The sequence below is a fragment of the Xenopus laevis genome, chromosome 3S (assembly GCF_017654675.1).
Source record: "Xenopus laevis strain J_2021 chromosome 3S, Xenopus_laevis_v10.1, whole genome shotgun sequence".
Classification (NCBI taxonomy): domain Eukaryota; kingdom Metazoa; phylum Chordata; class Amphibia; order Anura; family Pipidae; genus Xenopus; species Xenopus laevis.
In genome coordinates this window covers 120,323,864-120,395,952 of record NC_054376.1, presented here as the reverse complement: position 1 = coordinate 120,395,952, position 72,089 = coordinate 120,323,864, and the positions used below count along the sequence as shown (strand labels likewise).

Here is a 72,089-nt window from a genome sequence, read left to right as displayed (position 1 = left end):
AAACATCACCAAATTGATCCCTGTACCTCTCCCATTGACTTATACAGTAATTCGGCAGGTTTAAGGTGGCTAATAGTCGAATTTCAGTTCTTAAAGGGCCAGAGTATGATAAATCTTGAAATTCGATTTTGAATTAAAACTCTAATAGTGCTAACTCTAACAATTTGAATTTGAGAGTTTTGACCAACATTTTTTTTTTCGAAAATTCGAATTTTCACTTCAACCCTTAATAAATCTGCCCCTTAGTCAAAAGGGTGGAACAGGACAAACACTGCAATGCCAAATGCAGCATCATTGCCCAACTGCATGAACTCTTAAAGGAAAATTCAAACCTAAAGTTAAAAAAACCCTACCTTACATAGACCCCCCCTCCCTCCTCCCCACCCCCAGCCTCCTGCCCCTAACGTTTTACTTACCCCTCGGTGCAGATTTAGGCTTTGGAGTTCACAGGCGCCATCTTCAACCACTTTGGTAACCTTCAGAATGAGACCGGCGATTCTGCAATTTTCTTGAGTTTTGGCACATGTGCAGTTGTCACGAAGCAGAACATTGCTTCAACTGCGCATGTGCTGCCACGCCGGTCTTATTCCAAGATTTGCGAAGAAAATAAGATGGCGTCTGTGAACTCCGATGCCTGAATCTGCACCGTGGGGTAAGTAAAAGGTTAGGGGCATTTGCCCGGGGTAACACTTAGGCTGGGGGGGGAGAAGGGAGGGGGGGGTCTATGTAGGGTAGAGGGGTAGGGTTTTTTTAAATTTAGGGTTGAATTCTCCTTTAACAAAAAAAAAAAAGGTACATTTCTGTACTATGCTAATAAACGACTTGGGTATTTAATAGTGCATTAGTGCACTGGGGTTTAACTTCTAACACTGACCCCATCTAAAAAATAAAACAAATGCTCCATAAGGCTACAAATGTATTGTTATTGCTGCTTTTTATTACTCATCTTTGTATTCAGTCCCTCTCCTATTCCAGTCTCTTGTTCAAATTAATGCATGGTTGCTAGGGTTATTTGGACCCTAGCAACCAGATGGCTGAAATTTCAAACTGGAGAGCTGCTGAATAAAAAGCTAAATAACTCAAAAAACCACAAATAATAAAACATGAAAACCAATTGCAAATTGTCTCGGAATATCACTCTCTGCATCATACTAAAGGTTAGCGCAAAGGTGAACAACCCCTGAATCTGCACAGAACAAATTAGGGACCCCCCCAAATACTGCACCTCTTCAAAGCCCTAAAAATAAATAGGTTCCTTATAGCAGCCATTGTGACACTGGCACCGGCTTATATCAGCCAAGGACATCACATTCTCCCACATGGGTATGAGAATTCATAAAGAAAAATCTTTATGTATAATGATTCCCTGCAACTGAGCAGCTCCCGAACTGCCCCCACCCACGCCTCCTTCCCGTGGAACAGATCTGTCTCTTACTCGTTCCTACCTTAGCAATGCCTGCCTGACTGAACAGGAAGTCCTCCGCTTGGTGCCAGGCGCAGTGGTGATTGGTTCTTATTACTCACGTGATACATACACCTAGCTTTTCTCCCTCAGCAAGTGCACGCTGGGTAATGTAGTTTTTTGGGGTTAACTCAATCAATACAGCTTTGCTAGAGCTGCCAGTATGCGGAAAACTTTTATTATTGCGTGTGCAGTTTAATAAATCATTCCAGCTGGGATATCTAACGATATGTCCTTATGTTCCATAGATAATGATATCAGGAGCTCTGCTAGGAAAGGGTTATGTCATGTTATGTTACTTTGTCATTCATCAGCAGCTTTTTGAGGTACATTGTTGCTGCTTTGAGGGCCCTCTGACTAGAATGGGTACTTTGTTGCTGGGCTATATGCAAGGTGATGTAGTTTGATCTGTTTGCTGTGGAACTGGAAACCCCACCTGCAGCCTGGCCGCCATTAGAAATCACGTGGCCCCGCCCACCCACACCACAGTTAAAAGACCACACAGACATTAGCACTAAAAACGGTAAACTCCCCCACACACAAGTTATAAAAAGCTACTGATGGTCATCCCCCCCCCCCATAAGTTAAAAAAAAACGATGGCGCCAGGGCGTCGCATAAAAGTTTTTTTTAAAAATCATTGGTGGTCAGGGCCCCTCTTACGAGTTAAAAAAATGTTGGCGTCAGGGCTCCTCTTACGAGAGACAATTTAGAAACCTTGGTGGCAGGTGCCGGTAGAGTATTAAAATAATACATTGGTGGCTTTAAAAAAATTAAAAAAACACACATTGGTGTTCAGTAGAACTGAACTCATGGCTTCTCACGGCTCCTTTCGTGACTTCCGGTCTTTTCGTGAATCAGCAGTTCAGGACTTCGGCTTTTTTCGTCTGGTTCAGGACTTTCGAAGAGGCAGCAGATTTTCAGCCCTGCCAAGGTGGGCCCGGCTATTTCAAAAACTGCAGCACAGCGGGCCCCACTTTAGGCCGGGCCCAGTACACTTGTACCCCCTGTGCCCCCTGGTGGAGGTCCTGGCACCTCTAATAGGAACCATGGGCGTAACTACACAGGAAGCAGACCCTGCAGCTGCAGGGGGGCCCAGGAGGTATAGGGGCCCCATGAGGCCCAAATTCATATTCAATTGAGGTGAGAAGCATGGGCATAACTACAGAGGAGTGTAGAGGACCCAGTAGGGCCTTAATTAATAAGCAATTTCAATATATCTTGGTACAATTGGTCAACTAAACCCTAAATTGAATTTGCTAAATAACATCTAGTTATGCCACTGGTTGGAAGCCAGTCAACTTCCTATAAAATAGGGTAAGTGAGGAGTTGTACACGGGTTACCCAAACATGACCACTTTCATGGATTTTTTGTGAGTCAGACTGTTTTGCTCTCCTCACCTGGGTGTGAAGGAGAACTGTAAAGTGTATTCATTTGGGAGAAAGCAGTTGATCATGGACGTGATGTAGCACTGCTTTAAATTGTCTCCAATGGATTATTTATAACACGAGTTTATTACAAGTTAACATTAGGCGGAGTACACTAACCAAGAGCGAACTGGTTACATGATGGTAAGCTGCATTGTCATTGAATTTTCTTACATCTATAATTAACTTTTCTTTGATCAGTTATATCTGTAATGAAAGGAGTTGTTTGCAGGGTGCTAATAGCAGAATACTAAAACCATTTGAAATTAGACTTCATTTTTATTCCTTATGTAATTTGGACCCTGGCAACCAGATTGCTGAAATCACAAACCGGAGAGCTGCTGAATACAAAATCTGAATGACTCAAGAACCACTAATTATAAAAAATGAAAACCAATTGCAAATGTTGTCAGAATATCACTTCCTACATCATACTAACAGATAAACCAAAGATGAACAACCCCTTTAAAGATCAAACTCTAGTGCCCCCCCCAGTAAAAATCCTACTTGTTATGCAAGTTAGGATATCTTATTTAACGTATTAAGAAATGTCACTTCATATACACAAGTTGCATAAAAATAGTTTAATTGATGCAGAAAATAAAGCATATTAAAGGACATGGAAAAAAAGCACTCTTACATTGAATATATCCAACATTTTTCTCAGCGATAACAAACATGCATCATATATATTTCACCCCCAAAATATAGAATTGTTCTTTGGTTTGGGTTCACTGCCATGTAGTTATGACTTTTAACATTTTCCAAAGACAACCATGTGCAGAGGGCTGGGGGGGGGATATTTTTGGAGAATGCCTACTGGATACACCTGAAAGTCCAGCCATAATGTCAGTTTGGGCAAGAGTTGGGCTGAACTAGATCTTATTGACTTGATATAAGGGTGTGGGATTGCATTTCAATGCGGAAAGCAAAGTACAAATGTAAACTGGAAGCTATGCACCTGTTTATTTGCACATTTCTTTGTGAGTCCCTTGGGTCCAGGGTATATTTTCTCAGCAATATAAATACGTCTATTAAATTTAAGGAAGCCATTGATTTAGCTGAATAAGTATTAATGGGTTAAATAAAACCTTGTCCGTTCCACCTAATAATGTGGTGATAATATGGTGCAAGCTTAGGATGGGCACATGACAGGCATATATTTAAATGGTCTATTATGCCCTTCATTCCCAGTAACAGTGTCCAACACATCACCCATGGTTATAATTCTAGAGAATGGAATCAAAAGGTGGTGTACTGTATTAACCCGGTGTTACTTCATGCCATAATACATGTAGACAGCAAGGCCAATGAGGAGAACTGCCAAGAAAAAGAGTGCTGTGAGCTGCAGCTGGAACAAAATGAAAGACAGAAGCCCATTTCCCAGCATGGAGAAAGAAATGATGAAAAGTCTGGTGATGTTATTACTGTGTTTCATTACAAGAGACATAATCAAGCCATTAAGCGCCTGGCTCAGGATAATCACCCAAACCCAAACAGAAAAGCCATCAAAAAAGTCACCATATTGACTGTTGGTCAGGTGTGCTGTAAAGTTTATAATTATGCCAAAAGAATATAAATAAAGATTCTGCATGTTCAATGGTATCTTCTGAGTCTTTAAAGTCATTTCTGTGTAAGCAGCAGACAGTCCAGAGATAAGGCAATAAGCAAGCATTAATAGCAAGCCTGGAAGCGTGACATACAGATTTGTGTCTGAAGACACCTTTTCCATATCTTTGATTCCACCATAGCTGTAGAATACTCCAGCAGCCAAAAGCAAGAAGACAGAAAACCATCTGTGGACGGACAACCTCTGGCGCAGGAATAAACTGTACAACATGGCTGTACTGACAATCTTCAGGTTACTCAACACTTGGAAGCTAGAAGGATCCATAAAGTGCTGAATGTAAACCACTAAATTGTTATTTGCTCCATATAGAACAGCAGGCACTGCATAAGGCGCTGCTAAACGCCATGAGAGAGAGGCTTTCAGGGATTTCCGATCCTGAATGAGGAAGAATACCAGGGAGATTACAAACTTGCTCAATTCAATTAGGAGAACAACAGCCGATGAACTGAAGGGAATCTCACCATTGACTTTGCAGAGGTAAATAAGAGGCGCATGAGAACCATAAATGGTAACAGACAGGACTAACATCAGTCCCCATAATATCTGTTTCAGTTTTTTCTTACCCAGAGAAAGGTTCGACCCATTAGGTTCAACGTTAATGGAATACATTTCTTCGATCCTTGGAAATTATGGAGCAAAGCCCATTTATATTGGTCAGTGGTTTTTGGTACCAAATTTTATTTCATATACAGACCTGGATAAAATGCTTATGCACTAGAAATAAACACCATTGACAAATACGAACAGGTAAAGAAATAAATCAAGTTTTGCTACTCGGACTGCATGCAAGCATAAAATATCACGAGTTACGATTGATGGAGCTCAAGTGTATTAGCCGTTCCAATAATGTTATCTTCTTTGCTCTGAGAATTGTTCCACGCACCATAATGTTCAACCGAATTGCATTCTGCTTTGTATAAAGGCAAGTAAACAGATGTCAGGCCTGCTGAGTATACCGAGTATTACAGACCTTACATCCAGTTCATGTAACAGCGCACACAGTGAATGTGCAACGTTATAGGTCCCTAATTCTAACTATATCGTTCAAGTAAAGCACTTAATACATGAGAGGAGCAGGGAATGGAGTGTAAGCTCCGTCCAGTTTAATCAGGTCCCTTTCTCAGAGAGCTAAGGTAGTCTTTGATGGTTTTCTCAACATTTGGCACAGCGTATGACTGAGCTGCATAAATACCACTGCAGGTTCCGATCACAAATCCCAGAACAGCAGAGGTTCGCAGTTTGGCAACAACGTATCCAGCCAGGAATCCCTTCAGAAATGGAGAGCTCAAAAATGAACCATCCTGTTAACAAGAGAAAAAGTAGATGCAATAAATATCTCCATTATAAAACAAGCTAAAATGACACACAATAAGTGAAGTAAATGTGTAAAGTACTCTTCAAACCATTTAGCAGTTACTTATTTTTCAATACATAATGATCAGGCAGGCCCTCCTGAGGGGAACACAAATGAAATATAAAATTAGGGATGCACCAAATTCACTATTTTGGATTGGGCCGAACCCCCGAATCCTTCGGACGAATACCAAACCGAATCCGAAAAAAAAGATTCGGACGAATACCAAACCGAATCCGAATTTCCATATGCAAATTAGGGATGGGGACATTTTTTTTAATTCCTTGTTTTGTGACAGAAAGTCATGCAATTTCCCTCCTTGTCCCTAATTTGCATATGCAAATTAGGACTCTGATTTGGTTTTGCCGGGCAGAAGGATTCGGCCGAATCCTGCTGAAAAAGGCTGAATCCCGAACCGAATCCTGGATAAAATAGGATCTATTGGAGATATGGGGTCTATGGGAGCCTTTCCGTAATTCGGAGCTTTTAGGATAACGGGTTTCCAGATAATGGGTCCCATACCTGTACAACATTTCTTTGGTGGCTTGAGAATTTCTGCAACAGAACAATATAAAACAGTCCTGTCTAGTTGCAACAACCTGAAGGTAAGCATTGAAGGGGTTAAAAAAAAAAACAACTTGCAAGCTATTTATGAGATTCAGCTGAACCCCAAATCTTTCAGGAAGGATTCCTGAACCTAATGAATCCTGAACCTAATGTAAACGCTTATTTGCCCTGGAAGGCTCCTGGCTGAATCCGAATTCTGCTGAAAGAGGCTAGGATTTAGCGAAACCGTGAACTGAATTCTGTGCATAAGCAGGTCACATCTAATTGCTTTTACATTGCTCAAATTTTAATTTTACGAAGAAGCATATGTCCTTCGGATATGCAATATGGGGTTAAGGGATGCTGCAGATACAAATCAGTGATGACTTCAGATTATGGGAAGCTGCAGAGCCTTTACTCATTGATGAAGGAATCAAGTAACAGCACTGCATAGGAATAACCTGACATAAACATTGCATGGCTTTTATTATCCTTTCAAATATATGCATCATTTCGATGTTTTTAAGTTCTTACCTGTTATGACAAGACCTATGACATGCTTCCAGAGTATTAGAATGACTTGTTTTATTAATATCTACAGCATAAAAATAGTCAAAGCTGTTTATCCTGCAAGGAGTAAGGTGACTGCAGAATAACAAAGAGACTGTGTGAGCACTGAATGGCATATTAAGCCATGGCGGAAGGATCTTGTGATCTGTCCTGGAATGCTGTAATCACACACAAACATTCTGAGAAAAGACTGGTATTGTTCAATTTGCGGCCCCATGTTTTAGGGCAGCGACACGCTCAGATTCGGGGAGATTAGTGGCACAATGACAAATCTCCTCTTCTTCGGGCGACTAATCTCACCGAACTGCCTCCCACTGGTTAGAATGTAAAACGCTGGCAGGATGGCAATCGGTGCGCTTCGTTTTCCGAAAGTCTTCCGAAGTTGCCTCACAAGGAAACTTCGTGCGACTTCGGAAAACAAAGCTCTCACTGTGCCATCCCACCGGCGATTTAGATTCTAGGCAGTTCCGGGAGATTAGTTGCCCCGAAGAGGCGATTTATCACCGGTGACTAAATCTCCCCGAATCTGAGAATGTGTCTCTGGCCTTACCCATGAAAGTGCATATGCTTTCAAATACAAGGATTTTTCTTCACAAACCGGCAATAATGTGACTGTTTGAAAAACGTACTTTTGCCACTCCGGCTTGTACCTCATCTTCTAGCCTGCGCTGCAGAACTTCTATCTGACCCTTCAGAAAGGCAAGATCCTTCAGCTTTGAGGAGCCCTGCAAAGTATAAAGATGTTTAGTAACACAAAATATTTTCGTAACACATATTTTCAGGCATATTTTTAACTTGATTTGTGCACCAGAGTAGGAACTGTGAAAAAGATCAGCAAAGGAAAAGGGTTTATTTTCCCTTTAATATGATAAGTTTTGCAATTTTAACTCTGTTATATATTTTCAGCCATTCCGTTTGTTATTTTTAGGTGTCATTTGACAGAAACAAACCTCCTGATTTGATTATTATTCATGAAGCCTGCCCATATGTTGTTAGAATTATCCTCAGGTTTATCATTTTATGTGACCGTGTCACATGGTACAATATGGCATCTTTAATCTGAGCCTTTTAATTGTGAAACAGTTGGTTTCCTGCTCCTGTCATTTCAGGTGAGGAGCACATCGAGCAGTGGGTATGATCCACATCTGATGGGACTCGAGGGGCCCATGTGATCCAGTGACTGGTCCGAGGGCTAGATGTTCCATACTTGGGGCAATCCAAACTGTCCACAGTAGGAAGCAAAAGGGAACAAAATCGTGTTTTGTCACCAAAAAATCGCACTGCCTAAATGAGAAGAAATCTCCCTGTGTGAAATCACACAAAGTTGCAGGAGGCGATTTACTGTGCTTTTCTGCATCTTCAAAGTACAGGTATGGGATCCATTATCCAGAAACCCGTTATCCAGAATGCTCAGAATTAGGAAAAGGCTGTCTCCCATAAACTCAATTTTATCCAAATTTTTAAATGATAACTTACTTTTTCTATATAATAATAATAATAAAGTAGTATCTTGTACTTGATCCAAACTAAGATATAATTAATCCTTATTGGAAGAAAAACCAGCCTAGTGGGTTTATTTAATGTTTACATGATTTTTTAAGTAGGCTTCAAGACTGGAGATCCAGATTACAGAAAGATCCATTATCCGGAAAGCCCCAGGTCCCGAGCATTCTGTATAACTGGTCCTATACCTGTATCACATTTGCTATCCAGCTAAAAATTAGGCTGAAGGCACACACAGAGCTTTTCAGGCAGTTTCCATTCATTCTGATTCCATGTGGCATAGAGCGGTATCTTCCTAAGCTGAAATACATTATATTTGGCTCTGGCCTCCTGGAGATGCCCCTATACTTTGCTGTGAGTTTTCAGGCTGAGAACTAGGACTGTTGCTTTCAGGCAGTCCTCATTACAGGCAATGGGTGGAGGACTTGATCACTCCTGTGTTGTGGGAAATACTATAGCGTTGGAAAACACCTTTAAAGGGATTCTCTCATGATTTTTATGATGTATTTTTTATTTCTAAATGACACTCTTTACACTGCAAATAATTCACTCTACAATGTAAACTGTATTTCCTGAACCAGCAAGTGTATTTTTTTTAGTTGCAATATTGGTGTGTAGGTGCATCTCAGGTCATTTTGACTGGTCATGTGCTTTCAGAAAGAGCCAGCACTTTAGGATGGAACTGCTTTCTGACAGGCTGTTGTTTTCTCCATGAATGTGTCTCAGTGGGACCTGGATTTTACTATTGAGTGCTGTTCTTAGGCAGCTGAGGGAGCTGCTATCTGGTTACCTTCCCATTGTTCTTTTGTTAGGCTGCTGGGAGGAAAAGGAGGGGGTGATATCACTCCAACTTGCAGTACAGCAGTAAAGAGTGACTGAAGTTTGTCAGAGCACAAGTCACATGACTGGGGACAGCTGGGAAACTGACAATATGTCTGGCTTCATGTCAGATTTCAAAATTAAATACAAAAAAAAAAAATCTGTTTGCTCTTTTGAGAAATGGATTTCAGTGCAAAATTCTACTGGAGCAGCGTTATTAACTGATGTGTTTTGAAAAGAAAAAAAAACATTTTTTCTCATGACAGTTTACCTTTAACTCACATTGTCTGGATGAAAAGTCAGATCATGCTCCGATAGGCAATTTCAGATATGTTTCAGCCCGTGTGCCATAAAGAGGCAGTCATACACTATCCTCAGACTGTCCAACTAGAGGCCAGTAGTCTGGAAGTGACCATCCATGAGATATTTGTTGTCTTCACACACCTTATTGCAGCACATTATTCTTTTTTGCTCAGCTCAGATAAATGTGGCATTGTGGCTGACTGGCCCAGGGCATGGAAAATCTGAGATCCAAGCGCAAGACAGAACCTGCTGAGGCTTCAGATATTATGGGATATTATATACTATAGATATTATGGGATGCACACTTCAGCTAGGTAAGGAGGAGGGAGGCAGCTGAAGGGCTGTTTGGGAATTCCTTCAGGCAGCAACGTGCAAGTGTCAGTGACATTCAGCTTTTCTACAGCAAGTGTCACTAATGCCCTCCCCTTTCCATATCAACTGTCACATTCTGTTTGAACCCCCCCCCCTCGTCACATAGTGACTTTAGCCTAAAGGTTATTCTACACACACACGTGTAAAGGACATCCATCTGATTGTATCTAACACAGACGCACATGCAGCATCATAGGATTCTGAATATCGATTAAAGGGGTGGTTCACCATCAAGTTAACCTTTAGTATATTATAGAATGGCTATTTCTTAGCAACTTTCAATTGGCCTTAATCTTTTCTTTATTATAGTTTTTGAATTATTGGCCTTCTTCTTCTGACTCTTTTCAGCTTTCAAACGGGGGTCACTGACCCCCCCCCCATCATATGCCAGTCCCTTTCTGAATGCAAAGCATGGTTGCTAGGGTAATTTGGACCCTAGCAACCAGATGGCTTAAATTACAAACTGGAGAGCTGCTGAATAAAAAGCTAAAACCATAAAAAATTAAAACCAATTGCAAATTGTATCAGAATATCCCTCTCTACATCATACTAAAAGTTAATTTAAAAGTTAACAATCCCTCTCTGATTAAGCTGCATTATGTTGCCATCACTGCTTGAGGCACAGCAATAGATAAAGAACATTTTCAATAGTTAGTGTAAAGAGAAAAGCTAGTAAAGCAGTAGGCGTGCCCTTCTGATCTGTGTATTGAAGTCAGAGACTCTTAGCTTCTGCTACATTGTTTCAGGATTGGGAACCAGCAGTGCAGAGAATACAAACAAGTCCGCCAGGTAAAGTTTTCACTAGCAACTGCAAGTTCATTTACAAAGAACTTAAAACCATTTAAATACGGTTCCGACAATTGTACGGAAAGACAATTGTTTGTAGCCGGCTTAGGCCTTGTTCTAATACACGTGAATAAACCCGGTATCAATGCGCACATTGAGTGAACAGGCTGCTGCTGCTGCCCCAGGATCTATATCAACTGCACCACAAGCTCCGCTTCACAAGGAGTCGGAAAGTGCCACAAAACGAAGGCGGATAACTCGGAAGCGCAATAGGGCAACGCCCCAGGCAGGGGACCTTAGACACAGAATAAACCTGGCTCAACTCCGCGTGAAACCCACTCTTCCACTAACCTTGTCATCCGCCATGTTGTCCGACCGGCGCCCGCTCACTCACACGTACACTAGGGCCGCATCGATGCGCTCTGGGTTCTGACACCACGTGACTAGAGCGACCGATGACTCTGACGTCAGCTCTGAGCTATAGCTGTGGGAATTGTCAGAATGTCAGTCAGTGTGGGACTTGTGCTGGGCATGAAGGCTGCTGTGTGTCACAACAACTGGCACTCACATTAATACGCTAGCTAGCACATTAAGCGATTTCTCAAAGTAACAGGTTATTGGTAGAAGGTTCTTACACACTAATAGGCACAATTATTTGATTATACTGCCTATAGTCACATGGTTTCAGAACTCAAGAGTTGCCAGGTTTACATTTCAAAACCAGCTAAGGACTATCAAAAAAACTAGCCAAAAGCCATTTTAGAAAAGTAGCCCAAAAATAGCCAAATTTGGACACTGAGAAATCTTAAAGTAAAACAATAAGGGCAAAGACACGCTCACATACCTCCCAACATTTTGGAAGTAAAAAGAGGGACAAAAACTGTTTTCGCACGCAGAACAGCGACATTGTTTGACCACGCCGCTTTCTGTGGCCACCCCCCCTAATTACCATGTTCATTTTACAAAATTTGGCAGGTTATGAAAGTTTGAAAATATTTCTCCTTATCTAAATTTTTTTTTGTGTCTCAAAATTGTTACAAAGTATCTTATTTGCACCTGTTGGCTGTTCTGTGTTCTCTGCTAAAAGCCAATTAAGTAAGAAACTTTGTTTCTTTTTCTGACTGTTCAATGCAGAGAAAAAAGGGACTTTCCTGTACAAATGATGGACGGCAGGTTGAGCTGTCAAAAGAGGGACTGTCCCTCCGAAAAAGGGACAGTTGGGACCTGGTTTCAGAACTCACGAGTTGCCAGTTTTACATTTCAAAACCAGCCAAGGACTATCAAAAAAACTAGCCAAGCCATTTTAAAAGTAGCCCAAAAATAGCCAAATTTGGACACTGATAAATCTTAAAGTAAAACAATAAGGGCAAGACACACTGAGAATCTCCTCTTCTTCAGGCGAGTAATCTCCCCCAAACTGCCTCCCGCCGGCTAGAATGTAAATCCCCAGCTGGATGGCATTTGGAGCGGTTTGTTTTCCTGAAGTTGCCTCTTTGGAAATGAATCGCTCCGAGTGCCATCGAGCCGGCGATTTATATTGTAGGTGACGGGAGGCAGCTCAGGGAGATTAGTCGCCCTGAAGAAGATGCAATTTATCACCGGGCGACTAAATCTCACCAAATCTGAGTATGTGTTTCTGCCCTTAGGGTATTAAATCAATGAAGTGTCAGGAATTTTCCAATAACTTTTCTACATTAAAGAGGACATTTTTACATTTTCCCTGTAAGGTGGGACAGATTTCTATAGACTTGAGAAAGTGCACTGCTGCATCAGATGCTCTGTGGAGTAGGATTTGCACAGGCTGTCACTGGTTGACTAGCTCAGTGTATTTGTACCTCACTACAGCTCAGTGTGAAACAACCCAGCTTGCAAATTTTCCCTCAGTCCAGAATATGGAGCATTGATGATCCATTACAACTGGCATTTCTTGTCCAACATAACATTAATAATAGAAAACAAGACATACTGTACATACCAGTTCCTCATGTATGGAAGAGATTACTGTGTAATCGACATGATACTGCAGAACATCAGCAGCACAAATGTTATTATACTAGTCCTCAAACACAGGGTCGCCAGATACTGATTGTATTTGCTCTGCAGGGTACAGAAAGACTCTTCTAATGGTATGTTGCATCTGATATATTAAACACAGACAAGCAATGTCTGTCCCCTCATATACTGCTAACATGCACATACATCCAAAGCATACTGTATACATCTATTCTCTGGATATTATACATAGAATTCAGACCACAAAATGAGTGCCATAATGAGACAATAAAAGGTTCCACAATTCTTTTTAGGACCCCATAAATCAAGTGATGTTGCCTGTACATTAAAAACCCATTGATGTTTAGCATAAATCATTGTTCCACAAGGTCCTCTTTATTCCAGGCTCCCAACAGCTGCAGGTTAACTCACCGTCCTAGAGTCATGCCAGTGATAAGTCTCTGCCTACATTCTTGGGCTGATGTAGCTGCCACTTGGACTTTTAAAACCAGCCACTAAGTTCTTAAAATAGCCCAATTTGGCTATAAAACCGTTCTTGTGTGGATGGGCTTGCATCAGCTTTGACATCAGAGAGCAGCCCTTGCTTAAAGGAACAGTAACACCAAAAAATGAAAGTCCCTTAAAGTAATGAAAATATAATGTACTATTGTGCTGCACTGTTAAAACCCATCCATTTGCTTTTAGAAAAACTACTATAGTATTTCAACAAGCTTTCGTGTAGCCATGGGGGCAGCCATTCAAAGCTCAGGCTCAGGATACACAGAAGATAACAGATAAGCTCTGTCGTTTACAATGGGATTCTTCAGAACTTATCTGTTATTTACTGAGTGTCCTGTGCTTGAATGGCTGCCTCCATGGCTACACAGCAGCTTGTTTGTATAAACTATAGTAGTGTTTCTGAAGCAAATACACCAGTTTTACCAGTTTTTATTATCACTCCTTTAAAACATTTGGTGTTACTGTTCCTTTAACATACTGTACTGGGGCAGTGTCAAAGATTAGGTAGGGGGCGCTGTAGAGTCTGAAGGGAAAGGGCGAGTCCTTGAGGCAGGGGCTGTATGTGCCAAGGGGAAACTTGAAGGGAAGCAGGAACAGGTAGATGAGGGCGAAGAGTCAGACTGGAACAGGACAGATAGGACGACGATCAGGACTGGACAAGACAGGAAGAAGAGGGCGACGACTCAACAGGAAAGGACTGGACGTGGCAGGAGTGGAACGGCTTGGATGGGACAGGACGGTGCGGGCGTAGATCAAACTGGGGGATAGAGTGCAGAGGGAGACAGGAGCGGATAGCAAGACAGGACTGGAGCAAGATAGCAAGAGAGGACTGGAGCAAGAGAGGGCTGGAGCAAGATAGCAAGAGAGGGAGACTGGAGCAAGATAGCAAGAGAGGGAGACTGGAGCAAGATAGCAAGAGAGGGAGACTGGAGCAAGATAGCAAGAGAGGGAGACTGGAGCAAGATAGCAAGAGAGGGAGACTGGAGCAGGATAGCAAGAGAGGGAGACTGGAGCAGGATAGCAAGAGAGGGAGACTGGAGCAGGATAGCAAGAGAGGGAGACTGGAGCAGGATAGCAAGAGAGGGAGACTGGAGCAGGATAGCAAGAGAGGGAGACTGGAGCAGGATAGCAAGAGAGGGAGACTGGAGCAGGATAGCAAGAAGGGACTGGAAGCAGGATAGCTAGAGAGCTGGAAGCTGGATAGCAAGAAGGGACTGGAAGCAGGATAGCTAGAGAGCTGGAAGCTGGATAGCAAGAGAGGAGTACAAGGTAGGGTTGGAACAAGGTCGAGGCTAGAAAGGTACAAGATAGGAAAGGTAAGCAGGACAAGACAAGGCAGACTAACAAGGGAGAAGGGGCAAGAGCTAGAAACCTAGTTAGGGGCGATGCCGCAGTACTAGAAAACCATGCAATGCTCTGGCAAGGAGTGGTCTGAGAGCTGCCCTTAAATAGGGAAGAGGCAGCCCAGATTGGTTGATTAAGATAGGCAGCAGCTGAGCTGGAGAGGCCAATCAGGCGGCAGCTGGGCTGGGACTGCAGAGGCCAGGTTACACACAGTGAGTAACCCTACAGGCTGCTCACCTGGCCAAATGGTTAGGGTATCGAGCCAGAAACCCAAAGGTCCCCGGCTCGACTCCCAGCAATACCTGACAGTATCCCCCCCCCTCACAAGGCGACTCCCAGGCGCCACAGTGACCAACATCTTCGTGCACCTGGGGAACTGGCAATGCTATGGGCAGAACTAACCACATGGGTGCCCAACTAGAAGGTAATGCTATTGTATTAGCCACCCTGGAACTTGGCAGAGCCACCCTGGCGGGTGACCTGATGCTCGGCAGAGCCACCCTGGCGGGTGCCCTGGGACTCGGAAGAGCCACCCTGGCGGGTGCCCTGGGACTCGGAAGAGCCACCCTGGCGGGTGCTCTGGGACTCGGAAGAGCCACCCTGGCGGGTGCTCTGGGACTCGGTAGAGCCACCCTGGCGGGTGCTCTGGGACCTGGAAGAGCCACCCTCACGGGTGCTCTGATACTTGGTAGAACCACCCTCACGGGTGCTCTGATACTAGGTAGAGCCACCCTGGCGGGTGCTCTGGGACCTGGAGGAGCCACCCTCACGGGTGCTCTGATACTTGGTAGAGCCACCCTGGTGGGTGCTCTGGGACTCGGAAGAGCCACCCTGGCGGGTGCTCTGATACTCGGTAGAGCCACCCTGGCGGGTGCTCTGATACTCGGTTGAGCCACCCTGGCGGGTGCTCTGATACTCGGTTGAGCCACCCTGGCGGGTGCTCTGGGACTCAGAAGAGCCACCCTGGCGGGTGCTCTGGGACTCAGAAGAGCCACCCTGGCGGGTGCCCAGGTGTTTGGCAGAGCCACCCATGCGGGTGCCCTGGGACTTGGCAACAGTATAGGCAACTCCACCCTCGCGGGTGCCCTCCACATGAGTGCCTGGGTTTTGAATGTTATTTTAAGGGTTGGTACAGTCACTGTGTTAAGACACTGCAGAAGCCCCACCTCTGAGGGCACAGGACAAGGCAGAAGCCCCCCATCTCGGGGCACAGGATCAGGCAGAAGCCCCACTTCTGGGAGCACAGGATCAGGCAGAAGCCCCACTTCTGGGAGCACAGGAACAGGCAGAAGCCCCACTTCTGGGAGCACAGGAACAGGCAGAAGCCCCACTTCTGGGAGCACAGGATCAGGCAGAAGCCCCACTTCTGGGAGCACAGGATCAGGCAGAAGCCCCACTTCTGGGAGCACAGGATCAGGCAGAAGCCCCACTTCTGGGAGCACAGGATCAGGCAGAAGCCCCACTTCTGGGGGCACAGGACAAGGCATGGGTACAGGAGGCAGCTGCTGGGGTGCCAGCACAAGTGCAGGAGGCAGCCAGTCGCCGGGGAAGCCTAGCTGAAGCCATGGGCAGCGGAGGCTGCTGGGGAACTGGCTCTGGAGCTGAAGGCAATGGCGGTTGCAGGGAAGGCCCCACTGGAACTGTAGGCAGCCGATGCTGCTGGGTAGACCCCTTTGGAGCTGTGGCCAGCCGATGCTGCTGGGTAGACCCCTTTGGAGCTGTGGCCAGCCGATGCTGCTGGGTAGGCCCCTCTGGAGCTGTGGGCAGCCGATGCTGCTGGGTAGGCCCCTCTGGAGCTGTGGGCAGCCGATGCTGCTGGGTAGGCCCCTCTGGAGCTGTGGGCAGCCGATGCTGCTGGGTAGGCCCCTCTGGAGCTGTGGGCAGCCGATGCTGCTGGGTAGGCCCCTCTGGAGCTGTGGGCAGCCGATGCTGCTGGGTAGGCCCCTCTGGAGCTGTGGGCAGCCGATGCTGCTGGGTAGGCCCCTCTGGAGCTGTGGGCAGCCGATGCTGCTGGGTAGGCCCCTCTGGAGCTGTGGGCAGCCGATGCTGCTGGGTAGGCCCCTCTGGAGCTGTGGGCAGCCGATGCTGCTGGGTAGGCCCCTCTGGAGCTGTGGGCAGCCGAGGCTGCAGGGGGAAGCAGTTGCTGAGGGGTGGCAGGCCCGGGAACCGAAGCAGACTGCAGAGGGATAGCCGGCCCTGGAACTGGAGCAGACTGCGGAGGGATAGCCGGCCCTGGAACTGGAGCAGACTGCGGAGGGATAGCCGGCCCTGGAACTGGAGCAGACTGCGGAGGGATAGCCGGCCCTGGAACTGGAGCAGACTGCGGAGGGATAGCCGGCCCTGGAACTGAGGCAAATTTATCTAGGAATGCCAACAGAAACTGAGCAGTATCGTAGATTATAGGGGATTTACTGCACAGTAAGTTCTCTGCCCAGTAACGAGCTTCACCTTCTAGCAGGAAGAAAATGATTTCCGAAACTTGCTCGACTGGAGGAGCACTTAGAAAGTGTTTTTTCTCTGAAAGGAGCAGGACTTCCTCTAGAAAGATAGGAATTTTACTTGGGGAGCCATCACAGTATCTGCGGGTCAAAATAGAATATTCAGTCTTTTTGGGAATCCGGTCAGAAGGCACAGGAACAGCCCTTGCAGACTCTTTTGGCCAGAGCATTCTGTCAAAGATTAGGTAGGGGGCGCTGTAGAGTCTGAAGGGAAAGGGCGAGTCCTTGAGGCAGGGGCTGTATGTGCCAAGGGGAAACTTGAAGGGAAGCAGGAACAGGTAGATGAGGGCGAAGAGTCAGACTGGAACAGGACGGATAGGACGACGATCAGGACTGGACAAGACAGGAAGAAGAGGGCGACGACTCAACAGGAAAGGACTAGACGTGGCAGGAGTGGAACGGCTTGGATGGGACAGGACGGTGCGGGCGTAGATCAAACTGGGGGATAGAGTGCAGAGGGAGACAGGAGCGGATAGCAAGACAGGACTGGAGCAAGATAGCAAGAGAGGGAGACTGGAGCAAGATAGCAAGAGAGGGAGACTGGAGCAAGAGAGGGAGACTGGAGCAAGATAGCAAGAGAGGGAGACTGGAGCAGGATAGCAAGAGAGGGAGACTGGAGCAGGATAGCAAGAGAGGGAGACTGGAGCAGGATAGCAAGAGAGGGAGACTGGAGCAGGATAGCAAGAGAGGGAGACTGGAGCAGGATAGCAAGAGAGGGAGACTGGAGCAGGATAGCAAGAGAGGGAGACTGGAGCAGGATAGCAAGAGAGGGAGACTGGAGCAGGATAGCTAGAGAGCTGGAAGCTGGATAGCAAGAAGGGACTGGAAGCAGGATAGCTAGAGAGCTGGAAGCTGGATAGCAAGAGAGGAGTACAAGGTAGGGTTGGAACAAGGTCGAGGCTAGAAAGGTACAAGATAGGAAAGGTAAGCAGGACAAGACAAGGCAGACTAACAAGGGAGAAGGGGCAAGAGCTAGAAACCTAGTTAGGGGCGATGCCGCAGTACTAGAAAACCATGCAATGCTCTGGCAAGGAGTGGTCTGAGAGCTGCCCTTAAATAGGGAAGAGGCAGCCCAGATTGGTTGATTAAGATAGGCAGCAGCTGAGCTGGAGAGGCCAATCAGGCGGCAGCTGGGCTGGGACTGCAGAGGCCAGGTTACACACAGTGAGTAACCCTACAGGCTGCTCACCTGGCCAAATGGTTAGGGTATCGAGCCAGAAACCCAAAGGTCCCCGGCTCGACTCCCAGCAATACCTGACAGGCAGGTTGCGGGGCCAAGAGGTTGTGGGTGGCAGGGTTGGCCACAAGGGGACCCAGGGCCATATGTTATAGTTACAGAAATTCTAAGCATTTTTCATAACTGGTATCTGAAGATGTTGAAATATGTAGTTCCATGATTCAAACACCCCAGACCCACATACAAAAGGACTTTGTTATTCAAGGCAGCCTTAAATGTGCCATTTAAAATGCTTATGAAATGGAATGCTGTACTATTTACAGGAATATACATAGACATTTCATTTCATCAGCAGGATTTGTATAAACAATACTTTACTACTTTATGTTGGAAGGGAAAATGCAGAATGGAAATAATGCAGTGTTTTACATTTCAACACAGACCAAAGTTTAATTAATATTTGGTCATGTAAGTATAACAGGCAAACATTGCTCTATAGCAGTGATCCCCAACCAGTAGCTCACAAGCAACATGTTGCTCACCAACCCATTGAATGTTGCTCCCAGTGGCATCAAAGCTGGTGCTTATTTTTTAATTCCTGATTTTGGTTGTATAAAAACCAGATGTACTGCCAAACAGAACCTCCTGTAGGCTGCCAGTCCATAAAGGGGCTACCAAACAGCCAATCACAGCCCTTATTTGACATCCCCATGCTTGTGTTGCTCTCTAACTCCTTTTTGGCTCATGACTAAAAAAGTTTGGGGACCCCTGCTCTAGAGGTATCAACTCAAGCATCTAATCAGTTGTTTATTTTTCACTAATCTTACTGCAGTAAATGATGCTTGCAGGTTGACTGATTTGCTTGTATGGGTTACAAAACTTAACTTAGCAGCTGTTGCTATAGTCCCCCGAAATATTTATCACATCATTTGAAATTATTATATGCTATTTATTTTTGTGCAAAAAAACAAAAAACAGTCACAATAGCAAAAAAAACAAACATTTGAAATACTGTCCAGCAGTTAAGCTATTGTTGAATTGCAACTTGCAGAATCCATCAGATTAGGATGCATTGGAAGCTGAAGGGTGAGTACACATTGGACATACTTGTTATAGTGCTGATTTAATAGCAGTAGTTGTTACTGACCTTCTGTCCACTTTGCAAAACAACTCAGGTGCATATGACAAACTTTTATCAAAGGAGGCAGTGCATAACTCAGATTCAATGGGTTAAAGTTGCATGGAGCACCTAGACAAAGAAGAAAATGTCCTTCGCTGCAATTTACAATGATCTTATTGCCAACTGTTCATAATATTCCTTCCATTTCTGTGTCTAATAATAAAACAGTTATGGGCTTAGCCCTCTTATATTTACTAGCAGAAACAACAGCAAACTAACAGAAGTATCATCAGACTGTGAACAGATACATACTGTATGTGAACTGATACATTATATATGTATACCTGAACATTGCATAATTAGCCACATACTTTAGACCTGGATCTGATTCAGTGGTTGTGCACTTGTACCAATCACACAGTCTGCACCAATATGTCTGCCATTTTGTACCAGTAATTTACATCAGACCCACTACCCCAATAACTTTGGCTGGACTAAAATCTGGTTGCCACATAAAAACAAGGAGGATACATATATCAAAGGCATGAGCATTAGAGAGAAAGAGTAATTTGTAAGGGTGAGATGGCATTAGACAGCAAGACAGCAATGTTTTACAGACTTGTGAAAAAAAAATCTAACTGCATCATATCCACATTTGCAGTCTGTTATGCACCACTTTCCTGAAACCCAACCCCTCCGTACCAGAGAAACTGGAAAGTAAGAAGGCATGAAATAGAAGGCATTGACTGAAACAAAATATCTGAAAAATAGGCTGTCTGGTAGAAGGTAAGGCTAAAAAAACATGCACATCAATCAAGTTTGACCTTTTTGCCTAAGTAAAACCTGCATTAACTGCTAGTTGATTTAGGGCACACACGAAGACTTGCCCAGTGACTAATCGCCTCTACTTCGGGCTACTAATCTCCCGTCGGCTAGAATCTAAATCACAAGCGGGATGGCACTTTGAGGAGATTAGTTGCCCGAAGAAGAGGAGATTAGTCGCTGGGCAAGTAAATCTCCCTGAATCTTCACGTGTGTCTCTGCCCTTAGAGGAAAGGCAAGCCCCCCCCTTTAAGCCTTTTCAATTTGCATCAGAGGGTGAAAAAACTCATTCCTGACTCCAAAAAGGGCAATCGGACTAGTACCAGGATCAACTGGATGGATGCCCTTGTGTCTAATAAAAGGGTAGACAATAAAACATCAAAGGGTTTATGTAATGTTAATTTGGAGGAAGGTAAGAAAAAAAATAGCATCTTTAATTTGCATCAGGGGGTAAAAATTCCTTTCTGACTTCCCAAGAGAGCAATCAGACCAGTCAAAGGATCAACTTTATACTAGAATTAATTTCAGCAACTTGGGGGCAAATTCACTAAGATTCGAAGTTGCGCCAGGCGCAACTTCGCCGCACTTCGCCAGCCGTATTTTCGCCAGCGCTCCGCAAATTCACTAAAATCCGAAGTTGCGCACAGGGGTAGCGTAAGTTTGCGAAATTGCGCTAGCGTTAATTCGTCAAGGGAAGCGAAGTTTCGCTAGCGATGGTTCATTTGCATACGGCGCCAAATTCAAATTTCAATGGAGGAATAGGTATCAGCACTACAAATGCCTAGAAAACCTTCAAATCATCAAATAAAAATTTAATTTTGCCCTACACATGTGCCCACTGTCTAGGTAAGTTGCCATGAGTCAGGAAATGTAGGGGGGAAGGAGGGGAGCCCCAAAAAAAATTTCGATCTTTTTCAGCCTATCACCCATAATGTAGAAAACACCCAGCGTTTTTTGGGACTTAGAAAAATTTTTGACTTTTTTTGAAGCAATCCCTATCTACTCTATTGCGCTTCGCCTGGTCTGAGGTGGCGAAGGAAGTCTAGCGTAAAAGGTGGCGTAAAGAACAATGCGCATGTTAGTGAATTTGCGTAGTTTCGTTCGTTGCGAAGTTACACTAGCGAAATTACGCCAGCGTTCGTTAGTGAATTTGCGAAGTACCGAAAATGCCAAACACTAGCGAATTAACGCTACGTTCTGCGCTTAGTGAATTTTCCCATGGTATGAAGATCCAAATTATGGAAAGAGCCATTATCCAGAAAACCACAGGTCCCGAGCATTCTAGATAACCGGTCCCATAGCCGTCTATTTATATTACAAACAATAGCATGAACATACCACGAGTGTTCACAGTGCAAATTAGCAAATATGTTAAAGCAGACACGTTGTGCAAAAGGTGAGAAATCCCTTGAAAAAGGAGTTTATCCGAAACGTTGGGGCTTCTCATCTTTATCTTCTCATCATTATAGATCTATAATTGTTTTTATGTTTTAAGCATATTAAAGCATTTTTTCCATATACCATAGTGTGCTAAATTTACTTAGGTTAATTGGGCTATTTTAGAATGTGTTTTGTTCCATTTTGGTCTTAATTGACCTAAGGAATACAGCATATTCCTTTGCACACACAATAATATACTATATGTCTCTAATATAGAGTATGGAAAAATCACTTTTTATATAAGTGCGCCCTCCTTACTTTGTATTTTGTCAATGCATGATACCTATGGCATGGTAGCTCTCTCAAAAGAACTAGGATTCATATAAAAAGGGAAGGTTATTAAAATAGAAGCCACTAGATAGCATAGTTGTACTGCAGAATAATCTAATCAGTGAAGTATAGATACATTAAAGGGATACTGTCATGGGAAAAAACATTTTTTTCAAAATGAATCAGTTATTAGTGCTGCTCCAGCAGAATTTTGCACTGAAATCCATTTCTCAAAAGAGCAAATAGATTTTTTTATATTCAATTTTGAAATCTGACATTGGGCTAGACATTTTTTCAATTTCCCAGCTGCCCCAAGTCATGTGACTTGTGCTCTGATAAACTTCAATCACTCTTTACTGCTGTACTGCAAGTTGGAGTGATATCACCCCCTTCCCTTTCCCCCAGCAGCCAAACAAAAGAACAATGGGAAAGTAACCAGATAGCAGCTCCCTAACACAAGATAACAGCTGCCTGGTAGATCTAAGAACAACACTCAATAGTAAAAACCCATGTCCCACTGAGACACATTCAGTTACATTGAGAAGGAAAAACAGCAGCCTGCCAGAAAGCATTTCTCTCCTGAAGTGCAGGCACAAGTCAAATGACATGGGGCAGCTGGGAAATTGACAAAATGTCTAGCCCCATGTCAGATTTCAAAATTGAATATATAAAAATCTGTTTGCTCTTTTGAGAAATGGATTTCAGTGCAGAATTCTGCTGGAGCAGCACTATTAACTGATTCATTTTGAAAAAAAAATTTTTTTCCCATGACAGTATCCCTTTAAAAAGGTTAAAGTAATCCTTAGGGTTGCCACCAGGCCAGTATTTTACTGGCCTGGCTGGTAAAAATGTTGCTTGACGTCAATGTTATTTATAGGGAAAACCCATAAAAATATGAAAGGCCAGAAAAGGTGGCAACCCTATTCCCAACAAATATTTCCAGTTTAGATACCCAATTTGAATGGAAATAAAGGTTGAAGCAACTATAGACTTGGTTACTGATACTATGGTAAGGGGTTGTTGTGCTGCTTCTCGGAGGCACATACCCATTTGAAAGGATACAATCAGGTCATAGCGCAATGACAGCAGCTCTCCTCCCTGGTCCTTTAGATCATAATCAGTTTAGAATCTTCCCCATATTTTCCAGACGTAAGATATAAACTGTGCTACACAATGCAAAGAACAAATCTAAATTATTTACTAAGGAGACTCCGTGTAAGCTTTTTCAATTCATTGGGAGAACAAACAAGCCAAAATAAAGGCCCTCTCATATCCAAAAGCAACAGTTTTATCCAGGACTAATACAGCTCCGACCCTCTGAGCTACAAATACATCTTTGGCTTCACGGAATAAAATATTTGTAAATGGCAGCTTTAAAGCTTCCAAGCCAGCAATAAAAGGATAAGTAGCATTATCTAGCATGCGCCAACAAGTCTGCAGGGAATAAATAAATAATATATGATACATGATGAATGAGACTACAAGGGTGATGGGAACCTCAAGGGACACAACACAGCAAATTAGATTCATAATCATCTATAAACCAGTCCAAGAACACGCCATGATGGCAAACTATCCTAATGTGATATAATAAATTGCCATATTAAAATGCTTCAAAGCCAATTAAAATGGCTCTTTGTTTTTTCTTCTTCTCTAACTGTGCCTAAAATGTAAACTCTATGATATTACAAACTTATTATACATATGTCATACATAGATGTGTCATAGAAAACTATCAGTTTGGAATCTTGGGCCAATCATAGAGCTTGTTCCGCACGCTCACTTAGCACCTTGCTTGCTACAAATATTAGTGATAATAACCTCAATATGTGCAGCTTTATATACAAATTTAAGCATTCACTATTTATGGAACTGTAATTAAAAGGAGAACTAAACCCTTCTCTTTGGAAATCTTCAGAATGAGACCGGCATGGCAGCGCATGTGCAGTTGGAGCAATTTTCTGTTTCGCAACAACTGCGCATGTGGCGAAACTCACAAAAATTGCCGAAGCTCATTCCGAAGATTAACGAAACGGCTGAAGATGGCGCCCGTGAATTCCGAGTTCAACAATCAAGTAATGCAGATTTCATATAGTATTGTGTTATCGTGCGAGTTGCTTTAGGAGTGGTTTCAACTTACTACTGCTCTCTTGTATTGCACCTGTTTAGAGGAGAATTCAACGCTAACGTTAAAAAACCCTACCCCCCTACCCTACATACACTCTCCTCCCCCCAGCCTAATTGTTACCCTGGGCAAATGCCCCCAACGTTTTACTTACCTCTCGATGCAGATTCAGGCATCGGAGTTCACGGGCGCCATCTTCACCTGCTTCAGTAATCTTCAGAATGAGCTTTGGCTATTTTTGGGAGTTTTTGCACATGCGCAGTTGTCGTGAAACAGAAAATTGCTCCAACTGCACATGCGTTGCCACACCGTCCTCAGTCCGAAGAGAAGAAAATGGCGTCTATGAACTCCGGTGCCTGAATCTGCACCGAGGGGTAAGTAAAACGTTAGGGGCATTTGCCGGGGTAACACTTAGGCTGGGGGGAGAAGGGTCTATGTAGGGTAGGGGGTAAGGTTTTTTTTTTAATGTTAGGGTTGAATTCTCTTTTAAACAGGTGCAATACAAGAGAGCAGTAGTAAGTTGGAATCTGCATATACAAAATCTGCATTACTTGATCATACATGGGCTCCTGGAAATAAGACTCACACTGGCCATTCGCAGGCAGATTTAAGCTGCCAATTTGGCAAGAGAAGAAAATGGCGTCTATGAACTCCGGTGCCTGAATCTGCACCGAGGGGTAAGTAAAACGTTAGGGGCATTTGCCGGGGTAACACTTAGGCTGGGGGGAGAAGGGTCTATGTAGGGTAGGGGGTAAGGTTTTTTTTTTAATGTTAGGGTTGAATTCTCTTTTAAACAGGTGCAATACAAGAGAGCAGTAGTAAGTTGGAATCTGCATATACAAAATCTGCATTACTTGATCATACATGGGCTCCTGGAAATAAGACTCACGCTGGCCATTCGCAGGCAGATTTAAGCTGCCAATTTGGCCCCTTCAGGGGTCTCCCCAACCAATATCTGGGCAAAAATTATCCTCACATCTATCAGCCAGCAGGCTGTTGTGTTTACATACAATTTTTTTTCCCTGTTTGTTATTTTCTATAAGATTTTCTATAAGATTTGAGTCTTGGTCCTGTGTTTGACTATCCTGCAGTGGGAGGGACCACCATCTAGCACCCAGAAATATTTTGAAATGCCTATTCAGTCAGTAGTGAGAGTACTGTGGCGGTGCCTGCTGGTTAACATAGGAAGTACATTTTCCCTACAACAGTGAAAAAAATAAATCGGCTCACATCACGGATGCTTTTCTATGCAAAATTAGAAACTGATTACATATGAAAGGTGGTTTAGGAAATATATATTTGGCAACCATTATGTATCAAACAGCTGACAGGTTTTTGGTCACTTTTCACATTACCCCATGGTTTCTCCATCAAGGTTACTGTGCCCAAAACTAAACTTTATTTGTTACCCAAATGTTCATCTGCATCTAGATGAAACAGTCCCTTGAGGAAAAAAAAAAAAAAAAAAAAAAAAAAAAAAGAGAGGCTTGTTTCACTAATCCATCAGTGTTCTGGGCTTAGAGTGTGTCTCTTTAAATATCTACTGTCTCAAAAAACAACATCCAGCTCTGTAATCAAACTGAAACTCATATTTAAGAATGACATATACCAGCAATATTCTTGCATCAGTAGGCATGATGGCGTTTACAGGTTTGCAACATCTGCAATGCCAAAGGCGGTATGTCCCTAAAACCAGTTATAAATGTGCCACTACATATTGACACAATCATGACTGTGAACTGTGAGGTCATTACAGACCAATATAAATAGATTAATGTAATCACTTTCAGTTCAAACACAGGAGTGTCAATAGTTTCAGTTCCATGACACTTAAAGCAATTGACTATAGTTGTTAGGAATTTAATATGTTAGTTGAACCCTGTATTGTGCAGCAATAAGAACACCGTGATGAATTCAATTAAACTCTTTATTTTCAGGTCTCACAGAAGGACAATCCCTGCACATCCCAAGAAGGAAAACCCGCAGTAGTTCTGGAAATAAGCAGGAGCTTCTAGGAGAGTATACTGTGTTAGGAAAGTCCTTAGAAAGTAACAGTCTTTGATAAAGTAGTTTTCTTCACACAGGAAATAAGAGGAGCAGATATGACCTTGAATAAGTCCTCTTTTAAGAAAGGAAACTTGACTGTACATAGAGTGAGAGCAAATTAATACTCAAGGTAAGTAGCAATACACATGGTAACTGGAACAAGCATGAAAGTCTTGGATTGGGGGAGTAACCATCTGTACCCCCGTTAACAGAAATAAGCAATAGATCAAAGGTTAATGAGCACAGTCTTGGTGTAGACACATGAAGGCTGCAGACAAGGGGTTAATGAGCACAGTCTTGGCTGGATGCAAGCATGAAGTAATGAGCACAGACTTGATGTAGACACAGGCAGGGTGCAAGTAAAGATTCAATACACAGTCTTTGATATGGATATCAAGCAGGGGTGAAATAACAGTCTTTGCAGCAACAACAATGCAGTTGTAAATATAAGCTTATTATAACTCACACAGGTAAAGAGGGATTGCTATGCGGACCGTTGCTATGGATGTTGCCGGGGAAGAATTTTTGGTGAAGAGGAAACTGTTAGCAATAGCCTGGAGACTGAAGCTGGACATTGATTACTGAAATGAGGAGAAGGAAGCTGTGGTTGCTAGGGTAGATCTGTCTAGCAACGGATCAAGCAAAAGTTTGAAGATGCCGGTTCAAGTGAGGTGCTGGAGCAGGCCAGGAACTGATGAGGCAAGGCTGAGAAAAGGTAGAAGGACTAGGAACAGGAGACTGCAGGCAAGATGATTCTTGACATGAAGATCTTGGTGCATGAGAGATACCAGCCTTACTTCCAGATAGAGTAAGTATAACTGCGCATCGTTACTGCACCTGTGCAAACTTAAATAGGCTGAGGGGGAGGCGGCCGCAAGCTCCATGACAGAGCTGCGGTGCCTTACAATAGTTCAGAGAATTTTCTCCCAGGATGAACATCATGTGTGACCTATAAAAGGAACAAAAAAATACATATTATCAAAATGTATTGATCATACAAATAAGGAACATTTATTAATTGCACACTACATCTGTTCACCGGGGAATATTTACATTTGGAGTTTTGAGGAGAAAATGCTTCTGCATCCCTGGCTGGGCAATTACATCTTCATTAGCATCTTTTGTGGCCTGGAAGACGTGTGGTGTAGACACAAGTCACTTGAAGCTGGCTGTAGTAAGTTACAGAAGTTTGCATTGTTTCATCGCCAAACAGCTGAGTTTGCTGCCTCACTGCCTTATGGCTATAATTTAGTGATTGTACTCAATAGCAGAGATCACATACCTGATCATTGGGGTGATGTGGTCTATATGGAATACATGTAGCAAATGCCAAAATCCTCCTGCCAACCAGCTGTGACCATCAAGATGAGGACAATGCTTTTAGTGATCCCTTGACCTATATTACTTCTTGGTATTCATGTAACTATGGGATTGAAAAAACAGCCTCATACTCAAATTCCCAGTATTGTTCTTTAATCTAGTGGGAAACTGCAAGCCGGCATCCAGAGCCAGCACGTCAGGAACCCAGCTTTAACTGCAAACAAGAACAAAAACATTCACATCAAAGGATAATTCCTGATTCATCCACTACTTATGTCAAATGTTTTCTGTTAAACTGACTAGAACACCAAAGACTTACAAGTACAATCCTGGAGCTGCTACAGAACTTTAGTTCCAAAACTTCTCAGCATTCCCTGTGAGCAGAACCAGCATCAGCAATCATTGCATGCAACTAAATTAGTAGGGCCTGATTATTAGCCCACTGGTTACCTGGGTTCCTTGGTTTGTTGGTCCTGCCAACAATTAAAATGGAGCCCAATGAAAAATATAATTTTCTCCTAACTACCTCCCAACATTTTGTAAGCAAAAAGAGGGACAAAAAAGGTTTTTCCGCACGTGGCACAGCAATTTTTTGACCACACCGCTTTCTGTGGCCACACCCCTTAATTACCATGTTTGTTTTACAAAATTTGGCAGGTTATGAAAGTTTGAAAATATGTATCCTTATCTAAACTGTGTTTTTGTGTCTCAAAATTGTTACAAAGTATCTTATTTGCACCCGTTAGCTGTTCTGGGCTCTCTGCTAAAAGCCAATTAAGTGAGAAACTTTGTTTCTTTTTCTGGCTGTTCAGCGCAGAGAAAAGAGGGACTTTCCAGTACAAATGAGGGACTGCGGGTTGAGCTGTCAAGAGAGGGACTGTCCCTCCGAAAAATCCAGATCCAGATCTTCCCTCACACTACCCAAAATACCCGTGATTCAATCAAACCGCACCTACTCCACATTAAAAACCACAAGAAATTAATTCCCTGCTCTGCTCACAAGGCCCCATAAGGCCCTAATACATTTTGGGCAAATGGTCTGAAAATCTAGTCTGATTTAATGAGAGAGAGAGAGAGAGAGAGAGAGAGAGTGTGTGTGTGTATGAGAAAGAGAGAGAGTGTGTGTGTGTGTGTGTGTATGAGAGAGAGAGAGTGTGTGTGTGTGTATGAGAAAGAGAGAGTGTGTGTGTGTGTGTATGAGAGAGAGAGAGAGTGTGTGTGTGTGAGTGTGAGTGTGAGTGTGAGTGTGAGTGTGAGTGAGTGTGAGTGAGTGTGTGTTGCCCAAAATAAAGATGGCGCAAGACGGAAGATGACGAGAGGCAGTCGCTATAGTTTGATAGGCTGAGATGAAAAACCAAGGCGGCTAATCACAAGGCATTTCCGCATGACGTCAGTTAACGCGACTGGAGGTCTAGAGCGGGCAAGATGGCGTCGGGAAGTGCAGTGAGTATAAGGAATTCGTATAGAATGGCTGTTTGTTTTCTGTGGTGATCGTATTCAGTGGCTCTTCCATTTTCTATTTTTTCATACACAAAAAAAAAACCCCACTAGCAGATCCTTAGGGCATCAGGGAACATGTATTTATAATGCATCAGGAACAATAACAATAGCCGCAGGGAGCTGATGTCTGCTCTATCATAAAGCCCCAGTCTGACGGTAATGCCCTTCCGCTTGTTTCCTATTTCTATTCATGCGCCAAGGCAGCTGTGAGGGACTTTAAGTTGATCTACAACTCTCAGCTCCTAGTCCAGTGATTTTTACTCTTTCTGTTACGTGCTGATGCGCAAAAGTCTGGCCTCATATATGTCTCCTCGCAACAGTAACCGTATAATTGTCTTATATAATACATCAGCTGTTCAGTGGCGTGGGGCTTGGTGAATGTATAAGGCAAAGGGGTTTCCTTAAAGAGAACTAAAGCCTAAAAATGAAAGTGGTTAAACATGACCTATTTTATTTATTAAACTTATTGCACGAGGCTAAAGTTTCAGCTTGTCAATAGCAGCAATGATCCAGGACTTCAAACTTGTCACAGGGGGTCACCATCTTGGAAAGTGTCTGTGACACTCACATGCTCAGTGGGCTCTGATTGGCTGTTGAGAAGCTAAGCTTAGGGCTCGTCACTAATTATCCAGCAGAAAACGAGCTTCCCCTGTAATATAAGCTGATGCTACAGGTTTGCTGATTATTAAATTCTGATGCTAATTGCACTGGTTTCTGTGCTGCCATGTAGTAATTATCTGTATTAATTACTAATCAGCCTTATATTGTGACATTTCTATTCTATGTGTACTGTATATTGTGAGTGGGTCCCTAAGCTCAGTAAGTGACAGCAGCACAGAGCATGTGCAGTGAATCAGCAGAAAAGAAGATGGGGAGCTACTGGGGCATCTTCGGAGACACAGATCTTTACTGCTAAAGGGCTGTGGTTGCCTTGGGCTGGTACAGAAGCACAAAACATAATGTACAACATTTCTAGCTACTTCTTTAGTTAAGCTTTAGTTCTCCTTTAAGAACAGGGTTGAATATACAAACTCTTGTGTCTTGGCTGGATTGTAACTTAGGACCCAAATACATGCTTAATAACATAGGTTCTGAAGCAGACATGGCAATCTCTAATACAATAAGGCAGTGATCCCCAACCAGTGGCTCACAAGCAACATGTCGCTCATCTTCCCTTTGGACGCTGCTCCCAGTGGATTCAAAGCAGGTGCTTTAACATAGGGGCTAACAAATGGCCAATCAAAGCACTTATTTTTGTGCCACCCAGGAACAGTTTTATGCTTGTGTTGCTACCCAACTCTTTTTCATCTGAATGTAGCTCACAGGTAAAAAAAAAAAAAAAGTTGGGAAACTTGTGCTTCTACTGAAGTGTTGAGCCGTAATGTACAGGAGCTCTACATTAATACCCACCCACTGGGATGGAATAGTGACTTAATATGTAGTAGGAGTGGCTCTGGCTCAACAGATAAATCTGTGTGCAATATCTAATTCTGTTAAAAATATAAAGGGGCTTCACTGTATTATATTCTTTTAAAACTCATCTTTGGGATTATTTGTGTCGTTTAATCTTCTGTATCTTCATCTCTTGTACTGCAGAACCGTTGCCCTATAACAGGGATATACTCACCGGGGCTGGAGTTTAGCTGCAACTATTGGTCAACGTTTTGGACCTCCTTTGCATATGTTTAGTTCTTCAGAACAGATTTACACTGTAGGCTGTCCTACAAATGTATTGCTGTCCATTCCAAATAGGCTTTATTTTCATATCTATACATCTGGTTTCATTTCAGGATTAGTTATTTCTGTCTTGATAAGACAAAGATGTGGTCTGTTTAACCCTTGGATATTTTTTTAGGCAGTCAGTTTATAATGTTTTGGTTTCTTACTAGTTTCCGTGTATTATACAAAGCCGTGCTGCATCTGTGTAATGCAGGTGTATTCCATTAGTTAATGGACGGGTGTATGTGTGGAGTGTTGATTGATGGGGGGTTTCCTGGGTACCTTACATGTCAAGTTTGGGTTTCAAGTCATTCCTTTTTCTGAGTATATTTTCTTCCTTAACAGTCGAAAAATGCAGACTTCCGTCGGAAGTGGGACAAAGATGATTATGAGCAACTTGCACAGCAGCGAATTACAGAAGAACGGGAAAAGAAAGATGGTTTGTATTTTTTTTTTATTTGTATTTTTATATTGTACTCCTAATTGTAACTTTAGGGGGTTGATTATGCAGGGTTATATACTTAGTAGGGATGCACTGAATCCACTATTTGGGATTCGGCCAAATAAGCAAATTCTGCGTGAAAGATTCGGCCAAATACTGAACCAAATCCAAATCATTTGCATATGCAAATTAGAGTCAGGAAAGGAAATAGTGGGGGAAAATGTTTACTTCCTTGTCTTGTGATGGTGTCACGTGATTTCCCTTCCTGCCCCTAATGCAAATTAGGATTTGGTTTGGCCAGGCACAAGGATATGGCCGAATCCTGCTGAAAAAGGCAGATTCTTGTCCGAATCCCGAACCTAATACATAGATGGATTTAACCTTCTCCTGACAAATGAATCTGCTTATTTGATTTTAATTTTACATTACTTTTTATTTGTTGTGATATTGGCAGTTTGTGTTTGTCATTTTGTTTATCATTTTCAGTAATGCAATAGAAAATATTAAGACTTGTACATATTAACATTTCTAGCAATCCCCATGGAGGGGATATTAAAAAAATATTTTTTTTAAAAAAAAAGGTGGGGGAGTAGTAGGCAAGGAATAAAATAAAAATGATGTTGTATAACCAGTAAAAGGCAACCCAAGGTTAAAAATCGTACCATCATAACAAAGAAAAAACATTACAACTAATTGTAAATTTGCTAAGCAAAGAGAATAAAATTGTCAAAGTGTAAGCAGATCTGGACAGCTCCCCAGAGGTCCCAAAGTAGTCTGATATAAGGAAACACAAAGAATGATACATGGAATAAGTGGCTAACGGAAGTGCTCATTAAGCATGGGAGACCATGTTGTACAAGCTGTATCAAGAAAATAGATACGGTTAGGATGATGGTAGATAGCTCTCCAGTGCTTGGAAAGGTATAGAGGTTAACCATGATTCCCAAATTTTCAGGAATTTGTGTTTGTCCAGGGGTATGCTGGAGAGCTTTTAGTTGACCAAGACGAGTTTATTTTTAAAGTGGGATGTGGGAATGGTTGTAACTTTTCAATATTTTGTAATGGTTATTTTGACAGCACGGAAAATTGTCCTATAAGCAGCAACATTCTGTATTTTTTTTTTATTCAGCAATGCAGTTTGCGGTTCTTTTCTTAGCTTTATCTGAGAAAATGGTATTGTAAACATGAGATCAAAAGTGCTGAACTCTAGGGCAACTCCATCATATATGTAATACACCCTTTAATTGCAATGTCTAAAACCATCTTTGCAAGGTTGAGGGGTTTTGTTTATGTAGGCTGGGTTCTACCATTTACCACAGTACCTTATATGAAGTTTCTAAAAGTGAAATGATCGAGGAATTATGAACGTTGAGTCCTAAGTTTGGGACCAGGTCTCCTCAATAAAGCTGGCCATAGACTCAAAGATTCGCTCGTTTGACAAAATCTCCAAACGAGCAGATCTTTCCCTGGTATGCCACTAACGGCATGGCTATATCGGGGGTAATTCCACAATCGAATTCCAATATGCCAAGGGGCTCCGACGGCTTCCTGATCGATATCGTGGCCAGATATCGATCGGGAAAACCCGTCGGAAGCCCCCATACACGGGCAGATAAGCTGTCAAATTGGTCCAAACGACTGATATCAGCAGCTTTATCTACCCGTGTATGGCCACCTTTAGTGTGACACTAAAGTCCAATATTAGCAGTTTTACACAGGTAATACAATGGTTTTCCTACAGCAAGAGAAACAACTCTACAGAGAGAAAGAAAAATGATCAAAGTAGGTTCCAGATATGATTTAACCCCATAGGCTGCTGGCCAGCAATAAATCATCATATTGGCAGTATAAAGAGCATATTCTGAGCTCTGTAAGGCTACGAATGCATTGGTATTGCTGTTATTTTATTACTTATCTTTCTATTCTGGTCCTCTTCTATTCATATTCCACTCTCTTATTCATCAGTGCATGGTTGCTAGGGTAATTTGAACCCTAGCAACTAGATTGCTGGAATTGCACACTGGAGAGCTGCTGAATAAAAAGCTAAATAACTCAAAAACCACAAATAATAATAAATGAAAACCAATGGACTCTGAGTTAACTTTGATTATGATATAAAGACTCTCAAAGGTGAATAACCCTTTAAATGTAATACTGTCATGGGAAAACGTGTTTTTTTTTTTTTTTTTCAAAATGCATCAGTTAATAGTGCTGCTCCAGCAGAATTCTGCACTTAAATCCATTTTTCAAAAGCGCAAACAGATTTTTTTATATTCAACTTGACTTGTGCTCTGATAAACATTAGTCACTCTTTACTGCTGTACTGCAAGTTGGAGTGAAATCACATCCTCCCTTTCCTCCCCAGCAGCCAAACAAAAGAACAATTGGAAAGTAACCAGATAGCAGCTCCCTAACACAAGATAACAGCTGCCTGGTAAATCTAAAAACAATACTCAATAGTAAAAGCCAAGTCCCACTGAGACTGATTCAGTTACATTAAGTAGGAGAAATAACAGCTTGCCAGAAAGTAGTTCCATCCTAAAGCGCAGGCACAAGTCACATGACTGGGGCAGCTGGGAAACTGACTATCTCTAGCCCTATGTCAGATTTTAAAATTCAATATAAAAACATCTGTTTGCTCTTTTGAGAATCGGATTTCAGTGCAGAAGGGTGCTGGAGCAGCACTATTAATTGATGCGTTTTGAAGAATGACAGTATCCCTTTAAAGAAGTGAAATCTCCAGAATCCCCGTTGCAAGCTGAGCTGGCAATGTCACATGTAATAATGCAAGTGTGGAAGGTTGTCGTTCTCCGTGATATAGAATTATCGGACAAAGAAAAATGCTAATGCAATTCAATACATTGATTAGGAAGGTTAGTGGGCATAGCACCTCTATATAACAGAAAGGCCCTTGAACATTTAGACTTGTTTCTTGTGTTTTCCTTGGGTACTTTCTTTATCATTATTGTTTAGGCATGTGATAGGATTGAAATGGAAATACAGCTTTGTGCTGTTCTGATGCAAATGTGCGGCCAAAGTCACTGCAGCTTTCAGTCTGACCTTGCCACATACACAGCAATATAACATTAGGGATAATCTGTGGTATCTACTTGGGTGCAATTAATCCTTATGATGGATACAGGTGTCAGAATAGACTGCATGCATATACTAAAAAATCACAAGGATCCACGAAGAACATGCCCCTACTTATCTGACTGGGTCATATTTACATTTTTATGGTTGGCCTGCTGTCAGTGTTACACTTCACTTTGTTCTGCTGGGTGAATACCAAATGCAGTACTCCTTCCAAATCTAACGGTCCAGAAAAGAAATCTGATAAATAGTATGTTGGTTATATTTGGATTTACACTTTAAAAAGTCTTTGTTCAGAGACTTTCACTTAAATTCACTTTAATTCACTTTTAAGTGATGGCCGGCATAAGGTGGACTTGAGTGCATGTATTTACTTCTTTGTAAATCTATACACCTTATCCTTAGTTGTAAATACTTATTGAAATCCATTAACTGCTGGTGTTTGCAGTTTAAAGAGTACTTATTTCTGTCTGTATGAAGGGTTTGTTTTAACCACATGCATTTAGGAGCCATATAGAGCAGTATCTGCTGTGCATTTCATTGCTCTCCATATGACTACATCACATTTTAAAAGATGGTCATTATTTCTCTATGTCCATTAGTGCATAGGTGAGTGGTAAACCTATAAAAAGACTGGATAAGTGATACGGTGACACTGCCAACTCATCACAAGCTAGTGGGTCTGGGAGGGGTGAGATCATTTGATAGGCTGGACATCTCATGTAAACAGCCTATTGAAGTCTTGACCTCAGAAACATCTTTATCGCCAGCTGGAAATTCTCTCCTATGGGTGATAAAGGCCTAAAAATACCTGCACCTCTGCCTTCAATTGAATAGGCTTACACCCTAGCTCTAAGGGAGTGCAGCTTTTACACTATAATATATTATATAACAACGCGTAGATGTGGGGGATTTTGTGAATTTCAATAAAATTCACGTATTGCTACATACGTGAGTGCCTTGTACTACATGTCTTTAATGAGGAGCACCCAGAAGTTTATTAAAGTCTGGTGAGTGTCAGAGCATACGTTGACTATTTATGTGTGTGTGTGTGTGTGTGTGTGTGTATATATATATATATATATATTACACTTTTGTTCAAAGGTGTTATACACTTTTAAATGGGAAGAACTTGGATCATCAGTTCTTCACGCATGTTAATTGCTGAGCTCAATGGAATTGTGTGGAAAATTATTATATATATATAATATACACACGCACACACACACACTGGAAATCTTCCATCTGTATTAACACACCATATTTTGTTTTCTAGGCAAACCTTTACCGCCCATTAAGAGAGAAATGCTCCGACATAGAGACTATAAGGTGGACCTGGAGTCTAAGCTGGGAAAGACCATTGTCATTACAAAGACCACTCCACAGTCTGAAATGGGAGGGTAAGTAGCATATAACGTGGCAAGGAAGATGTTCATTCTACTATACAAATCATCATTTAAAAGTAAAAGTGCAGCCAGGTGATGGTGGTGAAGGGCGGTCATCTGGTATGGTCCATAATAGGATGGTTTTTCCCACTGGGATACTTTTTTTACTTTAAGAGCAATGGCAGACAGGAGACTTTGTGCATGCAAGGAGCAAGATCTCTTGAAGGCAACAGAGTACCTGAAGATACCATTGCTCCTTATGTGAAATGCTGCAGGTAAAATTGACTTCTCACATTATGATGCAGGAATGCAGAAGGGAGTCTTTTCATGCAATGATACCGCTTTTCCCATTGGAAGTCTGAATTCCTGTGGGTAACAAAGTGGGCTATTTCCCTAATGCTAATGTCACATGGGTGCAGCCTTGGCTTATCTCTGCCTGTGTTTTCTCTGTAGGTGGAGAAAAGTCGAGGCACTCCCCTCCGCTCTACAGGGTCTCTGCACTGACAAGCATGGCTTCAGTCTGTGTACAAACACGGAGCAGATATCCAAACTATGCATTTTCTTGCTGACATCCCATCTGTGTGTCTACACACTGGTCAACATCATGCTTGTTAATACATAGACAAGGTTGAACGTCAGGTTCTCTCCACCTGCAGAAGAAACACAGGTGGAGAGAAGCCGAGGCTGCTCTTTGTGTGACATTTGTCTGCCTGTCACGGCTTCTGATAATATGAAATGCTCAGTGGTGAACTTACAAAGAGACAAGACAGACGGAGGTGTGCCTTTCACTGCTCCATGTTTGTCACTCGAGGTGCTTGTCATTTAATATTATCAGGAGTACAACCGAGGCATTTTAGCTGCCCTGAACTCTGGCGGACATAATGCCCTGTGTACCACAGTCCTAATCCTGCATATTTCTATTCATACAAATGAGTCATAGATTTCCTTCAACTAAAGTATTCTCCCTGGACACAGATAACAAAAGAATCTATAAATGCTATGTTGTTCTGTTTATTTGGAATCTGGTACGTTGCTCATGCCATATTGAAAACACAGAATATACCAATATTTCTTGAAAGGGAAGCTGTTATGCGACCACCACCACACAAATATATACCCCAAACACAACTTCAGTACACCAGCCTACCAACAACATGCCAATAAGGCAAACATTTAAAAAAAACCTCCCTCCTTATCCACAGTTCTCAAAGTGAGAGAAACACAAAGTAATACTCATTTCCACTATGCAATAGGCTGCACTTAAGTTAGTTAATGAACTCCCATCAGTATTCGCATCTCCGATACCTTTTCAGTTGTGCCCCAGACACTTGTTCTCTGATACACTGGAATCTACTTTTTGTGCTGAGATTTGCTCCCTTAACTGTGCTTACTATTGTGGCATGAAAAATTCTGTACTAAAGGGGTGTTTTGGGGGATACATAGAAATAATAATCAACTTACCACCAACTGTAAGTAAAAACATAGAAATTAACTGTTAATAGGAGTAATTCCCTTTTCTGCATCACGCTGCATATAATAAAACTGTCTGGGCTTACTCCTTTATAAATAACATTTCCTTATATTCCATAAACAAACAGCAATGCATGTCCCATAAAACCAATATAATGGCTTGTTCTCTGACATTTCTGTTGATTTATGGGCCTCTGTTGGACAGCCGTTATAGATTGATTGTTTATTATGTACCGTATCATTAAATATCGATTTGTGTCACGCACTGAGTTTTGACAAGCCTTACACAGGCTCAGTACTTGCCATTCCTGTAGTAAAATGGTGTTAAATGACTAAAATGGAAATAAATAGAAAAAGGAAGCATCATCTTACGGTCCTTGCATTGAGGAGCCCAGCTTTCAGTCCTGGCCTATAAAATACAATGGAATTATTTTTTTACACAGGCCTTAATATTGATTTATAAAGTGGATTAGGCTGCTTCTATTATGGAGATATACTAGGGGGCCGATTCACTAACTTCGAGTGAAGGATTCGAAGGTAAAAAACTTCGAATTTCGAAGGTTTTTTATGGGCTACTGCAACCTTCGACTACGAATCGAAGGATTCGAAGTAAAAATCGTTCGACTATTCAACCATTCAACCATAACTTTTTTTGATCGAAGGATATTCCTTAGATCGTTGGATTAAAATCCTTCGAATCGTTCGATTCGAAGGATTTTATCGTTCGATCGAAGGAATAATCCTTCGATCGCTTGATCGCACTATTTGCACTAAATCCTTTGACTTCGATATTTGAAGTCGAAGGATTTTAATTCCTAGTCGAATATCGAGGGTTAATTAACCCTCGATATTCGACCCTTGGTGAATCGGCCCCTAGGTCTCCAAAATCTGGCCCTTGACTTTCCGGTTGCCTCCATCAATGAATAAATTTTTAGGGATGCACCGAATCTCTAATTTGGTTCGGGATTCAGCCTAATCCGAGATATTTTTAGCAGGATTCAGCTGAAACCACAAACCTGGCTCTGAAATGAATCCAAACCCTCTAATCTAATTGGAAAAAAAAACAGGTGTTTCCACTGGTGCTCCTGCTTTAAGGGAGACCCACGTGGAGATCTGGGGAGATTAGTCGTCTGGCGACAAATCGCCTCTTTGGGGGCGACTAATTTCCCCGAACTGCCTTACCGCCGACTAGAATCTAAATGGTTGGCGGATGGCATTCGGAGCGCTTTGTTTTCTGAAGTCGCTTGAAGTTGGGAAGCGATTGGAGTGCCATCCCGCCAACGATTTAGATTCTAGACGGGCGAATAATTTCCCCGAATCTCCATGTATATCTCTGCCCTTGCAGCACAGGAGACTGTTACAGTATTCAACCGAATCTGTTACCCGTAGGGTTGCCACCTTTTCTGAAAAAAAATACCGGCCTACCTATTTATTTATTTTTTTTCCCTATTAATAACATTGGGATCAACCATCATTTTTACCGGCCAGGCCTGGAAAATACTGGCCAGGTGGCAACCCTACTTACCCAGGATTCGGCCAAACCTTGAAAAGCAGGGTTAGACACAAATCCCTATACATTTCAAACAAAATTAGTGCAGCAACTCTGGTGCAAAACAGGCAATAAACTTTCCTAAGGGAATAGCCTTAGGAAATAGCTTTCCTAAGGGAATGCAGCCCAAAACTATTTATATATATACACTATTTACTAATGGATAGTCAGCACAAACATTTAATCCTGTTACCACACACACATCAAATGCATTTGTAAATATTTAAATATATAGGAAACATTAAATGCAGCCATCTACTCACAGCAGTACACATTTTCAGGCAACAAATAGTTTCCCCTTTACTTTTAGGTGATTCCCGTTGGACATTTCAAGCATTTGGCCTAAATCTGCCTTTGTTTCTGAGCAGATTTCAAGATGTCTAAATAGTGTTATTTTGTTCTTATAGCTGCTATTGTCTACAAATATTGATTTTTGTTATTGTTAATAGTTTATAATACAAAGCAGCTTGAGCTTCAGCAGTGTCTCGCTGATACTTTTTCCCTTTAATTTCTTCATTAACACAACAGTGTTTACTCAGCACTGGGGTTTTTGTGTAAAGCCGAGTAATTAGGAGCCGCTGAATAATTTAGTTGCTGTTTTCTACATCTGTGTATGGTGTATGTATTATAAAAACAGCACACTAAATAGATAGAACTTTACATATTCCTGTTTCATAGATGTTGATCTCCGTTAGACTTTAGTCTTGTAGGTCTCCATATATGAGTCTACCAATTAGGATTTTATCTAAAGCAGGGTGGTAAAGATCATCGTACCAAGCCAATGTAATTCCAATACAGTAGAGACTCCTAGTCTGTACATGTCTCTGTGGTTTTGGCACATGCAGATGATCATTGCATTTAATGGAGAAGGAAAGCTACAGAGGCATTTTATTGCCAATAGATTAGCTGCAATATTGCAAGCTAGAATGATATTTTTATTCTGTAGAATGTTTTACCATACCTGCGTAAAAAGCTCTAGAAGCTCTCTGTTTAGGATATCAGCTGCCATATTAGCTTGGCGTGACATCACTTCCGGCCTCAGTCTCTCCCTGCTCACTTATAGCTCCGGGCTCAGATAACTGCAGAGAAGCGTGGAGACGGAGCAAGCTGAGCATGCTCATGCCCGGGTCGGTACAGGTTCCAAAAAATGGACCCGCGCAGGACTCTAGCTTTCTGCATCACGTGGCAGTTTAGCGATGTCCTTTTATAAGTCAGCCAATTGGAGTGAATACACGTGGCAGCCTTGAACATAATAAGTCAGCCATATTGTCTTTAGTTCCCTTTTCTTGAAGGATCTCAAATGAGCGTTGCCATTTACGTAACACTGTAAAGATCAAAACTGAAGCTGAAAATACAGTAAAACACTTGTCATTTTTCTGTCTACAGCTACTACTGCAATGTTTGTGACTGTGTGGTGAAAGATTCAATCAACTTCTTGGACCATATCAATGGCAAAAAACGTAAGTGTGTGTTATATTTCTATACAAGACCAGTGTCGAAAAGCAATAGATAAATTGGCTGTACAATTATGGGATCCATTATTCGCAAACCCAGCTCCGAATTATGGACAGGCCCTCTCCCATAGACTCCATTTTACCCAAATAATCCAAATTTTAAATAATTATTTCCTTTTTCTCTGCAATAAAAAAACAGTAGCTTGTTCATGATTCGAACTAAGAGATAATTAATCCTGATTGGAAACCAGCCTATTGGGTTTATTTAATGTTTACATGATTTTCTAGTAGATTAAGGTATGAAGAACCAAATTACAGAAAGATCCATTATCCAGAAAACCCCAGGTCCCAAGTATTCTGGATAACAGGTCCCATACCTGTAGTAGTATAGATGAGACTGATGAGATTGCGTTACATATCAAGACTAATTATACATAGATTTTAGTCTTATTTCCCTGCTGCATAGGATTTAACCTATGTTGATTACCCTTTATAATTATATCCAATATGGAAACTGTTATTGGTAGACTTGCTTAGTAAAGGGGATCAATATGTTGTGAACAAAAATTAACCAGCAGATAATTTATATCCTAATATGTGACAAATCAATACAGGTGTGAGATCCGTTATCCAGAAACCAGTTAGCCAGAAAGATCCAAATTATTGACCGACTTCATTATAATCAAATAATTCCGTTTTTTTTTAGAATTATTTCCATTTTTTTCTCTGTAATAATAAAACAGTACCTTGTATTTGATTCCAACTAAAATATAATTAATCCTTAATGGAGACAAAACCAGCCTATTGGGTTTATTTGGTATTTACAGGATTTTCTAGTAGACTTTAGGTATGAAGATCCAAAGTACAGAAAGATCCATTAACTTTCACTTTTAAATTTGTATTTTTTACAGAAAACACCTATAGTATTCTGTCCATAAGCTACAAGTTTAGCCATTATTTCGAGTTAGGGTGCACTTTATACAGGTATGGGATATATTATCCAGAATACTAGAGACCTTGGGGTTTTTGGATAAGAGATCTTTCTGTAATTTGCATCTCCATACCTTAAGTCTTCTAAAATAATTTAGGATTGTTTTGCCTCCAATAAGGATTCATTATATTGGTTGGGATCAGGTACAAAGTGGTCTATTACAGAGAAAAAGGCAATCGTTTTTACCATTTGAATTATTTAATTAAAATGAAGTGTATGGTAGATGGCCTTCCTGTAATTAGGATTTTTTTTTTGCTTGAGCAATTGGCTGTGATTTTAGCTTTTTTAGCTGACAACTGATGTGAGGCCCCACATCTTTGACATGCACTGAATCCACCATTCTTGGTCCTAAGAGTCCTAATTTGCATACACAAATGAGAGCAGATTTTCTTCCCTCAACCTACTTTCTGCTGCAGTGGTTAGCTTTAAAGATGAATTCCTAAACTCATGCTGTAGCCCAGGGGTCCCCAACCTTTTTAACTCATGAGACACATTCAAATGTAAAAAAATATACAGTCAAATGAAAAAGTTTGGGAACCCCTCTCAGCCTGCATAATAATTTTACTCCACTTTCAACAAAAAAGATCAATGTGGTATGTCTTTCATTTCCCAGGAACATCTGAGTACTGGGGTGTTTTGTGATCAAAGATTTTTAGTGAAGCAGTATTCAGTTGTATGAAATTAAATCAAATGTGAAAAACTGGCTGTGCAAAAATGTGGGTACCCTTGTCATTTTGCTAATTTGAATGCATGTAACTGCTCAATACTGATTACTGGCAACACCAAATTGGTTGGATTAGCTCGTTCAGCCTTGAACTTCATAGGCAGGTGTGTCCAATCATGAGTAACTGTATTTAAGGTGGCCAATTGCAAGTTGTGCTTCTGTTTGACTCTCCTCTGAGAGTTGCTTTGAGGATCCCATGCTGTCACTCTTCAAACGATCTGAAAACAAAGATTGTTCAGTATCATGGTTTAGGGGAAGGCTACAAAAAGCTATCTCAGAGGTAGAGTCCTGCGTGGAACCAATTTGTTAAACCTGACCCGCAACCCACATACTTACCCGCTACCCGACCCGCAAGTAACTTATCCGCTACCCCCTGACCATCAAGAACAGGAAGTGCTGTCATTGTAAACCGGAAGTGATATCATTCGAAGTAGACGCAATCAGAAAAAAAAGGAGTAAAACTCACTATTGAGAAGACCCGCAACCCGATCTGTGACCCGCAAACCCGGGGAACCGCCGACATACGTCTACACCCGCTTCTGAAACTTCTACCTGCAATCTGCAGGGTACCCGACCCGATGCAGGACTCTACTCAGACTTTAAAACTGTCAGTTTCAACTGTAAGGAATGTAATCAGGAAATGGAAGGCCACAGGCACAGTTGCTGTAAAACCCAGTTCTGGCAGGCCAAGAAAAATACAGGAGCGGCATATGTGGAGGATTGTGAGAATGGTTACAGACAACCCAAAGATCACCTCCAAAGACCTGCAAGAACATCTTGCTGCAGATGGTGTATCTGTACATCGTTCTACAATTCAGCACAATTTGCACAAAGATCATCTGTATGGCAGGGTGATGAGATAAAAGCCCTTTCTGCACTTACGCCACAAACCGAGTCACTTGTTGTAGGCAAAAGCTCATTTAGACTCATTTTGGAACAAAGTGCTTTGGACTGATGAGACAAAAATGGAGTTATTTAGTCATAACAAAAAGAGCTTTGCATGGCGAAATTTGGTGGAGGTTCCATCATGCTGTGGGGCTGTGTGGCAAGTTGTTAAAGTCGAGGGTCAGATGAATTCAACCCAATATCAACAAATTCTTCAGGATAATGTTCAAGCATCGGTCACAAAGTTGAAGTTACGCAGGGGTTGGATATCCCAACAAGACAATGACCCTAAACACACTTGGAAATCTACAAAGACATTTATGCAGAGGGAGAAGTACAATATTCTGGAATGGCCGTCACAGTACCCCGACTTGAATATCATGGGAAATCTATGGGAGGATTTGAAGCAGCCATCAAATTTAACTTAACTGGAGAGATTATGTATGGACGAATGGTCAAAAATACCACTATCCAGAATCCAGAGGCTATAGGAGGCGTCTAGAGGCTGTTACATTTGCAAAAGGAGCTCAACTACGTATTGATGTAATATCTCTGTTGGGGTGCCCAAATTTATGCACCTGTTTAAATTTTGTTATGATGCATATTGCATATTTTCTGTTAATCCAATAAACCTTGTCACTGCTGAAATACTACTGTTTCCATAAGGCATGTTATATATTAAAAGGAAGTTGGTACTTTGAAAGCTCAGCCAATGATAAACAAAACGTCAAAGAATTAAGAGGGGTTCCCAAACTTTTTTTTATATGACTGTATACTCCCTGTTATTCCACCCACTTTGCAGTTGAGCAATGTCCCTTTCTTGTTTCCTATAATGGGAATATAAACATTATAGGATCCCCGTAAACTTGCAGCTAGTTGCAAAGGCAATGGCTACTTAGGCGAGGCTTAAGCTACAAGCTGAAACAAGAATTCCTTTGGAGATGCCTCGGGAAATCAAGCAAATTATATGTACATGTAGTTCTTAATAATTACATTTTGCAAACCCCATAGGAAAACACCAAATTCTTCAATCGCCAAATATTTATTGAATCATCACTTGTGTTTCCAACGTTTCAGCCCTCATTGGGGCCTTTATCAAGGATATGCTAGTGACAAAATAACAATTTACAGTACATGCCCATACTACCCTCCAAAAAGGTGCCAATATGACGTTATTGCCATAACTATTATGTAATTGGTTGAATACAGTTATTTGAAGGGGTTGTTTAGCGTTAGGATAACTTTTTGTTGTAGAATGGCCAATTCTAAGCAACTTTTCAATTGGTCTGCATTATTTATGTTCTGTAGTTTTTAAATTATTTGCCTTCTTCTGACTCTTTCCAGCTTTCAAAAGGGGGTCTCTGGCCCCATCTAAAAGCAAATGCTTTATAAGGCTACATATTTGTTATATCTACTTTTTATTACTCTTTTAAGCTACTTTTTATCTTTCCATTCAGGCCTCGCCTATTTATATTCCAGTCTCTTGGAATGCATGGTTGCTAGGGTAATTTGTACCAGACTGCTGAAATTTCAAACTGGAAAGTTGCCAAATAATTCAAAAACCTAAAAGTTAATTTAAAGGTGAACAACCCCTTTTAAGTGAAAACATTTTATCATTCCCTCCACTAGGTGTCGCCATAATGCTTTAAAATAAGTCCAATTGTTCAGGCCATTTAAATTGCTTACTAAGTTTCCACAATAACACCAACCTGAAAATGGAAAAAAAAAAAAAAAAGTTTTTCTTTAACCATATTGTAACATGTATCAATCTATTTTGAAACCAACATTCACATTTGTTACATAATACCAATACAAGAATTCTGCCTATTGGAACAGTGAGAAATTCACTTTTAAGTCAAATAACAGCTATAAACCTGCTGTCCATTTAGCCCCTTAGGTGCCACGCAATTCAGCTCATGGATCCAGAATGTTTCCCTTTATAATAACATATTGTCATAATTACCCCCTCTTGCTCTTTTGATGCATCTGAATGATCTTATGCTGTGCCTAGCCTCTGCCCAATGTTTAGCTACCAATTGTTGAGAAATATCTTGTTTTTTATTTTTGCCCTTTCTGGATCCAATGCCGCTCTTTTACTTGGTCTACGCATTGTAATTCTATCTTTTAACTGTCTGGTAGTTTTCCTACAATAAATAAGACCACAGGGGCACTTGATGATGTATACCACCATGACATTCTCTCTTTAAAGGGAGGGGTTCACCTTTAAGTTACATTTTAGTATGTTATAGAATGGCTGATTCTAAGCAACTTTTCAATTGGCCTTCATTTTTTCTTTTTTATAGTCTCTGAATTATTTGCCTTTTTCGTCTGACTTTATCCAGCTTTCAGCTTCTAATAAACAAATGCTCTGTAAGGCTACAAATGTATTGTTATTTTTATTACTCATCTTTCTTTCTTTTTTTTTTTTTTTTTTTTTTGTAACTTATAATTTTATTAGAGAGACGGCAGAAAAAAGATACAGTCGTACATTTAGGATGTTCTGATCATCAACATTGTTAAAGATAAGCATAAGTCATGTAATTATCGTTAGATAGCCAGTAATATCACAAAACAGATTAACTTTGTTTACGGCTTATGAGACTCTAATTTTTATCTAGGATCAAAGACAAAGAGGGGGAAATTGAAAAAGGCAGAGTAGGAAAGGGGGAGAAGAAACAAAAAGAAAAGAAAAAGGGAAAAGAAAGGGGAAAGGAAAATAGAACAGGTAATGCGCCCAGTATTGAATTAACTTCGTGGGAGGTAAGGACAAAATTATAGCAAAACACAGGTTTATAAATCTATAAGAACATCACTATGGAGGTTGCAGAGTCAACAAGTGATAGTTGGGGTTGAGGCCAATGAAGGGTGAATGTCCGTCAGTCCACATATTTCCCAGATGATTACTCATCTTTCTATTCAAGCCTCTTCTATTAATATTCCAGCCTCTTATTCAAATCAATGCAGGTTTGTTAGGGTAATTTGGACCCTAGCGACCAGACTGCTGAATAACTAACTGGAAAGCTGCTGAATTAAAAGGTAAATAACTCAAGAATGAAAAAATAATAAAAAATGCAAAATTGCAAATTGTCTCAGAAAATTACTGTCTACAGCATACTAAAAGTTAATCTAAATGTGAACAACCCCTTTAAATGAGAATTAAACCTGTAATTTAAAAACAAAACTCTCCCCTGGGTAGACCCTCCTCCCCCCAGCCTACCTGCCCCCCCCTGGGCAAATGCCCCTCCGTGCAGATTTTGGCCTCGGAGTTCACAGCAGCCATCTTCATTCTTCGGTCTTTTTCGGAAGTTTCAGCACATGCGCAGTTGGAGTAAATTTCTGGTCCCACACCACTGCGGATGCACCGGAAAACACGAAAATTTTCGAAAATTGTTTGGAAATTTTCGTGACTTTTGCCTCATGGCCAGTTTTTTAACTGCACATGCGCTGGAACATGCCATCAAGACACAAAGATTACTGGATAAGAAGAAGATGACTGCTGTGAACTCCAAGGCCAGAGTCTGCACGGAGGGGTGAGTAAAAAGTTAGGGGCATTTGCCCGGGGGGGGGGGTAGGCTGGAAGGAGGGGGGTCTACACAGGGTAGGGGGAGGGTTTTTTTAATTGCTTAAAATAAGAACCTTGTATTAAAGCACCACATAGTACACACCCCATACATTTAAACACCCCTGGTCGGTGTGCTAAAAATGCTGTGTGTGTGGTTTCTTGTAAATTCTCTCATACTTAGTCACATCAGATAGTTTGGATAGGAGTTCCTGTTTGTAATAACTATAGTCCAAAATTACAATACCCCCCTCCTTTATCTGCAGTCTTAATAATAATATCCTTGTTTTGCTTTAAAGATTTAATGGCTCCCCTTTCAACCGCTGTGAGGTTACCCCTCCAATTATGTTTTGTGCTGTAACAGGCGGACATGTCCACATTCAACATTGATTAAATGACCTAATAGATGCATTTGTGCTAACTGGATCATAGGCGCTTTTTGTTTAAATCTACCCAGGGTACAACCCTTATCCTCAGTAGCCCTCCTGGGTGTGCTTAAAAATTCTTTCAAGAATTTTGTGTGCTGATCCATCCAGAAGTACTAATACAGTCATATGAAAAGGTTTGGGAACCTCTCTTAATTCTTTGCAGTTTTGTTTATCATTGGCTGAGCTTTCAAAGTAGCAACTTCCTTTTAATATATAACTTGCCTTATGGAAACAGTAGTATTTCAGCAGTGACATAAAGTTTATTGGATTAACAGAAAATATACAATATGCATCATAACAAAATTAAACCGGTGCATAAATGTGGGCACCCCAAAAGAGATATTACATCAATACTTAGTTGAGCTCCTTTTGCAAATGTAACAGCCTCTAGACACTTCCTATAGCCTTTGATGAGTGTCTGAATTCTGGATGGCTGTATTTTTGGCCAAAAATTTGATGGCTGCCGAGCATGGACTGCCTGCTTAAAATCATCCCATAGATTTCCCATGATATCCAAGTCGGGGGACTGTGATGGCCATTCCAGAATATAGTACCTCTGCATAAATGCCTTTGTAGATTTCCAGGCGTGTTAAGGGTCATGGTCTTGTTGGAATATCCAATCCCTGCATAACTTCAACTTTGTGACTGATGCTTGAACCTTATCCCGAAGAATTTGTTGATATTGGGTTGAATTCATCAGACCCTCGAATTTAACAAGGGCCCCAGTCCCTGAACTTTCCACACAGCCCCACAGCATGATGGAACCTCCACCAAATTTGACTGTAGGTAGCAGGTGTTCTTCTTCCACCATGCAAAGAGCTTTTTGTTATGACCAAATAACTCCATTTTTGACTCATCAGTCCAAAGCACTTTGTTCCAAAGTGACTATGGCTTGTCTAAATGAGCTTTTGCATACAACAAGTGACTCTGTTTGTGGTGTGAGTGCTTCTTTCTCATCACCCTGCCATACAGATGTTCTTTGTGCAAATTGCGCTTAATTGTAGAACGATGTACAGATAAATATCTGCAGCAAGATGTTCTTGCAGGTCTTTGGAGGTGATCTTTGGGTTGTCTGTAACCATTCTCACAATCCTCCGCATATGCCGCTCCTGTATTTTTCTTGGCCTGCCAGACCTGGGTTTTACAGCAACTGTGCCTGTGGCCTTCCATTTCCTGATTAAACTGTCAGTGTCACTCTTCAGAGGAGAGTCAAACAGAAGCACAACTTGCAATTGGCCACCTTAAATACTGTACCTTTTCTCACGTTTAGGCACACCTGCCTATGAAGTTCAAAGCTTAACAAGCTTAATCAAGTTGCACCAATTTGATGTTGCAAGTAATCCGTATTGAGCAGTTACATGCATTCAAATTAGCAAAATTACATGGGTACCCAAATTCTTGCACAGCCAGTTTCTCACTTTTGATTTAATTCCATACAACTGAGTACTGCTTCACTAAAAATCTTTGTTCAGAAAACACCCCAGTACTCAGATGTTCCCGGGAAATGAAAGACATACCACTTTTATCTTTTTTGTTGAAAGTGGAGTAAATTATTATGCAGGCTGAGAGTGTGTGTGTGTATAGACACACACACTTTCACACACATATATATATATATATAATACAAAGTTATATAAGCAGCTCCTTCGATATGTCCTTTTCTCTTCAATCTCCAAAGACACAGCATTCTAGAGTCAGAAAGAAACAAATTATATATATATATTTTAATTTCACAATGAATCAGATCAAAGGAATTTGGGAATGTCCATGAAAGTAGAACGCTCAACGCTGGATCAAGTCAAGAAGCGATTTGAGGTTAATAAGAAGAAAATGGAAGAAAAACAGAAGGACTACGACTTTGAGGAGCGAATGAAAGAGCTGCGGGAAGAGGTATGCTTATTAAGTCTGGAATTCCACAAGCACTTATTAATTAGAAGCATCAGTGCTCATATGCCTTCAGTGACGCTAGGAGTAAAGAACCCCTTGTGCCCTAATCATTTTACATTATTCTGCAGACACAAGATATGGTCTCTTTTTATATCCAGTATTCTATGGAACATGATTTCATCTTCATGTATTTCTATATAAAGTTTTCTGGTTGGTGAGATGTTTATAAATTGCAGCCTAAATGAACTGAATGGCTAAGAATATAGCTATTTATTCTTGATCCTTTAAAGTGCATGTAAAGGCAATAAAATAAAATCCCTTTTTTAATGAAAAAGAAACCTATCTCCAATATTCTTTTATTATAAAAATACATTTACTGCTGTACATAGGAATTGTCAGACAGTCCCTAAATACTCTGCAGGGAAACAATCATACTTATGAACAGCAGGTGGAGCTCCCGCCTTACTTCCCAGCCATGCAGAACTCCAGCAGCTTTGTTTGTTTCCCTGTTGAGCAGTCGGCGACTGTGTAGAGCTTTGTATTGGATTTTATTTTTGCTGTTTTGCCCAAGAAACGACTCCTAAAAGTCCATTCAAATACTTTATTTACTATTTTTTGGCTCCTTTAGGAAGAAAAGGCACGGGCGTATAAAAAGGAGAAGCAAAGGGAGAAAAAACGTAAAGCAGAAGAAGATCTGGGATTTGAAGAGGATGATGAAATGGCTGCTGTCATGGGTTTCTCAGGCTTTGGGTCAGCAAAAAAGGGTCACTAGTGTGACCCCCAACCTGCAGAAACGCGTGGGCAGCTTTTTTTTCCCTTTAATTTTTTTTTATATATATATATTTTTGCCTACAGAAGCCTATCTTTTTATATAGACAAAGCTTTTTCATAACAATACACAACTTTGACACTGGCTAACCACAGGGGATTATGGAAGTATGCGACCAGAAACCAAAACACACAATGACTAGTACTGTGACACACAACTTTTTTTTTATTTTTTTTTATTTAAAAATCACGCCAAAGACTTGAATGCTATCGGTTGTGTTCAAGGCTGAGTTTAAAAGTGACATGGTCTCTTTTCCTTGTGCATGAGACATGTTACATGTATAGGGAGAAAACCTGCTGATTTTTGGTGCAGTCCTTTCACACAGATTTAAAAAAAAAAAAAAAAATCCTGTCGATTTTAAATGTGGAAAAGTAAAACATTTTTGTTTTTAATAATTAGCCCATGTTTGTAGCTTAATTTCACTCTAAATTAAATGGTTGCAGTAGTGTAGCTCTCTACTGGAAGACCAGGGATTATAAAGATGTTCAATTGTTTTCAGATTGTTCTCCAGAAATAAAGACTTTTTTCAATCACTTTGCATTATTTAATTTTTATTGTTTTTTTTTCAAAATTTTAAAGTTGAATGTTCCTGTCTCGGGTGTTTGAGTCTGGCAGCTCAGTATTATTAAATGTATCAATTTAGAACAGTTTACAGGGTCGGCGACCACCCCTCCCCAGAGCTGCTTTAGAAGGTGGAAAAATTACACACTATAGTAGAATAGTAGGAAAACGGTGACACATAGAAAATAGAAAGTTATTTCTGGTGATCTATCTGAAAACAACTAGTTGTTTGGAGGTGAACAAACCCATTAAGGCTTTATGATTCAGGGAGAGAAACTACTGCCTGCTAGTGGTTGTTGTGGCCGGTTATTTTAAAGTCGCCATAGACACAAAGATCTTTCTTTGCCGAACGACCGATTTTAGCGAAATCCGACCAATCCGTCAAATTATCGTGAAGTTAGTGGGATTCAAACGATCATACATCTTACGATTTTTCGCCCGACGTCTGTCAGAAAATAAATGTTATCAGTCCCAGTGCAATCTATCTATGTTTGCAGGGTCCGTTTTCCTGGCAATATCACCTGAAACGGTCTTTTTACTTGATGGACACATCGTACATTTAAACGATCGTTTCGAGATAATCGTGGTCTCACGATAAAGAAAAGATCTTTTAAAGATCTTTACATCAATACCAACTTTAGTCTCATCATTATTGGGTTGGGGTCGGTGGCCAGAAAATCTGGCATATTTAATCCTTTCTGTACTATCAAAATTCCCAGCATTCCCCTTTTGATCTGTGCTACACTCTGTGTTGGTCATGGCAAGATGAAGAGACCCTGAGGCTAAAAGGGTTATGTCATTTAAGTTTTTTCAAACATGCACCACAAATATTGATATTTTAACATCTTTTAACTGTATTCCGTTATGATTTAGAAATAAGTAATGTTTATTCCCTTCCCCCATTCTTCCCCAGTTAGACTTCCCCACTAAAAACTTACAATTTGATACAGCAAAGCATCAGACCAAGGAACCTGCTCAGAAGAGGGTGATGCTGCTGTGGGGAAAGGTATCCATTTATGCATCCGTTTAGAGAATCAAGTACCAAACTTACTGAACTACTGATAAATCCAGGCAGGGGGAAAGTAATTGATTTTGAAAACCTACATTTTGGAACAGCAAACTAATAGTGGTGTGCTTATTTGTACAATCCACTGGTCTGTCAGTGTTTAAAGGGCGATCTCTAATACTCAAGGTTTTGCCATTTTCATTCCGCTTAAACAAAAAAAAAAAAAAAAAGCTTTGTTTCCTATATAAAAAGACTGGTTGTAAATCTGTAAGAATCTGGGTAGTATTGGCCAACAGGACTACTGGCTCAATGGCTGCTTCATGGACCTCCGCTCTCTAAGGTGGTAATATTTCTGTGGTGACTGCTGGCGAATAAGTTTCGGCACACAAGTGTTACGAAGATAACCAATGAAGGGCTTAATATTTCTAGTTTTTTTTTGTACATATATGTATATTAAATTGAGGAGGACCTTAGCGTCTTTCCCTTCGACTGCACCAGTGATTAGCCGGACACTCCTTTCCTGCAAATCATATCCGCAAATATACATTTGTTGCACTTGCTTTCGTTTGGGCTCAGCAGAAAAGTGGAAAAACAACCTTAAATTAGTTGGAAATGACCCGTGTCCTCAGCATCTTTGCCCCCACAAACAGACTTTCAAATAAATTCATTGCCGCTGTCACGCCTGCTGATTTTCATTATTGCCATCCATTGTGAGGAGGCTGGAGCTGAACACTTTTTACGAGAATCAATTTCCCCTTCCCCCTGCCATGTAAATCTTCTAGCCGGCCCATAAGCGTTGGCAATGTGTGTTTCAGTGGCCTTCTGCCTTTTTTTTTTTTTTTTTTTTTTTTTTTGATAAACAGGAATAAAATCTTTCTGTGACTATTTTGGTGATGAGCGTTGATGGTCTGTGACATAAGCCAATAATTCTCTCTCCAGTACACGGTAGGTCAGCATGAAGCACCTAGGCGGAACATTAAAAAAAGGTCTTTCCTTGACTTTGTTTATGATTCTCCAAGGTTCCTGAAACAGTCAGGTATTTCAATTGGCTGGACTTGCCCAGTATTAATGGATTCATATAAATATATCTATATATCCTGTTTACATTTGCAACAGCACTGTTCCTGAAGCACCATGGGGAACTGGGGAGGCTTAAATGCAGTCTGTTGGTTTCTAATCCATTAAAAGGAAATGACAAGTCAGAGTGCAATATTTGTTTCTTCCCAACAAGAGAAGAACACACGGCCCACTGGAATGTTCTTACCTCCGGTGCATTGAGAGGGAAGTAATAGAAATTAACTCCAGTGCTATCAGCCTGGAGCTGCTAAATAACATGTCCACCAGAGCTGCTCAATCATTGGTCTTACATTGTCACAGCCTGGTGTATATTTTAGTGATTTAATGGGCTCCTCCACCCAAATATAGTTTTTTTGCAAATTGTAAGACATTTATTTTCATGTTTAATTGCCGGTGAAAGCAGGGTTTGCTTATCCTTTCTATGCTCTGTCTCTTAAAGGGGGTTAATCCCAAAAATTAAATCAGTGTAAACTTTTATATGTGGGTCTCAGTACTTTTGTAATGTATATACCTTTTTTTATTATAATTTTTTTAGTGGTTTGTAAGCTATAAGCAGTTTTCAACAGTTTAAACTACATACACCAGACTTGCTCAAGATCAGAGTGTTAGTGACTCTGGCTATGCACTTTATGGATTCTGGTGGGAACAACATGAAAAGATCACCTCTGGTGACACGCCATAAGATTCCGGGGAGATTAGTCGCCCAGCGACGAATCTCCTCTTCTGACGACGACTAATCTCCCCGAAAAGCCTTGCCGCCAGCTAGAATGTAAATCGCCGGCGGGATGGTACTCAGAGCAATGGTGGAACTACCGGGGGTGCGAGCGGGCCAGGGCCCGCACCCCCTCAGGGCCCGCACCCCCTCAGGGCCCCCCGGCAGTCCGTGCGCCACTAACAAATGCGGGCGTACGGAGGGGGCGGGGCCCGGCTGCGCGTCACGCAACAGGGCCCGCCCCCCTCTAGGATCGCTACTGACTCAGAGAAATTTGTTTCCGAAGTTGCCCGGGAGGAAACTTCGGAAAGTGAAGCGCCCTGAGTGCCATCCCGCAGGCGATTTACAATCTAGCTGGGGGAAGGCTTTTCTGGAAGATTAGTCGTCAGAAGTAGAGGAGATTTGTTGCTGGGTGACTAATCTCCCCGGAATCTTATCCTGTGTCACCCCCCTAGAGGGTTTTTTCACCTTCCAAATACTTTATTTTCAGATTGTTCACCATAAATATAGACTTTTTTCAGTGCTGCTCCAGCAGAATTCTTCATTGAAATCCATTTCTCAAAAGAGCAAACAGATTTTTTTTATATTTAATTTGAAATGGGGCTAGACATATTGTCAGTTTCCCAGCTGCCCCCAGCCATGTGACTTGTGCTCTGATAATCTTCAGTCACTCTTTACTGCTGTACTGCAAGTTGGAGTGATATCATACCCTCCCTTGCCCCCCAGCAGCCAAACAAAAGAACAATGGGAAGGTAACCAGATAGCAGCTCCCTAACACAAGATAACAGCTGCCTGGTAGATCTAAGAACAACACTCAATAGTAAAATCCAGGTCCCATTGAGACACATTCAGTTACATTGAGTAGGAGAAACAACAGCCTGCCAGAAAGCAGTTCCATCCTAAAGTGCTGGCTCTTTCTGAAAGCACATGACCAGGCAAAATGACCTGAGATGGTGCCTACACACCAATATTGCAACTAAAAATATGCTGGTTCAGGAATGAAATTTTATATTGTAGAGTGAATTATTTGCAGTGTAAACTGTAATTTAAATAAAAAAATTAAATTTAGAAATAAAAAATACATCATTAAAATCATGACAGAATCCCTTTAAATTAAAAAGCTTCTGCGTCTGTACCTGGAGCAGCGGCGTTAGCCCAGGTGCATGAACAAGGAGCAGATTTTAGCACCAGAATATATACTCACGACTGAGGGAATCCATCACTTGTGGCATAAGCCTAAAGCATTAACATGTGTATTAGACATTTTCCTGCACTTACATTGTTTATTCAATGGTGCAAAATGTAACACCTGTAGATGCAACACGCTATGGGAGCACTTGTATGTACTGCCTGTTCAAGGCAAATATGGGTCCCTAGGATCTGAGTGTGTTTAGCATTTCCCTAATGCACAGGAATTTGGTGCATGGACCTTGTGCAAGCAGGAACATCTACTTTGTGTATGGGGCAGTTCTTTCCCCAATTTGTGCCTAGTTCTGCATCTACCGCTTGGGAATATGGAGCTTCTTGCTTAGTTATTCAGGATCAAATGCTAATATATAACAGCTCTATACAGATGTTAAAGGGATACTGTCATGGGGAAAAAAAATTCCAAAATAAATCCGTTAATAGTGCTGCTCCAGCAGAATTCTGCACTGAAATCCATTTCTCAAAAGAGCAAACAGATTTTTTTATATTCAATTTTGAAATCTGACATGGGGCCAGACATACTGTCAGTTTCCCAGCTGCCCCAAGTCATGTGACTTCTGCTCTGATAAACTTCAGTCTCTCTTTACTGCTGTACTGCAAGTTGGAGTGGTATCACCCCCCTCCCTCCCCCCCCCCCCCCCAGCAGCCAAACAAAAGAACAATGGGAAGGTAACCAGATAACAGCTCCCTTACACAAGATAACAGCTGCCTGGTAGATCTAAGAACAACACTCAGTAGTAAAAACCCATGTCCCACTGAGACACATTCAGTTACATTGAGAAGGAAAAACAGCAGCCTGCCAGAAAGCATTTCTCTCCTAAAGTGCAGGCACAAGTCACATGACTGGGGGCAGCTGGGAAATTGACAAAATGTCTAGCCCCATGTCAGATTTCAAAATTGAATATAAAAAAATCTGTTTGCTCTTTTGAGAAATAGATTTCAGTGCAGAATTCTGCTGGAGTAGCACTATTAACTGTGTTTTGAAAAAAACATGTTTTCTGATGACAGGATCCCTTTAATCATCATTCCCTGCCCCAGTGAAGCTTACAATCTAAGGTCCCTATCACATGCACACACACTGTATGGGAGCTGGAAATTATATAAATGATATATAGTTCTCTAGTGGAAACATTACTATGTTTCATCCACTTTTGATCCAAGTCTACAGTTTTTGTTAATAGGCCGAGGGAAGAGACAAATCCTGTAACATGCATTTCTGTTGAATATAATTAGGCCAGACGTTCCCTGTAAATTTCCACACGTTTCAAATCTCCAGGAGGCTGTAAGTGGCAGTAGATGTTACCGACACTTGCGTGATTTTCCTTGTGAGACGTTTGCTGTAATCCATTCCGGAGTGTGTACTGTATTTAGAAATTCTGCCATAAAGCAAGACAGGGCTGCTGTAAGTAAGCAGGAACAGAAAGAAACACCATTTTCCATATCAGCACAGACTATAACATCAGTCAAGGAGAATTAAATTGGAGTAGACCTTCTAACAGTAGCTCTGTAACCATGACTGCCAATTTGAATTTATGTATGTTTTATATAAGGGAATCTATAAATGTCTGGGGCTTTTTTTTTTCTATAATTCCTTGACCTGTTTTTGTCATGCAGATGTTAATGTTTGAGTTGTTTGCGTTTGTTCTCTCCTTGCTAAACAGTCATACCTCCTTTGCGTCTTCGCTTCAGTGATAATCCTTTCTTCGCTGACCTCGTTTGACAGCTGTCTCGCCAAAGTCATCAGTTCTTCAAGTCTGATCATAATCCCTGCAAGGGAAGACAGTGAAACGATCCAGCCAGTGGCACTGCCATCTGATATGATGTGTCCTTTTCCGTCTGACCTCTGCGTTGCCACATTCCGAACGTCCTTCTCCGTCTTCAGTAGGCGACATCTGTCATTCCTTTCTTCCCTCCCATTAACTATCTGGGCGCTCTAAATGCATAATCGACTGATTGAAATCCCATGAGTGTCACTAATCGCTTTTTAATGCACTTTCTGTATTGTTTCCAGCAGAGTCCCCATTATCTCTTATAATGAGGTTCTCCTCATTAATAAAACAAGGAGTTGTGGGAGCTGTCACTTTATTAAACGTTATCCCTGAGCTTTTGGCATGATTTTTCTTCGCAACTGACTTGCAGGCGGCTTTGAGAAGTCACATTTCCCTGCCTTATTTAAAGTGCTCATTAAGCACCATATTCAATAAGGCTATGTGCCACAGGCACTGAATGGAAGACAATCTTAAGTGAATACGGTCCCAAGCGATTAGTTACAGACTGTACTAATTAAGATAAATTGGGCCTGCGTTGCTTCTGATGTCACACTACTCACTCCATTAATCTTCTGCTCTGTTTCCTTCCATTGCAAGATATTTTAAAACTTTTTAACCATTTGCATTCTACTGGAGACGATTCTAACGGTTAAATCGGAAGCCGAAAGCCTGATGCCTCCTGCGCAGGTGACTGTGACAGCCGATCTATTCTGCTGTTGTTATGCAGTGTACAAACACTGTGTTATGATGTTTTGTGACAGCACAGCTTGCGAAGACAGATCTGCACTTAACGACAGCGAGCAATGGCATAACAATGAGAGGCGTCTTCATGTCTTGAAATAGAAAGTTCTACTGGAAAAAACCAAATGGGAAAGAATTGAGCACGCACTCCTGCAGCCAGCCGAAGAAATTATAACTTGAATTTATTCCATATCATTATAAAAATATGTCCTAACACGTTTCGTATCTACCGATATGTAATCATAGGCAAACGCTAAAAATATATGTCCTAACACGTTTCAAATCTACCGATACTTAATTATAGGCACACGCTAAAAGTACATTCCCTAACACATTTCATATCTACCGATACTTAATAATAGACACACGCTTAAAATCCGTCCTAACATGTTTCGTATCTGCCGATACGTAATCATAGACACACGATAAAAATACATATCCTAGCGCGTTTCGTATCTATCGATACGTAATCATAGTGACGTGCTAAAAATACATGTCCTAACACGTTTCATATCTACCAATACGTAATCATAGGCACGCGCTAATAATACATGTCCTTACGCGTTTCGTATGTACCGATATGTAATCATAGGCACACACTAAAAATACATGTCCTAACACGTTTCATATCTACCGATATGTAATCATAGGCAAACGCTAAAAATATATGTCCTAACGCGTTTCATATCTACCAATACGTAATCATAGGCACACTCAAAAAATACATGTCCTAACACGTTTCATATCTACCGATACTTAATAATACGCACACACTAAAAATACATGTCCTTAAGCATTTTGTATCTACCGATACATAATCATAGGCATACGCTAAAAGTACATTCCCTAAGACATTTCATATCTACCGATACTTAATAATAGACACACGCTAAAAATACGTCCTAACATGTTTCGTATCTGCCGATAAGTAATCATAGGCACACGATAAAAATACATATCCTAGCGCGTTTCGTATCTATCGATGCGTAATCATAGGGACTTGCTAATAATACATGTCCTAGCACGTTTCGTATGTACCGATATGTAATCATAGGCACACACTAAAAATAAATGTCCTAACACGTTTTATATCTACCGAAACGTATCTACGCTACATAATCATAGGCACACACTAAAAATACATGTCCTAACACGTTTCATATCTACTGATACTTAATAATAGACACACGCTAAAAATGTTCTAGATGCGTGTGCACCTGGGGTGCCAAATGAGATAGAAATGAGCACGCACTCCTGGAAACAGCCGACGAAGTTAAAACTTGAATTTATTCCATATCGCTAAAAATACATCTCCTAACACGTTTCATATCTACCAATAAATAATCGTAGACACATGTTCCCATGGTTACGTATCGGTAGATAGAAACGGGTTAGGACATGTATTTTTAGCGTGTGCCTATGATTAGGTATTGGTAGATACGAAACGCGTAAGGACATGTATTTACTGATACGTAACCATACGCACACGCTAAAAATACATGTCCTAATGTTTCATATCTACCAATACTTAATAATAGACACACGCTAAAAATACATGTTCTAGCACGTTTCGTATCTACCGATACGTAACCATAGGCACATGCTAAAAATACATGTCCTAATGCATTTTATGCCCGAAAGTGATGTGATAGAAGTATCCTAAAAACAACTTCCCCATCTAACGTGCTTGTCTAATGTATATCCACATTTATTGCACAATGCTATGGACTATGTAGGCATTTTACAAATACATGTTGAAAAAAACCCCTAATAACTAAAGTGCATTGGCAGTTTGAGGTTGTTTGTAAATAAACATAGGTCATCAATCATTGGTGGGCAGGGGGGTAACATTGGTGGCCAGGGCCCCTTTAAAAATTGTCAAAAAAATCATTGGTAGTCAGGGTAGGGGGTAACATTGGTGGCCAGGAGCCCCTTTAAAATTGCCAATAAAATCATTGATGGCCAGGGGGTTAACATTGGTTGCCAGGGCCCCCTTTAAAATTGCCAATAAAATCATTGGTGGCCAGGGGGTTAACATTGGTGGCCAGGGGGGGTTAACATTGATGGCCAGTGGGACTTACCTGTCAAGTTCGCCGGGGTCCTTGTTTCTCCTTGGTGAAGTTTTCTTCTTCGGCGGCGGCATCTTCCTCTTCAGCAGCGGTGGATCCTCTAGTCGGCGGTGGATCCTCTTCAGTCGACGGTGGAGATCCTCTTCAGGCGGCGGAGAATCCTCCGCAGGCAGCGGTGGATCCTCTCTTCATACAGGTAGTACCAGCAGCAGCAGCACACTTCTTTCTCCTAGGTGACAGGCATCTTATATAGGGTTGCGCCCATGCGTACTGACATCATAAGTACGCACGGGCCGTAGCCAACCGCATCAGCCGCAGCCAACCCGCTGACCACCAATGAAACTTGGGAAAGGGGGCGGGGTGAGCCTTATTGAATTGGGAAAGGGGGCCCGGCTAATCAGAAAAGTGTGGCACGGCCGGGCCCCCCTAAAGCCTGTAAATGCTCCGGGCCCAGGACGACTGTCCCCCCTGTGCCCCCCTGATGGCGGACAACGACGAGTCGGTGTACAGAGATGAGGTTCAGCAGCTGGCCGTCTGGTGCAGTGAGAACAACTGAATGTGGATATAACAAAATAGATGATCGTCGACTTCAGGAGAACTCGCCCTGCTCACACACCACTCAACATCAACAGCTCCACAGTAGAGACAGTAAAGACCACCAAATTCCTGGGAGTCCACATCTCTGATGACCTCACCTGGAGCACCAACACAGCCTCCATCACCAAAAAGGCTCAGCAGGGTCTTCACTTCCTAAGACGACTGAAACCGGCCAGCCTTCCGCCTTCCACCCTCACAGTGTTCTATAGAGGCACCATAGAGAGCGTCCTGACGAGCTGCATCTCTGTCTGGTACTGTAGTGCCAGCTCTGCTGACCGGAAAAGTCTACAGCGGACTGTCAGAGCAGCTGGCATCATCATTGGAGCGGCTCTTCCATCAGTGCAGGACATCTTCCACAAGCGCTGTGTAAGAAAGGCCTCCTGCATTGCACTGGACTCCCCGCATGCAGACTGTTCACGCTGCTCCCATCCAGCAGAAACTTTTGCAGTATTAAAGCCTGAACAACCAGGCTGCGTGAAAGCTTTTTTCCACAAGCGATCAGACTCCTCAACTCACTGCCTGTCCTCCCACTACATTCCAGACACACCTGAACTGTGAACTTAACTTTGTGACCTGTTAATTTATTTGCACAATTCTAAAGATTTACACATGTATATATCCAATTTCTGCCAATAGCTTGCACATTTCAAATGTTTACATATTTGTTGTGTATCCTAAGTGCCTTTTTGTGATATTCACTAGCTGGAGCCACGTCGTCTCGTCTCGCTGTGTATTCGTATACTGCTGAGATGACAATAAAGTTTACTTTCACTTCGACTTTGACATTGTTCACAAGTGGCAGCGCATGTTTTTCATTGCTCGTTCAAATTTGCACCTATTTATCGCTTTAGCACAAGTGAATTCTATAAAAGGAAACTGCACCGTCTGCAGCTAATAGGAGAAATCTGTATTATGATATTCATAGAAGGCTGATATAGTAGTTTCGGGTATATTCTAATCCAGTATAGTACAAATTCTTTTGTGTTTACAGTTGTATGTCGCTTAAGGCAGGCGTTTTGTTTAGATTTGCCAGTGCTGAATTCCAAATAATGCTCACTGATCCTTCATCCAGTATCGGTACGAAGCTACTACTGACCAGGGCCGAAACCATGGGTAGGCAGAAGAGGCACCTGCCTAGGGCGTAATACTCCAGTGGGGGTGCCCCTCTGCAGCTCTCGCCTCCCTCCTTTGTCGCTCGCCCCTCCCCTGCCCTTACTCTTCCCCTTAGTTGCCCTTCACTCCCCTCTGTTATTGAGCACGACTGTTTGCGCACCTGGGGTGGGGCGGGACCAGGTTGCCTAGGGCCCCCAGTCGGCTTGGCCTGGCTCTGCTACTGACCCAGCTTAATGTGACTAGGGTTGCCACCTGGCCGGTAATTAAAACAGCCTGGCTGGTAAAAATGATGGTTGATTCCAATGTTATTAATAGGGAAAAAAGATAAATATATAGGAAGGCTTTAGTGATGTACGGGTAGTGCTTTTCCCGACCCACACCTGCCCGTGCCCAACTTCCGGGTCTCTTTTATAAACCCGCCAATGACGTCACAAAAGTGGCGGGGCGAGAGACGCGCGTCTATAAAAACTCAAGTCGGCAGCCAGCATTTGGAAGGTTGCAGGCCAGCGACCCAGAAAGGAGCATGCGAGGTCATCCCAAACCTTCCCGATCTGCGGGACTTTCCGCGGGATCCGCGTCCCGTGGGTATCGCGACAGCCTGCACATCACTTGAAAGCCGGTATTTTTTTTTCCTGAAAGCGACCCTAAATGTCACCTTAATAGGGAATTACTGGAATAGAACATGCCTCTGACTAAAAACCATGGTTACAGGTGCGTTTCAGGGGCTGCTGCCGCCCCTCCTGCTTTGTGCTTCTAGAGTGAGTAGAGGAAGGGCCCCATCTCTAGTGAAGTGAGCGATATTGCGCTTGCGGCACTAGCAGAGCTGAATTTCCATTTTAAAAAGTAGAAACTCAGCTCTTAAATTTACCAGAGGTGGCTTTTTGCTGCCCCTGGTAACTGGCCGCTCCGCGCTGCCTGAGGCAAACTTCTCACCTTGCCTCATGGCCCTGCATGGCTAACAGACCAAGCGTCATTCTAGGGAGATTGTCTGCACAGAACCGTGGCTGTTTAAATAAAGATTCCCAATGAAGTGTCAGACAGGGCTGTCCCATGACAAAATCTTAGATGAATGGCCCACTATCCACATTATTTGTCATCTCACTCATCCTTATTCTTTTTAGTGGAGCAGGAGGAGGAAAGTTTCCTGGTGGACCAGTCCAAACTAACCCTATATAAAGGGCCTGTCCTCGAAAGATCCATTAAGGGGAGCGGCTAGAGCTGCGGGCAGATGTTGTAGAAACAAGACCTAGGGGTGAGATTATAATCCTTGGTAAGGAAAATGTTCTGCCCTTACCTCAATGGTTTAGGAACAGAATATATAGCTGGGTTTACTGATCTATGGGGTGGGCCTTATAGGATCATCATAAAAGAGCCTTACAGAGCCAATGCTTGTAGAATTTACCAGCATAAGGGTCAACTAGATCCAAGACAGGCATCAGGGTTTGAAGTAGAATTACAGCCACAGCCATTTGAGATCAGTATTAGACAGGTATGAAAATAATCCATACATACTGTATTTCATTCTGGCCTCTTTGCTAGTTAGTATAATGTGTCTGTTATTTTCCATTTACCCCAGAGACTGGTATGAATAAGAATGCTCCATTTACCTCAATAGTTCCAAAACGACATCTGCAATAGAAATAAACCTACATATTGCATATAACCAAAATGACACACCAGACTGTAAAGGCAAACAGAGAACTTATGGTGTAGTATTTCTTAGAGAGTTCTAGTTCAGCACCTTCATCTGTTTATGCACTATACAATACTGTGTTACTATTTTAAATTTGGACGCCACGTGCTGGTGATAGGTGGGTACTCACAAACGTTTCAAATTAACTTCAGCATATATCAAATGTGGACGGAATGTCTTCTCGATGAGATCCTCGCTGCAGACAGAAGTGGAACACGATAAAAGTGTAAAACCTTTTATTACTTTAAAAAACTTTTTAAAAAAATGCACTCTCAATTTCGTAGTTAAAATTGAAATCGAATCATCCCTTTTGTTTTTCGCCTATGGTTTTCAGAAGAACCGTAACGCTGGTGGTTTCCACGTGTGGGTTCCTCAGCGGTTGGGGATGACATCACCAGTCACCTGACGCATTTTATCGTATTACCGACTTCCTCAGAGGTTTAGACTGTGTCAATTTGCATTTCCTCTTTGTGCTTTTTGGTGCGTCCCGTTGCCATGGTTACCTTACGCTAGTCTATAGCTACAAGTGTTCCACATCGCAATACCGCTAATCTTCTATCGTTTATCACACAACTTTATATATGTTGACAAATTTTGATGGAAAATATATACAATATACAATGATTTTAAAAGGTTTTTTAAAAAAAGTTTTTCTCCGCTCGCTATATAATGAATTGTCTTTTGGTATGGGAAAAAGTGAATACAATTTTTTTAATGTAATTAAATCCCAAATTTAGTTGAATCTTATTAATTTTCCTATTTGTCTTTACTTGTATTAAATTTGTTCTCAATTTGATTTTTTGTTTTTAATCTTTAGTTTTATATAATTCGTTTTTTATTGATATACATATTGTACATTGATTTCTATATATGTATATATATATATATATATATATATATATATATATATATATATCCATCAAATCTTCTTATTGCAATATTCAACAATTCAAGCATTCATACATTGCATATAAGGAATTTCAGATGAAGTGGAAAGGTGGCCATACACAGGCCAATAAAAGCTGCATACAGTCCGTTTCGGCAGCTTATTGGCCCATGCGTGGGGCCCTCTGACAGGCTTCCGTGATCTATATCTGGCCAAAAGTCGACCAGATGTAGACTGGGCAGGGCTAAAAATACAGTCGGATCGCGGCCGCATCTGTTCGTTGATGAGGTCCCGCAATCCGACCGCCTCCATTCAAATCCGATCATTGGGCCCTAGGGCCCATTATTGGATCAGCCGATATCGCCCACCTCGGGGCAATATTGGGGAGAGATACGCTCGTTTGGCGATGTGGCCAAATGAGCGTATCTCTCCCCAATATTGCCCCGAGGTTCCAGGGATCTCCCTGTGTACGTAATAAAAGAAAAACTGGCACTCAGAGCTCGATGCATGCGAGCAAAGCCCTGCGTGTTTATTACAATGTAACGTTTCGGAGGCGGGCCCCTTCGTCAGACAGCAAATCACACCACAAAGTGAACCTTTTAAACATTACTTATGCATAAATTAACCCACACATGTTTGGTAATTTAACCCTTAGTTACTACAATTAGCAACTCCATTCGTGGATAAAACATCATCAGTGAAAATATCGTACACAAAGACTTCAAAAAAAGTTCAAAAAAAGTCCAAATACAGTTCCCAAGACCTTAAACAAATAGAAAAAATGTAGAAAAAATATTTTCGATACAGAGCAAATCCTGTGAACAAAGTTAAATAGTATTTCAGTATAAACATTAAAACATTCCTTTAATAAAGCTAAAACACCTAAAAACATTGTGGCATTCTGCCAAAGCTTGTACTTTTATGTTTATTTAAGCGTAATTTTATTGCTCTACTCGTCTGTCCGACGTAAGCGAGTCCACAAGGACACTTTATATAGGATCCCTTCTGACTGTGCACCGGGCCAACTTATGCTGGAGAGGCCAGGGTGTGCTGGTGGGTTCTGGAAATCTCCCTGTGTACGGCCACCTTAAGCAGCTAGCTAGAGACAGATCTAAGTCTGTAGTGAAGACCATTCCTTAAAATACCCATGGCACCTTCATTTCAGCATTTGGGAACCTTGTGTTGCTCAGCATATAATGGTGACCTACAAACATAGCTTCCCTGCTGTACGTTGGTGCTTGTAAGAGTTGAGTAGCAACCTGGAATTAGAGTAAAGCAGTGCCTGCAAATTGGCTCAGTACCCTGTGGGATAATTCTTCTGCCTTATCTCTACTAGTGCTTTGTGCTCGGCTGCATTTCAGATAAATGTGAGATAATAATGTTGGGGCTTCTCTTTTTCCCTTATGTCAGTATGTCATCTTCCATTAATTGTGCTGCAACCACTGCCCCACAGGCGTTCCGGCACACCTTAACTCTAGACAAGGTCAAAGTCGGCTTTTGGGGTGTTAGACCTGTGAGGTTGCACCATGTACCATAAGGTAAAGTATTTTAGCCAGTTATGGAAGCTTGTTACCCCGATGGTCTTGAACACATGAATGTGATCTGGTTTATTTGGAGCAAATCAGATGGGCTCAGTTTGCTGGATCTCAATAATACATGAAAAACAATTTCTAGAGTAGATCTGCTCTATGCTACGATCTGATTCAATAGGGTGATCAGACTTTTATAGACAAGGATGATTCCATTTGTTCACATGTGCAATGCATGACTTTATAGAAAACGCAGCATTTGTAATCATACCCACAGCATGGGGATTTTATAGGTTTCCAGTCAACCTTGTCTTTTATAAGCATCTATCATCCAGAGATGATTACATTTGATCACATGTGCACTACTTGGCTGTATAGGACCCACAGCATGTGTAACCATTTGTAAGCATTTGTATCCCTGCATGAAGCATTTTACAGTGCTACGCAATATGTTGGCGCTATATAAATACATGTTAATAATAATAATAATAATAATAATGTGGATTTTATTCAGTCAACCCTCTGTTCCAGAGAAGAATGAAGAAAACTTCTGGTCTAGGAGGATGATGGCCACCTGCCCAACTTGAAAGTTAAGTTCCACTGAACACAAATGTTCTTTTTTTTATCCCCCTGGCCACCAATGAACTCAGTAGGTATCCCCTGGCCCTGACCACCAATGGTTTTTTTTAACTTGCAGGGGGCACTGGCACCAATGTTTTTTCAATGTGTAGTTGCCCTGGCACCAAGTTTTTTTCAATGTGTAGGGGGAACTGGCACCAATGTTTTTTTTTAATGTGTAGTTGCCCTGGCACCAAGTTTTTTTCAATGTGTAGGGGGACCTGGCACCAATGTTTTTTTCAATGTGTAGTTGCCCTGGCATCAATGTTTTTTCAATGTGTAGGGGGGACTGGCACCAATGGTTTTTTTTAACGTGTAGTTGCCCTGGCACCAAGTTTTTTTCAATGTGTAGGGGGAATTGGCACCAATGTTTTTTTAATGTGTAGGGGGAATTGGCACCAATGTTTTTTCAATGTGTAGGGGGAATTGGCACCAATGTTTTTTTTAACGTGTAGTTGCCCTGGCACCAAGTTTTTTTCAATGTGTAGGGGGAATTGGCACCAATGTTTTTTCAATGTGTAGTTGCCCTGGAACCAATGTTTTTTTCAATGTGTATTTGCCCTGGCACCAATGTTTTTTTCAATGTGTAGGTGTTGTATGGGTCCCACGATTTCTGATGGCGACCCTGATGACATCCATGTGCTTCAATGGCAATCAGGTTTGTCCTTTATGCCTAATGTGCAATGCAAATCACTAGTATTTCACACAGGTAGCTATTTTACCATACAAAATGGCCCTGTGTGCCACTGGCCTACCTGAGGTAGGCCAGTGGCACACAGGGCCATTTTTTATGGTAAAATAGCTATAAAAGGCCTGAATTGCTCTTTATGCAACTCCAAAGCAAACTAGATTGCCGGGCACTTACATAGGGCCAACCATGTTTAGAATAATCTATATAATCCTGTCTCATAGGTCTTCAGTATCACTGGTGCAGTAAAATATATTCATAATCCACATTATTTATCCTTTCTCTGATTGTTGCTGTTTTATAAACTGGGGTGAGAAAATATACACCACAAATACCAATGAATTTACGTTGAGCATAAAATGCAATGCTCACACACACACTGCACACTTCCAGCTTCTCACTGTCATGTTTTGGTACCTGGGGAGGAGCTACGCCATCATTCTTAAATATGACATCCACCGTCAGATATACCCAGGATATTCCAGCAGAGAAATAAATCCAGGAGCCCATGCCTCTCATTGCTTAGAAGCAGGTTTTATCAGTTTATGCAGCAAATTAAATATATCAGTGATGATCTTTCCAAGAAAGAGAATTTATATGATGTCTCTTTCCTCCTTTTTTAAAGCACTGGTTCTTGCTCCAACCTGTTCAGTAAATGCATTTTCTGGATCAATAACGCACAAATAAATTCTATGTCCACTTTCAGCAACTCTACTCTGTCTGACACCATGACAGAATTCATCCATTCAGTGCTGGATAATTGTTTCTACCTGATCCTTTGTCCAGTTTAATTTCTCCTTAAAGGAGAACTAAACCTCCCCATACCAAAATCCCCCCTAAACTTCCTGGCTTTGCTCCCCTCTCCCTGCCCACGATGTGTATTAGTAAAAATTTCCATAGATTCGTATTGTCTTTGGGTTTCTTCACTGACACAAAGCCTGCGATAGCTTGTGCAGTTGGCATTTAAGGGTTGGGTTGGAAAGAGAAGGGAGGGTGGGGGCAATGCCAGGAGTTTAGGGGTGCTTTTGGTACGGGTGGGTTTTAGTTCTCCCTTAAGGAGAAGTTAAACTGGACAACGGATCAGGTAGAAACATTTATTATGGACTTTGGACCTGTGTTTGAAGGTTCTGTGGGGCAATTATGTTTTGTGCAAGAAACAAGCATCCTTTAGGGCAGAGACACACGCTCAGATTCGGGGACATTAGTCACCCAGCGACAAATCTCCTCTTCTTTGAGGCGACAAATCTCCCCAAACTGCTTCCCAATTGCCATTCCACCGGCAATTTACATTCTAGCCAGCCAAAGGCAGTTCGAGGAGATTAGTCAACCCGAAGAAGAGGTGATTTATCGCCGGGCGACTAAATCTCCCCGAATCTGAGTGTGTGTCTCTGTCCTAAAGATGTCATGCAGCAGCAAGTTGTCTCACGAGGAAACTTCGGGCAACTTCGGAAAATGAAACGATCCGAGTTCCATTCCGCCATCGATTTAGATTCTAGCCGGTGGGAGGCAGTTCGGGGAGATTAGTCGCCCCCCAGAAGAGGCGATTTATCGCCAGGCAACTAAATCTCCCTGAATCTGAGAGTGTGTCTCTGCCCTAAAGATGTCATGCAGCAGTAAGTTATTTGGATGCAGAACCAACTACCTCCCCCCAACACTTCTAATGTATTTACATGTATACAGTCTATTATCCAGAATGCTTGGGACCTAAGGTTTTCCAGATAAGGAGGTCTCGGTGTATTTTTTGTGTACCTGCCTCTGCTCCAAGCCACCCAAGAGGGGACAGCGCCATATTTTGAAAACCTTTTCAATAGATCCCAGAGTGCAAGGAGGAACTGATACTGCAGGCCAGGAACTAGGGGTAGGCAGAAGAGGCGGCTGTCTAGGGTGCAATGATTGGGGGGCACTGGGCAGCTACCTCTAAAATTGTCTTCTGCCTACCCCTAGTCTCCACCCCTCAGTCTTACTCCCATTCCTTCCCTCCTGTCACCCACCCCTCTGTCGCTCTCCCCTCCCTCTTGTCACCCTCCCCTCCATTGATGTCCCCTCCATCACTCACCCCACCGACTAGTCGTTCTTCCCTCCCTCCTTCCTCTCCGCCGATCACCCCTCCCTCGTCTCTGTCTCCCTCCATCTTCCTTTGTCTCCGTCTCCTCTCTCCTTCTCCTCTCGTGGGCGTGGGCACATGCACGATGGCGGGGTGGCCGGCTGGGTTACCTAGGGCACCTGGCCAGCCTGATTTCGAATTTCGGAAATGGACAGCACCGTTTTGTGAATAAAAAAGCCTTTATTGTAACTTGGCTACGACTAAAAGACACAGTTACGTTTCAAGCCACATCCTGGCTCTTTATCAAACTAACCGATACATTTTTACAACTTCCTTTTTAAGGCACTCAATAAAGCACCCTCTAGTGTTCGTTAACTGGTATGGTTACAATACATTTAAAACAAATAACATACAATTTAGCGAATTTGAACAGTGTAACAATCTAAATATAGACATTATTTCGTATTGCCACTGGCACTTATCTGGTCCTGTCTTCAACACTGTTCGCATAATTGTATATAATTTATTCTGTAAAAGATAAATATTAAAAACATGATTAAAACCAACATTTTAGAAAATTGCCTGTAGATCGTATTCTTTATTAAGGCCATTAGGGGCTAAAATTTCTAAACGCCGGATCCAGTATGCCTCTCTTTTTAAACGTTTTTTTTACCCTATCACCTCCTCGTCAAGGACGGGGTATCATTTCTATCACCTGGAACCGTAGTTGTTGTACCCCATGATCCATCTCTACAAAATGTCCCGCTACAGCTTGCTCTATTTTTTTCATTTTAATAGCCGATTTATGTTCCCGTATCCTCTCACGCACTTGTCGGGTTGTTTGCCCTATGTAAAGGAGTCCACATGGGCATTTTATGGCATAAACTGCAAATGTGGTTAAACAGGTATGGTAGCCTTTGATCTTAATTGGGGTTCCTTTACGCGGATGATAGACATTCGGACCCTTTAAACAATTTGTACAACAATTACAATTTAAACATGGAAACGTTCCATTTTTTCGTGGTTGTAGGGTCGTCTGCCTGTCATCCCCCCCTCCAAGGTCAGATTTAACTAACTTAGAGCCAATAGTGCGTCCCTTCTTGTAGGACATTACTGGAGGTAGTTTAAAGGCTTCCACATTGGAAGCCTGGCCCGGTCCTGTGATACTGCCATATTTTAACTGAACTAAACAGGACGCTCAAGTGAACAAGCAGTGACCTACACTGTAACATACATTAAGGGGCCGATTCACTAAATTCGAGTGAAGGATTCGAAGTAAAAAAACGTAGAATTTTGAAGCATTTTTTGGGCTACTTCGACCATCGAATGGGCTACTTCGACCTTCGACTACGACTACGAATCGAAGGATTCGAAGTAAAAATCGTTCGACTATTCGACCATTCGATAGTCGAAGTACTGTCTCTTTAAAAAAAACTTCGACCCCCTAGTTCGGCAGATAAAAGCTACCGAAGTCAATGTTGCCTAAGTTTTTTTGATCGAAGGATATTCCTTCGATCGTTGGATTTAAATCCTTCGAATCGTTCGATTCGAAGGATTTAATCATTCGATCGAAGGAATAATCCTTCGATCGTACGATCGCAGCATTTGCGCTAAATCCTTCGACTTCGATATTCGAAGTCGAAGGATTTTAGTTCCTAGTCGAATATCGAGGGTTAATTAACCCTCGATATTCGACTCTTGATGAATCGGCCCCTTACTATTCACTATGCCTTGTGGAGACAATTTTGCTGGAGAAAGAAAAAAGAGGAGCAATGGGGACATTCCCACATAGCACAGGCCTAAGAAATTCTATGTAATTAAAGTGCATTTCATCTTCCAGAATGCGTGATGAAAGCAAAGTTTGCACCTTTGACAGCATTTGGATATGCGATTTATCTGTCAAACAGGAACACGGAGGCAAATGCAATAAAAATACATTATGCTTTTTTTCCCCCATATGATTTCAAAAGTTATACCTCTGTTATCAGTTATTTCTACTGGCAGAAACGTGACTAAATACGTCTATTGAAAATGTCACCGTTTGGAGGCCGAGCTGTATACGAGAGAATGTACCTTTGTCTGATGATGATTTTTGAATATTTTTTTTTTCTCCCTTTGACACAGTCGTTTAAAATCCTGTAATTTATGTTTTTCAGCCCCAGCAGTGGAGATGAGCAGCTGGAATCCATTAGATGGAGAAAGCGATGGCCTTATCACATAAATGAAAGACACTATGTTCACAAGCATCCTACAAATGGTTTCCATTTAGGCTCTCTCTTAACTAAATCCATATCCTCAGCCTCCTATTTGCCCAAGGTCAAAACAGGACATTTGAAATTAAATTTCCTTTGTTCTGACCGCCTGAAATGTAATTTTTTTTTCTTTTCCTTTATTCTTCCTCTCTCTCTTTCTGTATAAACACAAATACATCTCCTAAAGAAAAACTATGTTCATGGGAAGTATTTTATTTTGGAATCCACCTTTGGTGGTGCACATCCACAGGCAGGAATACATCAGCCACCCATCCTGCTTGGAATAATGTTTGTTGGAAACACGACAGACTCTGTTCTGAATGAACTGCTGTGCCGCCTAGATATCTAAATTGTCATCTTGGGATTTTTTCATTTTCTGCAATATTTATAATAGCGTTTTCTTTCATCTGCTATAATGGATATAATTTCTCTCTAGAGGTTATTTTTTTCCCCCCTCCCTTTGACATAGCAGCATCGCTGGCTTCTGTTTCACGGTGATCGTCATTGCTGGGAGCAACTCGATTTTAATGGCAGGAAAGGTAGTTATTGCAGGAACGCTTCCCAATTCCCATCAGAAACAAAATAGCTATTGGATATGTGAATCTAAGAGCAGCGAAGGAGAGACAGAATTGCGCCTTAAGGTGGCTCACAATAAACACCCAAGTGGACGCTTTCTGACTGATATCTTCTATTGAATCCAGGCGAGTAACCGTCCTTGATTATTTCCTGATAGCACAGCTTTGCCAAGAGAAAAGCTGCATCAGTCTTAGCAACATATAGTCAAGTTAACTCCTTCCATCATGTAGCCAGCTTTAGTGCAGTCACTAATATGATCTGTTATTTTAAACTGGTGGAAACAGCTATGAGCTTCCCTCTTTGCCTGTAAATAAGCCACAGATTTTCTTGGATTTACAAACAGGGCTCAAGGTCTCTATTCCTTTACCCAATACTAGGGATGCACTGAATCCACTATTTTGGATTCGGCTGAACCCCGGAATCCTTCGCGACAGATTTGGCCGAATACCAAACCGAATTTGCATATGCAAATTAGGGGTGGGAAGGGGAAACCATTATTTACTTCCTTGTTTTGTGACAAAAAGTCACGCGATTTCCTCCCTCCTCTAATTTGCAAATATGGATTTGGTTCAGCCGGGCAGAAGGATTCAGCCGAATCCTGCTCAAAAAGGCAGAATCTCAAACTAAATCCTGGATTCGGTGCATTCCTACTCAATACATATCTCCTACATATTTAGTTTTAATGGGATTCTGTCTTGATTTTTATGATGTTGTTTTTATTTCTAAATTACACTCTTTACACTGCAAATAATTGACTCTACATCATGAACCAAGTCAGGGATTCGGCACACCCCTAGTTTTTTGAGTGATTTTTTATTCACCATATAGGCACTGCCCCTCTAAAGCGGCCACTCTAATCACAGGCCTACAGGTATCTATATAATAAATATGACCCTGATCACTGCTGCACTCTGTATAGGCAAGCAATATTCCTAAACCAACAAGTGTATTCTTTTCATTTAGAAAATTGGCGTGTAGTCGCCATCTCAGGTCTTTGCCTGGTCATGTGCTTTCAGAAAGAGTCAGCACTTTAGGATGGAACTGCTTTCTGGCAGGCTGTTGTTTCTCCTACCCAATATAACTGAATGTGTTGCAGTGGGACCTGGATTTTACAGTTGAGTGCTGTTCTTAGATCTACCAGGCAGCTGTTATCTTGTGTTAGGGAGCTGTCATCTGGTTACCTTCCCTTTGTTCTGTTGTTAGGCTGCTGGGGGAAAGGGAGGGGGTGATATCACTCCAACTTGCAGTACAGCAGTAAAGAGTGACTGAAGTTTATCAGAGCACAAGTCACATGACTGGGGGTAGCTGGCAAACTGACAATATGTCTAGCCCCATGTCAGATTTCAAAATTATATATAAAAACATCTGTTTGCTCTTTTGAGAAATGGATTTCAGTGCAAAATTCTGCTGGAGCAACTCTATTAACTGATGCGTTTTGAAAAACATATTTTTTCCCCATGACAGTATCCCTTTAAATCAAGAGAAACGTTTGAAGGGCATAACTGAGATTGTACTAAGATCAATTCCTCAACAAACATGCATTTATACATAATAAACGGTGATACCATATTGCTTGCCCATACTGAGGCATTC

The 72,089-nt window shown here is 41.7% G+C and overlaps 4 protein-coding genes and 1 long non-coding RNA gene across 8 annotated transcripts in view; 1 reads left to right on the top strand and 4 right to left on the bottom strand.

Moving 5' to 3' along the window:
* The window catches only part of tmco6.S (transmembrane and coiled-coil domains 6 S homeolog), a 22,818-nt gene extending 21,271 nt beyond the window's left edge, over positions 1-1,547 (bottom strand). For 2 of the 4 annotated variants that reach the window (XM_018256262.2, XM_018256263.2), the window contains exon 1: positions 1,446-1,547. The gene's annotated coding sequence lies outside the window, so the exon portion shown is untranslated. Of the gene's footprint in view, positions 1-1,225; positions 1,377-1,445 lie in introns of those variants that run through there. The other 2 variants (XM_018256261.2, XM_018256265.2) reach the window with 2 other exon arrangements.
* Positions 1,548-3,457: 1,910 nt separating this feature from the next.
* Positions 3,458-5,127, bottom strand: LOC121393079 (probable UDP-sugar transporter protein SLC35A4). The gene has a single exon (XM_041588818.1). It carries the CDS (start codon positions 5,125-5,127, stop codon positions 4,162-4,164), a length of 966 nt encoding a protein of 321 aa, XP_041444752.1. The 3' UTR covers positions 3,458-4,161.
* Positions 5,128-5,167: 40 nt separating this feature from the next.
* slc35a4.S (solute carrier family 35 member A4 S homeolog) lies at positions 5,168-11,273 on the bottom strand. The gene is made up of 3 exons (XM_018256260.2): positions 11,123-11,273; positions 7,618-7,713; positions 5,168-5,819 (listed from the first exon to the last, which is right to left on the bottom strand). The coding sequence occupies exons 1-3, from the start codon at positions 11,135-11,137 to the stop codon at positions 5,622-5,624; spliced, it is 309 nt and encodes a 102-aa protein (XP_018111749.2). The 5' UTR covers positions 11,138-11,273; the 3' UTR covers positions 5,168-5,621.
* Positions 11,274-25,987: 14,714 nt separating this feature from the next.
* On the bottom strand, positions 25,988-28,064 carry LOC108713323. Its single transcript, XR_001935143.2, has 4 exons — positions 27,764-28,064; positions 27,407-27,658; positions 27,178-27,293; positions 25,988-27,073 (listed from the first exon to the last, which is right to left on the bottom strand). It is a non-coding gene; the product is annotated as an uncharacterized LOC108713323 (long non-coding RNA).
* A 660-nt stretch (positions 28,065-28,724) lies between these two features.
* zmat2.S (zinc finger matrin-type 2 S homeolog) lies at positions 28,725-49,892 on the top strand. The gene is made up of 6 exons (XM_018256259.2): positions 28,725-28,887; positions 31,009-31,102; positions 35,475-35,598; positions 39,989-40,062; positions 48,388-48,533; positions 49,159-49,892. The coding sequence occupies exons 1-6, from the start codon at positions 28,870-28,872 to the stop codon at positions 49,300-49,302; spliced, it is 600 nt and encodes a 199-aa protein (XP_018111748.1). The 5' UTR covers positions 28,725-28,869; the 3' UTR covers positions 49,303-49,892.
* Positions 49,893-72,089: the final 22,197 nt, after the last annotated feature.

Bases quoted from the DNA above. Each gene is read 5' to 3' on its own strand.
- slc35a4.S (XM_018256260.2), bottom strand. The intron at 5,820-7,617 runs GTACGTTTTTCA...TCTTGTTAACAG, and splicing joins TACAAGCCGGAGTGGCAAAA to GATGGTTCATTTTTGAGCTC.
- zmat2.S (XM_018256259.2), top strand. The intron at 40,063-48,387 runs GTAAGTGTGTGT...ACAATGAATCAG, and splicing joins CCATATCAATGGCAAAAAAC to ATCAAAGGAATTTGGGAATG. The intron at 48,534-49,158 runs GTATGCTTATTA...TGGCTCCTTTAG, and splicing joins TGAAAGAGCTGCGGGAAGAG to GAAGAAAAGGCACGGGCGTA.
- LOC121393079 (XM_041588818.1), bottom strand. From the start codon at position 5,127: ATGTATTCCATTAACGTTGAACCTAATGGGTCGAACCTTTCTCTGGGT.